This window comes from Xiphophorus couchianus, chromosome 5, assembly GCF_001444195.1.
Source record: "Xiphophorus couchianus chromosome 5, X_couchianus-1.0, whole genome shotgun sequence".
In the NCBI taxonomy this organism is placed as follows: Eukaryota; Metazoa; Chordata; class Actinopteri; order Cyprinodontiformes; family Poeciliidae; genus Xiphophorus; species Xiphophorus couchianus.
The window spans coordinates 38204156-38276244 of record NC_040232.1 but is presented as its reverse complement, the minus strand read 5'-3'; the positions used below and the strand labels follow the sequence as shown (position 1 = coordinate 38276244).

Here is a 72089-nt window from a genome sequence, read left to right as displayed (position 1 = left end):
CATCGCATTCTCTCATTTTTATTTAGTAAGGTCCTTAGATGCATAGTTATCCATGCATAATGTCTCTGTGCACACCTGTTTGTTGTAAAGTTTAGTAGCGGATGTTGGGTGAATGGGATGCTCGGCTGTTTTTCTCCTCATTTAAGCTCTTATGCTCTAATGATCTGTGCAGGTGCCATGAATTCAAATATGGGTCAACAGTTCTGACCACACAAACCGGTCACCATATGCCACAGTTTTATGCTCACAGATCTGACTGGAAATTATACATGGATTTCATGGAGAGCATCTATTGGTTCATTGTATTTCCGAGAAGGATTCTCCAGGAAAGGTCTTATCTGTAAAAAAAAAGTAAATAAATTTTTAAAAAAATAGTCCCAGCTGCCATTAGTCAGCTAAAACCTCTTTTTCTGAATTAGTTCCTGTGACATTATCTGTAATCTGAGGGGACAGGTGTTGCCATGACAACAGCTTGCCCTGAGCTGAGCTGGGGATGTTTCCAAACAAATAGCTACATGAGGAAAATACATGCAGTGCAAAACATTCACAGCACTTCCCTTTATCCACATCGGTTGTATTACAACTTTTTCTGAATTCTATTAAATGAATCTGTTTTCTCAGAGTTCCACACATAAATGCCCAATCATGATGAATTTTTGTGCGTTTTGCAATTTAAAAAAAAATAAAGGTCATCCTGGAATGCATTCTTGGACAGCTTAGGATTCATGTATGGGCTATACAAAACCTGTTCACCAGAATTATTCATCAAAATCATTTACAGATACTGATATTCTGCTGCCCGTTTTGAGCTCCTTTAACAATGAGCTGCTTCAGAGTCTCTTGTTACTTTAAATCCAACTAAGTTGTTGCTGGCCACGCCCACCAATTCAGGTGCATTTACACCTGCACTTCATACACCGAAAAATGACTGCAAACACGTGCAATTGTCCAGTGGATAATCTTTGTATGGAGGACTGAAAGTCACAGAATTAGACATAAAAGCAGAAATATGTAAATATATAAATTGCCAAAATAAATCAGTACAGTTAGAATGCACCAATTCATTTGAAAAGAATCTATTGAAAGAATAGATTAACTTTACCTTTACACTATTATAATTCATATAATATATTTTAATTATATGAATTATAATTAAAGTAACTCATATAATTACATTATATGAATATAATAGTGTAATTATCTTCATATGTATTTTTTTTTAGTTCAATTCCAACAAATGACACATGAATACTTTCATGCACTGCATATAAAGTGTATATGTATATATTTGGATTGCAAAAGGTTGAATATCAGAGTTAAAAATATGGAGCGCCCACAACTTCAGAAGTTGTTGGCATCTATTTCCCCACACAGTCAGAAACGTAAAAATATTTAAACAGGTGGACAAAGAGAATTTAAAGTTTTCACCATGTACTGTATAAGAGATTCAAAGAGCCCAGATACATCTCTGTGTGCCAAAGACTAGGCTGAAAAAACCCCCAACAGAACGGCCTTATCGAGCCCTCAGGCAGCACTGTGTTTAAAAGCAGATCTAATTATAAGGTAGAAATCCTTGCGTGGGTCCAGGAATGCTCTGAGAACCAATGTCGGTAAATACAGTTTGATACTGCATTCACAAATAGAGATTAAGACGGTACCGCGCAAAGAACAAACATGTCATTGCAATTTCCAGTTTCCATTTACTGTGCATGTGGTACAGAAGACGAAAGAAAAAAAGAACACCATCTCCTGCTGTATGCTGTTCTTCCAAAATCACTGTCTTTACAAAACATTTACACGTACAGCATTCTGGCTGCCCTAGATAAAATATTAAGCGTTTTCCAACAAAAGATGATAAAGAGAAACAAGACAACCAGTATGTCTGTTGGGTGTGCATCAAGGTATCTCAGAAATTACTCCCTATTCTAAACAAGTTCAAGAGCATCATGTAAACATTATGGAGTGGTGCTTTCAGTGACTCACAAAATCAGGACTTCAATTATATTTCTCTACAGCAACAGCAATTAAAAACAATAAAACACTGAGACAAAGAACTCAGTTTTTTTTTGCTTTTGGAACATTTTTGTGAGATGTCCTTGGAATAAGAGACCTGAATGCTGATTCAGTTTGGTCCATTGTTAAACAGACTGCTGCACATTTTACTCCAGAACGCTCCGGAGCTTAGAAAAAACAGAACGTGACACACAGCATGACAACTAACTGCTTTAGACTTTGGGCTGTAGATTTAAAAATGTAGGCTTCTCCTTTATGGTGTGACTTAAGATAGCTTGGTATGTCAATTTCTCATTTTTCTCTATCATAGAAGAAATCAACGGTGGCATGGTAAAACTATAATCATGCTTTGGATAGGACACTAAGGGTGTTTTAAAGATAATATCCTAAATGTTTCAGTACGATTTGGGCCCAAATTTGCAACATTTGTTACATTTTCAGCTGGTGCGGTTCGCTTTCACACTGCACGGTGTCAAATGATCCAAACTAATTGAAAGACCTGTTCGCCCTGTTGCCTGTGGTGGCGCTACACCAAGAACTTCCAAAGAAGACGCTGAGCGTAACTTTATTCTTCACAAAATGTAAACAAAAATGGAGTAGAATCAGATTACAGTGGCAGTAAGATTCCTCTTTTGTCTCTGAAAAAAGACCATGAGCCATTTATTCCCTCTGGTGCTAGACTCACACATTTGTTTCGGTTGTATTTACCCAGAATGCCCTGGACTGTAGTCCACTCACAGCTTGTGAAGTGGACTCCAGTTCACATATGCATTCAAACCACACCAGAGTTTACTTTAATCGAACTGAGACCGTGGTTTGCTTTTTTGGGTCTGCATTATAGTTTGACTGTGCATTCACACCTCCGCAAACAAACCAGACTTTCTAGACAAACAAACTAGAGTTTGAATAAAGCAGACTGGCTGGTGTGAATGCACCCTAAACATCTTGGTCCATACACATTTTTTAAAAACAGGCCTTAACCGGACTGCGACAGACTGACTTTGAAAGCAATGAAATAATCTGTGCTGAGTTTGAGTTGACTCAGCCTGATTAAGGCTCTGCTGGTGTCCTTAGAAGACTGCAGAGCTTAAACAGTAAGATATGTAAATACCACTTAGGCATCTTGGGGGGATTCTATGATTCTACATCAGACATCTATCCATCTTTTGTCTATAGTCACTTAAATCTACTCAGGATTGCAGGGTCAGAGGGGCTTAGTGCCGAACTCCATTCCTCAGCAAGGAGGAAGATTAGTAACCCAGCATATACAGACTGTTATAGTGCCACACAAGGCCAACTAACCATATATGTTCCCACAATAATCAATATCTTGATATAATCAACAGGCTACTAGAAAAAGAAATTAAAGATGATCAGATCATTGTTCACAGTGTAAAAATACACCATTTTGAAACACAAATTATTTTACGTTAGAGTAATCTTTTATTTTTTCCTCAGTGACAACACTGATTTGTGTCAACAGCAAATTGATAGGCAAGTGGAAGCACACACAGACACACTGAGATAAGCAATTTTAATACGATGAAATAATTGCAGCACTCAATCAAAGGCCCAGGCTCCCATAAAGGATGTTAACATTTATACCAAGTGTTGTCTTGTGACACTTTTAAATTGGAAATTTCACAAAAGGTGGGCTGAATCATATTTTTTATGAACTTGTAAGAAGCCAGTGCCTTCAAATAATCTTGTCACAATATTGGAAATTGTATCAAGAATGGAAAACAGAATTTGGAGTCTCCAGTTTATCTAACCAACATATTTTGGGTCATTGAAGGGAAAACAAACTGAATGGCTCCAAGGATCTTCCTGCCTTAGTGGAGACTCCAATATCCTTTAACTCAAAGCGATGACCTATTCTAGGCTCTTTACCTTCAGTTGATCAATGGGTTAAAAAAGTCCCTTTCAGTGAGACAGCTGTGTGAATCACAACCATTGCTTTTGCCAGATAGTCAAGTTTTTCTATTATAGATATTGTTTGTCTCACTTCCAGCTCCAGCCTGGATAGTCGTTAAAAATTTACATCGCCAAATCTGTTGTGAAGCTATTTTTGGGAGACCAAAGCCTATAAAAAGCTTCTGCTCCCCGGGTAACACAGGATGCCAAGCTAATTTAAGTGCCTAAAACAAGCTTTCACACGTGCTTACGGTGGAGGCACATTACAGCATAGAGGCAAGTCTTTTTCTGTGGATGGATAGTTTCAATTCTCGCAGCGCTGTCTCATCCAGAAACTGTTCAAATTAGCATCTCTGCCCACGGGGCTTTAGCAGGCGGAAAAACAGTCGACTGTGTGTAACGTGGGAGCCAGTAACTGGCTGACAAAGCCCAGAGGGCCTCAGCAGCCTTCGCTGCCTTTGGTGAGAGATTTTAGCAAACGAGTAAGAGACACAGAGCGGGGCTGCCAGTTCCATCACACCGAACAGAGGACTGGAGCAGGATAGTCTGCTAAACAGTTCTGCGGGGTTGCAGTGGTAATTAAAAGAACAGAGCCAGCTGAGTCAATCGCTTAATGTGAGGAAAAGCTCACCTAGAGCGTCCATCAGACATCCAGACCAGCACATTCACTCCCGGCCACTTGACAGACGGTTAATTCAGCAGAAAAACGAGTTCACTTTAGTCTATTTAGGTTCCTCATTTAGGTGCAGCAACACCACCGCTACTCTTATGGAGGGACTCACAGCACATAATTTAGATTAAATAAAACAAAAAAAACAGGTTTTAGAAATTAAATAAAAACAACAACAAAAAAAAGACATGGAAGAATGCATTTTTAACACTAAAGTATGATATATCCAGTGATGGCATAGTTATTTTGAAAAAGTAACTTTAATTGGATTACTGATTATTCTTTGAAAAAGTAACTTATTTAGTTACTTTCAGCAGCTGCTAACAGCTGTGAAAATTACATTGATCTTTACCAAAACTTAATTAATTGCAAGTTATTTTATTATGGTAACATCAACAATGTGTCTCCACTTATATTGTTGAACTGAAAGGGAGATTGTTTAATGGTTACAACAGTACAAAAAAACTTTAGTACTTTGTGCATGTTTTTCTGTGTTCCAGTATTGTCTGGAAAACTATAAATAGGATAAATAGGAAACGTAACTTCCTCTCCCTTGCAACACCGTAAGCTTTGTGAGGTAAGTTACATTCTACACAGTTGCTGATATTTTGTTACATTTCCTTTGTAACTTTTTCCTCTTTTGATATACACCGGATGGAAGCTTGTTTAGTATATTTTCTTAAATGTTACTATAAAACTTTATTATTTTAGTTGTTAATACAACTTTAATGCTGTTTCAAGCCCTCTTGAGGCAAGTTAGGTTTTTTTTACGCTCGTTTTCTTACAGCCGTAGAAGACAGAACTAGACAAAACCAGAAGACATCTGATTTGTGTTTTTCTTCATTATCGTCTACAAATTAAATAAATACGGAATAAACCATGACTTGTTGTCTGTCACTCCTCGAGTTTCTTGTGATCCTGTAACCAGGTCTGTTTCACTATCGTTAAATATTACATTAGTCAGCATTAAATTCCAGAGTTGCACACCAAGGAACAGAACAGTGTTTTTTTAGTTCCTCTGAAATATGTATATTTCCAGTATGTATAGAACAACATACTTTGGAATAAAATCAGTGCTCATGGTTTCCCCTAATGTACTACCAGCCTGACGGGCCGTCAGGCTTATAAACAAGACTTGGAAACACAGCAAATTCTAAAAACGATGTAGATGTAGACTCTGGGTGTGTTTTCTTTACCATTTGTTAAAAATGACATTTAGTATGCCAATTAGCAAATGGCCAAGCAGCATGGCGTTTGATCTTTATTCTGTGGGATTATGTTTACATTTTTAAACAGCAAAATGCAAATGGTATTGAAAGTGCAATAACATTTATTTTCATGTTTTTCTTTCAAACCCAGAGTGCCTGGACAACCCCACCCCGCTCTTTACTACCCATTTCTATTTTAGGATCCGTTCAGCCAGCCTTTCCATTCAGAAGCTTGTTACTTTGAGCTGGTGGGAACCGGGCACATGTGTCCCTGTTTGTTTCCCATGTATTTTCAGATGGGTTAATGTGTGCTGACATCACATAATCACATGTCCGCTCATCCAACTGAGAATATGCCAACCATGCAGGAACAAGCCAACTGAACACACACACACCTACACGCCCCTACACACATATACACACACACCCCTCTGTACTCACCTCCCATCTGTGTTGATTTTTTTTTTTTTTTACTACACTTTAATCGTGATTCAGACACAGCTAGGTCTACTTGGTTGCTTTAAGAGTGGCAGAGTTGTCAAATAACGAATGGATTAAAGCTGTCAACATAAAATAGCTCCAGAGAATATCTGTGTGAATTCTGATAAGATTAGTTGGCACATGATGTGTGGAAAAAAAGAAACAAAGAGAGGAAGAAAGATGCTGAGTTAGTATGAAGTGAGCTTATGAGGTTGCTAAAAGGTTATGCATGAGTCTAAAATGTACATTTTGCTCAGCACCTTCAGTTATTATGGCTTTTAGATGGAAGGGATATTGATAGTAGTTATTATTTGACTGTCAAACAGGATTGATAGAGTGACAAAAACAACTAAATCTAGTTCAGATTTTGAGGATCACAGCTCTCTCACTGACAGGAAAATAAAACTCAGAAAATAATGCAGAGAAGCCGTTGAGCAACAAATCCAAGCCACTTGTATTCAACGCCCAAAAAATATGCCAACATTTCCCCACAAAGAACAGAACATTCAGTAGAATCCAGTTTTATGTTTCCAGGTTTGATGTTTATTTTGCAATTATTAATAAGTGATCATATGAATGCAGTGCTGGTTGATTAGCTAAATTAAACACCTGCTCTACTGATCTGTCAGAGAGTGGTTGTGTGTTTTTTTAACTGAACCGAAACACACTCAGTTCTGCAGCACATCTAAATGTTAAGGTTATGAGAGTCAAGCTAGCATAACTGAGCTACTTTCCTCTCCTTCTCTGTTTTTGTTTTAATGAAAACCTTTTCCTGACCTTGGAATTGTGATATCCTTGGACCTTGTTATATAGTTGTTGTAGTTTTGACAATTAGTAGCAAAGCACTGCTGTCAGGAATCTGGGTTCTTTGGTTGAGTTTTGTTTATTTCTGTATTTCCTTGTTCTGTTTTGGTTAGATCAGCCTAGTTCCTGTTTTCCTTTAATTCAGCTCCTCATGGTGTTTTTAGTAATGTTTATTTCTTAGAGTTATTTTTTTGTTACTCTAGTTTCTTTAGGTTTAATTTCATTAGGTCTAGTTATTCCTTAGTGTTTGTATTTTTGTATCTCCCTCGCCCCCTGTGCCACCTTCTCTCTCCCCTCAGTCTGGCTCCTGCTTCCTCCACTCACACCTGCGATCACTTAACTCAGTGGTCCCCAAACTACGGCCCGCGGGCCAGATGCGGCCCGCCTCCACATTTGGTCCGGCCCCCTGAACAATACCAGAGTATTTTTATATATGTGCATTTTTATTTGATAAGTTGGACTTTTGCAATAAAATAAATGTTCCTGAGTAATGAACTTTATTTATTATTAACTATTAGTTAGTAACTATTTTATACATGCATATAATTGACCCTAACCCTTTTTTTAATGTGGAGAACCCAGTGTTATTTGGTTATTATTTATTTCATAAATAGTGTTATTTCCTGACTTTTGTTCTCTGAAGAATCCAGAAAAGGTTATTTGATTGTGCTTTCTGAAAAACAATACATTTTTATGTTTAGCACTCTTACAATCGTCACTCTTTTTCTGTTACAAACTGACCCCGGCCCCCCATCAGAAAAGGGACAAGTTATTTGGGGACCCCTGACTTAACTCATCAGCCCAGGTCTTTATTTCCAGCACTCAACCTCCCAGTACTTAAGCAGCTCATGGGGAGTTATTGCTCTACAGTCTGTCTTGTCAACTCCAGTCTCTTCCTTGTGACGTCCTCGTTTCTCCTGCTTAGCCTTTTTTGGATTACTTTGGAGTTTCTCTGGATTTTTGTATGTTTTGTAAGTTGGCTTCTGTTTTTTTCACAAAATTTCCACATCTTCACTACGTCTCTTGCCTGCTGCATTTGGGTCCAAACACGTCATGACAACCGCATCCCTTTTTCTTTTAGATTTCAGCCATACGTTTAAGATTTAGCTTGTTATGTTCACTACTAAACTAAAACTAATGGCAGTCATTGTCAGCGAGCAGCTTTTTGTCACCAGGGATTAATTAACCAACCGCAAGTGAACTTTTCAACAATGATTTGTGCAGAAAGTCCCCAGGCCGGGATTCGAACCCAGGATCTTCTTGCCGCAAGGCAACAGTGTCACTGTGCAGACATTTTTATCTTTACAAGTAATGGAAACATAAACTAATTTGGAATTAGATGTTATAATTAAGGTGAATGATTGTCTGAAGTCTGTGCTGAGTGTCCTTCATTTATCAGGCTGAAGGAGAACTTAGAAATTAAAATGTTAATATAGTGGAGATAAAAAAACTGATTATTGCTTTTTTTTGTTTCAAGTTCAGGTCTAATCAGAGAATTAAAAATACAATTCACTTGTCATATGATTATTAAATAAAGGCATTTGGCCTTTTCAGTTTCACATGCAGCCGCTGCACTTGTAGCCTTTATGTTTAGGGACTTTTCAGCTGCAGTTACAAATACACTGACCATTTCTAAGAAGACTAGTTTTATTTAAAGTCACACGGATTAGAGCACTAGATTAAAAATAGCCAGTAAACCTCATTTAAAATAACAACTGTGAGAATTAAAGAACACTTTAAGGGCAGGCTGGAGTTATTTGGTACAACAATGACTGCACTGATTTTTGCCATGTGACCGAGGGAAGTCCCCTCATGTCAACCAAGAGAGAAACGGCTCTTTGAACATGACCAACAATCTGATTACTGTTAGAGAAGTCACTGCTAATATTTGAAATAGTTCATCCAGAAAATATTGCATCGCTGCATTTTTGACAATGTTACTGCAGATTTAGCAGCTTTATCTGCCGAAAGAAGCACTGAGTGTGTCATGTGGACCTGAACTCTTAAACCATTGTTTCTTGGTGAAGTGTTACGTGATTTATTTCGGTCTACCTTGCCTGATGAGGTTTGCAAATTGCTTAACTTGTAGATCCAAATGTCATGTGCTCCTCTGGGAGATGGAATGGATACAGTACATACACAGGTACAGCTGCTCTAAATAGCCTACACACTCCTGTTACAATGCAGTGTTTTGTGAAAAGAAAAAAAAACAACCGACATCAATATAAATAATTTCAAAACCTTTTCCACATTTGTGAGATTTTCCTGCACTAAACCTAATAAATCTGTTCCAGCTGCATTGAAGCTCCATTTGATTCAATCACAGCACTGAGCTTCCTTTGGGATGAGTCTGTCAGCTTCCCACCCCAACAGTTGACAGAAATGGTTTATTCTACCTGCAAATTTTCTTTAAATCTATTCAGCTGTGAGGACAGCTCTTGTCCTCAGCTCTGCTGGTGACTCCTCAGATTTAGTTCAGGATTCTGACCAAACCTTTCCTAGAGAAATTACATCCATCCATCCATTTTCTGCACATCCTTGTTCCTAATGGGGTCAGGAGGGGAACTGGTGCCCATCTCCAGCGAACGTTTCGGGTGAGAGGCGGGGTCACGTGGACAGGTAGAGAAATTACAGATGGCTCTAATTCTTTCCAAGGTCATAAGTAAATAATTAGTGTTTAAGACAAAGGAGAAAATGCATAATTTGAGTGGAGAATCACAGTTTATAATATGTAAATTTGGAATTACTTAAAAAAAGAAAAGACTTTTGTGTCTCCATCCATTATCCAACACACTTATTCCCAGTGGGGTTATGAAGAATGCTGGTGCCTAACTCCACAGGTCAACTGGTGAGAGGTGGGACAGGTCACCAGTCCATCGCAGCTTTTCTGTATCAGTAAGTTGAGTCAAACAGAGGAATCATTTCAATATTGAACTTAAACAACATCCAAACATAAAACTCTCCAAATTACACAGAGGGGCGACTGTAGCTCTATGTGTACACTGCAAAAACAAACAAAAAAACAAAAAAAATGTCTCTAATTTACAGTAAAATAGAGACTTTAACAATGTTACAGAAGGTTTTTGTTTGTTTGTTTGTTTTACAGTGTTGAGTAGCCATCTTGTGATAGGAAAGGTTGTATGTTTGATTTCAGCTTCCTCACATTCCTTCACATGTTGATGTTCCCCTGGGCAAGGCACTTAACCCCAAAGTTGCCTACTGATCTGCTTATCAGTGTGTGTATTTGTGACTCTAGTGTAAATGGCTCTCAGTGGTCAAAATGATATGAAAAGCTCTATATAATTTCAGTGAAAATATAAAGCATGTAAGATTTTCTTTTTTTCCTGGAGAGCAGGCATTAGCAGACATAACTAAATGTGGCTCAAATATTTTCAGTGCTGTAACTGCAAATTAGTGCAATACATCACTACTTTCACTGTTAGGCTTTGTTCAATAAAACCATGAGTTAAAAATCAATATCCTAATGTATTTTGTCAAATACTGGTTGGTACAAGAGAGCATTTTTACATGCAAAACAACCTTACCTCAAACTGCTAAAGCTCTGATAGTCCCTGTTGCGAGGTTCAGATGCTACAGTTTTTTCACCAACCAGGTTCATCTTTTTTTCTTTTTTTTTGTCAACAAAAGGATGAAGTGCTCACTCAGATTTAAGTTGAACACTGATGGAAAAAGATGGCAAGTGTTGAGAACTAAAAGTCAAAATAAATTCAGGAAAAACTTTTAAAACCACCAGTGTTTGCAGTTTCTAATAATTACTGGTTTGCTGTCTCCATCAGATGTTTGGGATATAATTATGCTCTGGCAACGAGTCACACAGTCAACCATTTATTGTGTCATGAATAGTACAAAAGTGATGAGGCAAAGTACAGATTGTAAAATGCACCGTGTCAAATGGAAGACCGCAAAAATTCTGTCCTGTCATTTTGACATCAAGGCATCAGAGAGGAAAATAAGATTTCTAAGGTGCATTACATATTAACATGTGGACGTCTGGATATGTTTCAAGAAGAGACATGCTTAGTCATAGCGAATCCATTTTCCTCCAGCAAGCCAAGTAAGAACTAATAATAGCTTCTCAGCATGTCCAACAGCCGTCTTGCTCCCTCATTAGGAGGAAGTTTATCTGCCTGGACCTTTGCTGAAAGGCCCCCGACTGGAACGGAGAGCCGACCGCGTCCGTTAGCAGGGGCTTCCTGTGCGCGTGTCCGTCTTTCTGGATTCCCTCTCTTTGTCTCAAAGCCTATCCATCATCTCTTTCCCCATTTTATCCCAGAGCTGAGGAAGAGTTGTTAATTAGCACAGTCATTAAAAGTAAAAAAAAGGGAAAAAAAAGCCCAACAAGCCACAGTCGAGGCTCCGACTAATTTCACATTCAGACACCATCATCTGTCTGTCGAAAGGATGGATTGGATGGTCTGAATGTGTCACTAAAGGGCTAAAAATAACTATCCACTTATTTTCATTATATGGTCCTCCTTTTTAATTTTCTTGGATCTGTTAATACAGAAGCCAAGCATGTCTCTATTCACAAAGGTGAGAGCAGTTTGCTTATTACTATCTAATGTACACCGCCTTCATAGCCCCAGAACCTTTTGTTTTTTTTACATTTTATAAAGGTACAAACAAACTTTGCTATATCTTCTTGGTGTTTCTATGACACAGACCGGTGGTGTTCATCTCCAGGCCTCCAGGTTCGATGTCTTTCCAGTTCTAGATGTGTCTCTGCTTCAGCACATCTGAGTCAAATAAGAATTTAGCAGTCAAAATGACAACCAGTCAACCAGGCGTGTTGGACCAGGAACACATCTAGAAGCTACAAGGACAGCAGTCCTTTAGGCCTGGAAGACCTCTGTCTTAAACCAACACAAAGTGGTGCACAACAGTGAGAAGAAAAATAGAAAGTGATTGCAGTGGTTTTCAGTTGTCTATCATTTTGACACCACCAAATGAAATCTAGAGCAACTAATTATCAGAACTAGTCGGGTTACTTCCAGGATTTGTCTTAAAGGGGCGGTGTTACGTGAAATCGACTTTTCTGAGCTTTACATCATGTCATCATGTTTTTCCTCATCAAAACATATTTGTAGTGTTGCCTTGATTCTTTAATGCATGTTAGAGAAATCCTTTAATCGCCATGGAAACCATTCAGCTGTGCAAAACACCTGGTGGAACTTAGCGCTATCTTCAAGGACACAGCTCCTCCACTGAGCTGCAGCTTCCAAGTTTCTGAGCTTCCGCCTCAGCTCCCATAGACTAGTCAGTAGCAATTAGCAAACCCCTGGTGGGACTGTGCATCTGATGGGCTCAGTATATGAGTTTATCTCAGTGCATAAATGCTGTTAAAGGATTAGGAGGAGGGATGTTGTGATGACTTCCTGGGGGTGAAATGTTGGGAAGGATTTTTTTTAAAGCAACAGAAACCCTATTTTAAGGTGTATAATTTATTAAGTCAAATTTTTAATTTGTCAAGTCATATTTGATATACACATTTTTTTTAACAACTGGAGGTAAAATGGTTGCTTGATTGTGTTATAAATTGATTTTATGTGGCTGGAAAACCCACAATACTGCCCCTTTACAAAAATGTTATTGTTTTTCCCTATATTATTTTTAGCCAGTTCTAACTGGGTTTGCCTCCTACTTATCCAGCTCTGTTGTACTGTTGCATTTCTTGATTTGTGTTTTGGGGCACAGGTTTTGTAATGTCCTCCTGAGGACAATCGTTTTCTTTCTTTGGCTGGTAGGTCACCAGCGATGTGTTCTGGGTAAACAGAAATCTAAGAGTGAATGGTCCTGTTCTCTGTAGCCAACAGCTGAAGGGAAACTCAGATATTATACAAGTACAACAAATATAATAAAATGAAGTTGTGTTGTTCATGTCGGGATAACACAATTGAAATGGCTCATTTATTGACATGGAGATGTGACACCACATGCCCCACCCCTTAATACTCAGCAAGGTCCCTTATTCTAAGACATCAGAGTGAACTGTTGGGTCAGCAAAGTCAGTCTATCAGGTAACAGTATCCAGTGATTTCATTATGGCGTCAGCTTTTAACTGAGATATACCCCACAGCATCGGGACGTTGGCTAAATCCTGATGGATTTAGTGACATCGTTATGGAGGTAGTAAAAAAAGAACAAATTCTCAGGAAGCTCTTATATCATAACAATGTTACATCTGGTTGTTATAAAGACTGTCCATCCATCCATCCATCTTCTTCCGCTTATCCGAGGTCGGGTTGCGGGGGTAGCAGCTTCAGAAGGGAGGCCCAGACTTCCCTCTCCCCAGCCACTTCTTCTAGCTCCTCCGGGGGAATCCCAAGGCGTTCCCAGGCCAGCCGAGAGACATAGTCCCTCCAGCGTGTCCTGGGTCTTCCCCGGGGCCTCCTCCCGGTGGGACGTGCCCGGAACACCTCACCAGGGAGGCGTCCAGGAGGCATCCTGACCAGATGCCCAAGCCACCTCAACTGGCTCCTCTCGATGTGAAGGAGCAGCGGCTCTACTCTGAGTCCCTCCCGGATGACTGAGCTTCTCACCCTATCTCTAAGGGAGAGCCCAGCCACCCTACGGAGAAAACCCATTTCGGCCGCTTGTATCCGCGATCTCGTTCTTTCGGTCATGACCCAAAGCTCATGACCATAGATGAGGGTGGGAACGTAGATCGACCGGTAAATCGAGAGCTTCGCTTTTTGGCTCAGCTCTCTCTTCACCACGACGGACCGGTACAGCGCCCGCTTGACAGCAGACGCTGCGCCAATCCGCCTGTCGATCTCCCGCTCCCTTCTTCCCCCATTCGTGAACAAGATCCCGAGATACTTAAACTCCTCCACTTGGGGCAGGACACCCCCCCTGACCCGGAGAAGGCACTCTACCCTTTTCCGGCTCAAGACCATGGCCTCGGATTTGGAGGCACTGATCCCCATCCCGGACGCTTCACACTCGGCTGCGAACCGATCCAGCGAGAGCTGCAGATCACGATCTGATGAAGCCAAAAGGACCACATCGTCTGCGAAAAGCAGAGATGAGATCCCAAGGCCACCAAATCGGATCCCCTCAACACCTTGGCTGCGCCTAGAAATTCTGTCCATGAAAGTGATGAACAGAATCGGTGACAAAGGGCAGCCCTGGCGGAGTCCAACTCTCACCGGAAACGAGCCCGACTTACTGCCGGCAATGCGGACCAGACTCTGACACCGGTCATACAGGGACCTGACAGCCCGTATCAAAGGGCCCGGTACCCCATACTCCCGGAGAACAGGGCTCCCCGAGGGACACGGTCGAACGCCTTCTCCAAGTCCACAAAACACATGTAGACTGGTTGGGCGAACTCCCATGCACCCTCCAGGACCCTGCTGAGGGTGTAGAGCTGGTCCAGTGTTCCACGACCAGGACGAAAACCACACTGCTCTTCCTGAATCCGAGGTTCGACTATCCGACGGACCCTCCTCTCCAGGACCCCTGAATAGACCTTGCCAGGGAGGCTTAAGAGTGTGACCCCTCTATAATTGGAGCACACCCTCCGGTCCCCCTTTTTGAACAGGGGGACCACCACCCCAGTCTGCCAATCCAGGGGAACTGCCCCCGATGTCCATGCGATATTGCAGAGTCGCGTCAACCAACACAACCCTACAACATCCAGAGCCTTAAGGAACTCCGGGCGGATCTCATCCACCCCCGGGGCCTTGCCACCGAGGAGCTTTTTAACCACCTCGGCGACCTCGCCCCCAGAGATTGGAGAGCCCAACCCAGAGTCCCCAGGCTCCGCTTCCTCAGTGGAAGGCATGTTGGTGGGATTGAGGAGGTCTTCGAAGTACTCTGCCCACCGGCCCACAACGTCCCGAGTAGAGGTCAGCAGCACACCATCCCCACTATAAACAGTGTTGGTGCTGCACCGCTTCCCCCCCCTGAGACGCCGGATGGTGGACCAGAATCGCCTCGAAGCCGTGCGGAAGTCTTTCTCCATGGCCTCTCCAAACTCCTCCCACGCCCGAGTTTTTGCCTCAGCAACCGCCCGAGCCGCATGCCGCTTCGCCCGCCGGTACCCATCAGCTGCTTCCGGAGTCCCACAGGCCAAAAAGGCCCGATAGGACTCCTTCTTCAGCCTGACGGCATCCCTCACCGAAGGTGTCCACCAACGGGTTCGAGGGTTGCCGCCGCGACAGGCACCGACAACCTTGCAGCCACAGCTCCGATCGGCCGCCTCGACAATGGAGGCACGGAACACGGTCTACTCAGACTCCATGTCCCCCACCTCCCCCGGGACGTGTTCGAAGCTTTGCCGGAGATGGGAGTTAAAGCTCCGTCTCACAGGGGATTCCGCCAGACGTTCCCAGCAGACCCTCACAACACGTTTGGGCCTGCCAGGTCTGACCGGCTTTCGCCCCCGCCACCGGAGCCAACTCACCACCAGGTAGTGGTCAGTGGACAGCTCCGCACCTCTCTTCACCCGAGTGTCCAAGACATACGGCCGCAGATCCGATGAAACGATGACAAAGTCGATCATCGAACTGCGGCCTAGGGTGTCCTGGTGCCAAGTGCACATATGGACACCCTTATGCTTGAACATGGTGTTCGTTATGGACAATCCATGGCGAGCACAGAAGTCCAGCAACAGAACACCGCTCGAGTTCAGGTCGGGTGGGCCGTTCCTCCCAACCACGCCTCTCCAGGTCTCACTGTCGTTGCCCACGTGAGCGTTGAAGTCCCCCAGCAGAACAAGGGAGTCCCCAGGAGGAGCACTCTCCAGTACCCCCTCTAAGGACTCCAAAAAGGGTGGGTAATCTGAACTGTCGTTCGGCCCGTAAGCACAAACGACAGTCAGAACCCGTCCCCCCACCCGTAGGCGGAGGGATGCTACCCTCTCGTTCACCGGGGTAAACCCCAACGTACAGGCGCCGAGATGGGGAGCAACAAGTATGCCCACTCCTGCCCGACGTCTCTCTCCCTGGGCAACTCCAGAGTGGAAGTATGTCCAGCCCCTCTCAAGGAGACTGGTTCCAGAACCAGAGCCATGCGTCGAGGTGAGACCGACTATTTCTAGCCGGAACCTAAAAAGGAAACGTACTCCTGGATTCACCCGACCGTTAAAAACCCACCCAGGCAGCGAGGCCCGTTTCAAACCAGCTCAATCTAATCTCCTGCCACAAAAAAAGTGAAAAAGAGCAGAGCCCCCCTTCCCTTAAGCATAATGAAGAGGTGAATTCTGAATATCTCTAGTCTCCTGACATGTACGTTTTATGTTGAGTGATGACGACCTAGCGATGTTACAATGTAACACCCTGTATCTCCACAGTAGGAACATCTGTTATGTGGATTATGTAACACTGAGGTCTGCGTAAGATTCACTGCTACCGGCTCCGTTTGCTCCTGATGATATAATCGGACTTAAAACAGGCTTAAAAAACTGCAATGCAAAAAGAGCCGCGCTGCTTCTGACGTGATTCTAACACGACAAAAGAACTTTTTTATTTATTACAGCAGCAGGTGTCTGAACTGTCAGGCATCCACAGGTTTAAACTCATACATCAAAACTGTCCACAGCCTTAGCCTGCACACACACACACACACACAGAGACTTATGGGTGACCCAAATAACCCAAATGTACCTGGACTATGAGTGCACTTCAATGTAAACAATGCAGTGAGCAACTAAAGATTAAGTCACTTTTACACATAATATTCTTGTGGTAGGAGCAGAGCTGGCCCTGTAACACTTGTTTCCCTTGATTTTAATAACTACTTTAACCTGAAAGGAAAACAAAACAAAAAAATCTGTTCTCTCTCTTCTGTTCACTAAACATTGTTAATTTTTTTGAGAGGTAAACAGCTGGTAATTTTACAGCTGCTTGCCACTGAAGGCAGAGGGAAGGAAAGGTTAAAAATAAAAAAACCCTCATTTTGTCAAAGAAACGCAGCAGCAGTTGGTTTATCTTCTGTTCTTGTGCTCCAATCACAACCAGTTTTGAGGAGATGCTGAATACAGTTAATTGCACTAAGAGTTACAGCAGGGTTAATTATTGAAAAGTGAAAGCTTACCATTGTAATTATGGATTATTTGTAATAATCCATAATTATGGCGTGGTGAGGGGGTTCTCTAAATGTATGTATGAATCTTACTTACCCCACTGTGCTGGATTAGAGAGCTGCTGTTTAATTGGTGATGTCATTTCCAGATTGTCTGCACACCTTGTTCCTGTTTATGGACAAAAGTCACAGATAGACCAGACCGTCAAGTAAAAAAATATATATATATAAGTGAGCTAGAATGCTTCCAATAGAAATGCAACAAACTACAAAACATTTTTTGTCATCCATCAGCCCAGTGAGTTTGTCATTATTATTAGGTTGTTTCTCAGTTCTCTGTTTTTCTTCTCTTTCTGCAGGTGTGGACTTGTAGGATTATATCTTGTATTCTCTTTCTCCTTCTTTCTCACCTTTAAGCTCTCCTCCTGCTTTCCCTTTGAACTTTTTGCCCCACTCGTCTTGCTGTCTTTTCCTCCCGTCCCTTTCTGTTTCTGTGTTCTTTGCACTGAAAATAAACCCAAATCCAAATCTGCTCTGCACTATCACTATCATAAATGCATCTGTAATGTCTTAAATTTGCATGTGCTGAACTGATACCTTAATGTTAATGCAGAATGCAACCTGTTTTAACATGAAATGGTAAGTGGTGCCAGTTAATAAAGCTGTGTGTTGAGTAAAAAGCGTATGCTGTCCATTTGTTTGCTTAAAAAACTCATTAGTTTTTGCTGTTTTCTGCCGGCAAGGACAATTTTGTCAGCAGACATAATTATTTAGAATTCTGTTTGAGATGTTTCTGCAGACATATTTTTAAAGGGGCAGTGTTATGTAAAATGGACTTTTTGGAGCTTCACATCATGTTATAATGTTATTACCTCATTAAAAACACTTTTTAAATAATAAATATACTTATGGCTCAGCCCAGCTTCATTTTGATGAGTTTATTCATCTAAAATGCCAAGTTTGCATGGTTTGTTTTTTTTGTCTCCTTTTACCATTAAAAGACATTAAATTCAAAGTAAAAGCCTGGATGAAGACTTTGTGTGTCAACTGCATAGACTATTATCAAGGGCTGTTCAGAATTGTTCCGAGGGCCGGAAATGGCCCCCGGGCCGCAGTTTGGACACTACTGGATTAAACCATGTAGCTTCCTAGGGCAGAAAAACGGTCTGGCAAAACTGATTTTTGGATTAGTTTATTTGATATTAGTTTTAACCTTATTGCAAACATCTGGACTTTTAGCTTCTAAGTGCTCTTTCAGACTTCACTTTTTTATCTGCTTCTCAGCGCTCTGAAGAGCTTCCGTATCATTTTTTTTGTGTGGTCAGTCAGTAACCAGAGCTGACGTGTCCTTCTGGGAAATGTGTTAACGGGTATGTGTAAACTCAGAAAGAAAAAAAAAAAACAGAGTGACAGAAAACGAGTAAAAGAGGCAGGAAAAAAAGAGTGCAGGAATTTGTTCCTTCTACTAATCCAAGGTAAGAAACTCTTCTAATGTGGCTCATTGACACGCAGCTCAACATTTTTACAAGAAAATGCTGAAGTCGGAAAGCGCTTAGGAATTTGTCGAGTAAAGTGTAAAAGGACAGCTGCCATTTTTCACATGTGTCACGCTCGTCTGTTCTGTCGTTACAACAGGAGAACCCCAAGGCTGCTAATGGTCTCTCTCTCTTTCAGGACATACCGTTACCATGTCAGTTTATGTAACTCGACTGCTGGTGAGATCATTATAATCTCCTCTGTGCCATGCAGTTCCCAGACAGCCGAGTGCAGTGTTGTGCACCTCTAGGGAACATTCAAAGCCCGGGTGATTCACCTGCGGATTAATTCTCTGGGAGAGAAAAATGGGAACATAAAGCGACACTGTCCTCTATCTTTGTCAATCGCTGTCATTTCTTTCAGTGATACATAAAGCAAACTAGAACAGATAATGTGCATCAAGTAATAAATACTTAATTTAAAAAAAAAGAGAATAACTAGTATAAATTGAACAACATTCAGTTTGTACTTGAAATATTTTACATTCGTCAACATTTGATGTACAAATAAAACATTAAAAATGTTCCAAGGAGTAATAAGAAAACTGTCAGGCTACAAACACCAATTTCAATGTACAGTTGAATCCAGAGGCGGACGCAGGACCGTACCTTCGGCTGGGATTAGTTGCTGGATGTAACAGGAACCTGAAAGTTTGGACCCTGAGCTCCTGGTAAAAAGCTTTTATCCTCGATGTCGTCTTTCTGACTGATGGTGCAAGAGAGATTCCTCTCTCCTGCAGCATTGTTGCAAACAGGACAAGTTTTGTTCCGTTCTTTGTTACAATCCACCTATGACATCACAGAGTTTCCTTCCTGAAACTCCTCCTCTTCCTGCTGCTGGAACTAGAGTGGGTTAAGTTAGTGCATATTTTGATCATGTAGTTATGCCAGTTTCCTGCAGTTTCAGTCCCTAATGGCTGGAGGCAAAACATTGCAAACTTCTAGTTTGAGCTGTATGGATGCTCCACTGCTGACATCACAGCAGTGGAGAAAAAGGAACCTGATTCCCATCATTTACCTTTTTCTCTCAGGATAAATTATACTTGACGGCTCCTCTTGTCAAAAGGTTGGGGAAATGTTTCGCCTCTCTTCATGCACTTGCCCTCACTTCCAATGTTGATGAAGCTTTTTTTGCTGGTTGCCAATCAGTAGTGAATTCCTCAGGAGCAGAAACTCTTGGGTTTTTAGCAGTTATGAATGTGCTGCAGCCGTCTACAACGCAAATTAAGCTTCTCAGCTTCAAGTGTTTGATGATCTGGAAAACTGCTCCATGAGGTGCAAAATCGCATGTGAAGTCATTTTGATGCAAAGGAATAACTGTGTTTGTTTGGAGGAATGCTTTGCAAAGACAATGTGAGGAACATTTTCTCTTCTTTTGTGACAATCAGTCTGCTGATAAAAGCATTAACCCCGTCTTAAGTACGCTAAGACCATGTTAGCCCATGAACATGATAATTTTGATGATTTTGCACCAACGCAAAAATACAGATTTTTCTCTGATATGAAATACAAAAGAAAGCTTTTTACAATTATTGCAATAAAAAACTAAAAACATGCATCTGATCTCTCTGCACCATAGGCATCAACTCATCAGGAATTGTCACAGTAAACACTGATGAGGCAGAACTTTCAACGCACAACATTTGTACTTCAGAAAACTATTATTTTATTATGCCTAACATTCATTTTGGTCAGTTACTTTGCACTTCAGAACAGCCCTGCTGAAAGCTTCTAGCAGAATGTTGCCAAATTTAGAGGAAACACACAACCTCATGTTTACACTCTGCACTGAAATTATTATATAAACCACATCAAACTGTACCAATGTTAATTCTTCCAGGGAAAACTGAGAAGGCGTAAATAATTCAGGAATCACACCGGAAAAACAGTTGGACCTCTGGTTCCCACGGCGATAACCACCAGCTCTGAGGCCCCATTCATTAGCAAAGTTCCCTAAATAGTGGCATAATTCTAAAGGGCATGAACTGTAAAATACAACTGAGTTTAAATTCAATTTAGCTTATTTATTTCAATTAAATCCAAATCAGTTTAGAATTTAAAATAGTTAAAGAGTTTTACATGAAAGGACAACCCTGCAGGTTGTATTGAGTGAAAGATTTGCAGCATTCACTCCTCTTGGACAATCGCTTGCATTGTGTCGTCGCAGCAATCCCTCAAACTGAGCCTGCATGTGGCAACAGTGGAGGGGAAAACTCCCCTTTAACAGGAAGAAACCTGCAGCAGAACCAGAACGAGAATCAATCTGCCACAACCAGCTGGAGGTTTGAGAAGACAGAGCAGAGAAAGAGAACAAAAACACAAGGTTTCTATGTTAAGGAAAAATAAAAAAACGTTAATGGCAGTAGTAGCTCCTTTAGTGGCTTCATCAATGAGAGAAACAGATCATCAGGTGAGGCTCTAGAACCGGTCTTCAAGTCTACAGAGTGAAAGAGCACATTCAGTTAGTAGCAGCAAAGGCTCGGCCAAGAGCTTTGACTAGGACAGAGATGAGATTAAACACTGAGACGGTGTGTGATCCCCAACAGGAAGATATCAGAGCTAAACAGAACATCAAACCACATCTAGCCTCGACAGAGAGTAAAAGAGAAAGTAAAACATAAAGTTAAAACCAAATATGATATTATATAATGTGATGTAACCAATAAGAGAATGTAGAAAAGTGGAGAAAATAATTCTTAAGTCCTCCAGCAGCTTTAAATGTGCTTTACAAACATATTTGAATTTAACAATGGCTAGTTTTTCAGTATCACTCCTGGACAGGACCTTTCAAATTTTGGTAATATTCCAGAGGTAAAAGAAGGAAATCACAGATGGTATTTAAATGGTGTGTTCTGCTCAAATACTGACACTAAACATAATTTGTAAGAGGCTTCAAAGCTACTGCTTATGAATATTTTGCTATTAAGAGTAAGGAATGTCTATCACTTCTCCCATAGACCATACATTCCAAAAGTTCAAACTAACCAAGTCTTTTTATTTGCACTCACTCCTGATCAGTGTACTCTTGATTCTTCTGAAAACAATTGCACACTTTTATATTTTGAAAAATTGCTTTCATAGACACTTTATTTTTGATCAGTTTTGATCACAAACAAACCAGCCAGCCAGCGATCTTGTCGAAATACTGTGGTTCCAAAAGGACATGCTGATGGACGAAACCCAAACCTGTAGGCCTGACCCAAAGGTTTAGAAACAGCGCCTGGTACTACAGGATTTTGAAGCAGCAACATTGTTTTTTTTTCATTTGGTCGAGATAAATTCTGTAAAATAAGGGACACATTGATGCATATTTTCAGAGAATGTTTTGCAATTAGACTCTATTTGAAGAAGGGATTATTCTATGAGCTGCAGAATTGCATGTTTTGTGAATCATATTTGACCACAGATTCATTAATTTTTTTTTCTTTAATCTTTTTCTTAAAAGTATTAAATGAATCATGAATGAACTCTAAATCAGTGGATATAAAACATCTGCCTTTTCTCTTTCATTTGTTGTACTCCCTGGGCTATAAAAACTCTTTGGCCCCAGATTACAGTATGACAACGTTTGGGGGCAGATTAAATCCCTGGGATTTTTACATTTGCTCATCACCAACCTCCTCTGTTTCCCTATCAAGCACAGCTCTTGGGATTAAATGGTTGGGGGTGGGGGGAGGGGGAGTCCACAGGGAGCTCTTTCAGCTCCTGCTTAGAGGATGATGGTCAGAGGCGTTACGTAAACCGAGTGGATTTCCAATGCATTGTTGAGCTGTTCTCTCCGCTGTGTTGCCTGGCGCCTTTCTGTGTGTTACAACAAGCAGTGTTGCCTACGCAAAAAAAAAAGAAAAGAAATTTTTCACACACATCACAGACCTAATGTACAGTAATCCTATAGAGCTGGTGCCTCCTGTGCACTGGAGAGTCCTTCACTATCTGAAGGATACTAGTGCCCACCAACACTTTACATAAACTGACCCTGAACGGGTGTGTGTTTCTACTGAGAGAACTGCATGGCACATAAAATAACAGCCAGTGAAGAGGTTCATAACATCAAATCATTTACTTTAATGGATCATTTGACCATTTTAGATGAAATCGCCTTGCCTGGAAAGGTTGTTCAAATGTAAAATAAGTTTAAGTCAAGCATTCTGGTGTTGATTGTTTATAGAAAAAGCAAAACTGATTAGGAACTTTGTAATTTGACAAGAGGTACATGTGGCAAAAGGCTGAAGCGATTGATCGGATTAAGTGCGGTGAATAAATAATTGAAGTAAATAACAAATTTAGAAACTGATTAGTCACTAACTGGAGTATACACACTCAAATAATTAAGCCAAAACTGTACAAATAAATAAATACACATTTCAATTCAAGATAAGAAAACCTTTGTATGTAATGTTTTACGCAGAATTCCTCAAGCGGCGTAGTGATAGCTTCACCTGGTTCAAAACGTACGAAATTGTATAAAGCACCTTTTACTATCCAGTTATCAATCTGCTAATTCCTGCACTGTATTTGTATTGATGTTAGTTAAGCAGAAAAAGTTCAACTTTTCACATATTGACATTAAAAGTGTTAAAAGCAACGATGCATCTTTTGCTACAAATGATCAAGAGTACAAAGGAACGCTGTTATTGCTTTTAGTACGTTAAAAATGTTTGCTTAATACAGGGTCAAGAGATTGAATGAAAAATCTGATGAATGTGCAATTTCTTTTATCCAATTAATGGTCAGAAGAATTGCTAGAATAATTGATTACTAAAATAATCATTAATTGCAGCCCTACAAGATAAAAGTCACATGATAACCTGTGTAAAAGGTCATTCTGGCACAAAGGTCACCGAGTCCTCTGCAGCCAGATGACCGTACTCTGGACGGCAGCATAAACCAGTTCACTGATTAATTGATAATAAACACAAGTGTTCATCAGCAAATATAACGTTACTTTGTTAGGTTGTAAAACTGCCAATGGGAATGGAAAGTGCTACTGGAACGGATGTGTCCACTTATTGCTACTGCAACTTTATCAGACAAATGGCCAGGACAGAAAATCTGCAGAAGCAAACATGTCAGGTCATCAGTAGACGGTGGCAAAATTACAAGAAATGTTTTTAGTGAACAACTCTGTCCTGTTATGGTAAAACTCTTCTTGTCAGATGTTTCCTGAAACATTTTGGCAGTTAAAGTTGATCATAAAAAAACCCAAAATAGCAAAACAGAATGCCTTCTTGGAAGAGTAAAGCGAGCACAGAGTACAGCAAATCCATCAATCAAAGATCAATATTTGATTTTATTTTGCATATGAACACGTTTTTATATCCATGCATACAGTATAATGACTTCACAGGATGGAGAGAAAGTTCCCTCTTACTAATTGTAATATTCCACCTAAAGAATAAGGACAATATTGTACGGCATAATAAGATAGCAGCAACTCATATAGCCGGTACTCAAGTAGTGTTACAGTGTCACAAATATTGTTGTTAAACTCGCTAACTCCATTATTATATGTTCAACAAAAAGTAAAAAGTTGTTGGCCTTAATTATTACTTTTTGATGACCCCTTGTTTTTTACATATATATATAGTTTATTTATGAGACAAATCCTTTATACCACTGGCAGAGACTTACGTATTTTCACACTAAAATTTGCTTCTGATGGACAATGGGGCAAAAATTTCTCAATTCTCAGTTTGAAAAATAGAATTTTCTATCTCTGTTCATATTTTATTGGGATATTTGCTGTAATCAGAACAGTCAGAGTCATGTTTCCACTGCTATTTTGACTAACGTTAATGATTAGTTCCGAGTCGCTGAAGACTCCCTGGACTTTAGCTCCCTCCACCGAGTCTCAGTCCAGATCAAGTTGGGACTCTGACTGGGTCACTTCAACAAATCAGTGATTCCAGAGGAAACATGGTAGTAAAATAAAAGGGTCACCTTACACCTAAATTAGATATGAATCTTTTGGGATTTTATCCTCATTTGTCGGCACCCAAGTTAACATGTATATCATCTTGGTATTTCAGTTCCATAATCTCAGACTTGAAAGATTAGAAATCCCCAAGCTTTGAATGTGATTCAGTGTGGAAAAAAGAAAAAAAAAACTTTGAGGAGGGGTTGATTCCTGTTATGCCAATAAAGCATTTTTTCTATCCACTATTAAGAATGTTTTGTAAAAAAAAAAAAAAAAAATTACATATGTATACTCATTCTAAGGTTGTATCATTTTTTTAAATATGCCTATTCTTGCTGGTTAAATGAAAATGACTTCCGTTATCTAAATCTGCCAGTGGTATGTATAATTTGAGATTCACAAAAATAATTGAAGTCTACATTAATATCATCAATGCAAATATGAAAACAAAGCAGACATTACTCATTTAATTTACTACGTGTACTGTAGAGTCAAACAAAGTGCTTGTTACAAAGAGAAAGAATATAGAAACATCTGTTTTTACTGTGATTGTTCCGAGGTCAGATAGCACCGTACAGTGTGAACGTCTTAAGAGCCCAGAGGACAGAAGCTGTTTAATGTTTATATTTGGGTTTTTTTTTTGTCAGTCAGCCTTAAAAAATAGAGAAACTCTCAATTCCAGCATAAAAAAATCTAGTCTGTGAGTTCTGGTTCAGACAGAGTCCACCTTGACCTGGTTATTGTTGGTCATGAGCGGCGACGGTTTACTTTTGAGTCTCTCCGCTGCGTCGTTGGAGCTGTCCTGGAAGAAGATGCGAGCTGTACACACCGACACCACAATGCGCTTGTACTCCCGCCGGAAGTTCTGGTTCAGCACGCCGTATACGATGGCGTTAAGGCAGCTGTTGAAGTAAGCCATGAAGTAGCTGGCCACAAATAACCACTCGGGGATGAGGGGAACGACGACCTCCGGTTTGATTGCTACAGCTAGGCCGATGAAGTTGAGCGGCGCCCAGCAAACGGCAAAGAGCACAAACACCACAAACATTGTGACGAAGTTCCGGACATCGTTCGGCGTCAGTTTGGGCCGATTGTCTGGCTTGACCCGTCGCCGTACCTGTATAACCAATATCCAAATGCGCAAGTAGCAGTAGGTGACAATCATGATGGGTAGAATGAAGTGGAAAAACACCACTGCGATCGTGTACGCCGAGCTGGCTGACTGCTTGAAGGTGCAGGAGTAAACCCGCCGATCGTAGTGGAGCGAACCCACAAACAGGTTGGGCACAATAGCCACCACAGTCAGTGCCCATATTAGAATCACATAGCACACGGAGTTCTTGTCACTGTAAAGTTTGTCGTATTTGAGGCTGTGACAGATGTAGCAGTATCTGTTGATGGCGATGCCGGTGATGTTGAAGATGGAGCCAATGACGCTGACACCCATGAGGAAGCCGCTGATCTGGCAGTGGACGTTACCCAGGTTCCAGCCATTGTGGAAAATGGAGGTGAGGACCAGAGGGTATGGGTAGATGGCCACCACGAGGTCCGCCACCGCCAGGCTAACCACAAAGATGTTTCCTATAAGTGAAACAAAAGGTGATAAGTCACACACACACACACTTAAAAAAGCTTTAAATTCTACAAAATGGTTGCCTTTCTGCCTTCTTCTTAAACTGTCTGAACAAGGTAGATATTATAAGGTAGATATTTCAATCTTGTTTAACTTTTTGAATTTCCTTTCTACTTCTGCCAAAGTATGAACTTGTTGAGGGACACAAAGAAATAACAGCTTATTTTCTAAAGATGAACTGATAAATCAGTCAGACAATAAATTGGCCATAATTTCCTTAACTCTGTGTCATCGGCCCATGCTTAAATGTGAAGCTGATCTTCACATTTAAGACATTATATACTTAATGTCTGCTTAAATAAATAATGTCTGCTTTATTTATTTATTTAATTGGAGTTGGTTATTTATAAATAAATAACCAACTCACACGTTTAGTTTCAAATCAATCAAATATTTTAAAACCAATTAAGAGACATTACCATTCAGTAGAAATCTTCTTAGCATTTTCTGAAAATGTCTGCATTAGCAACACAGTGAGCTAATAGGAAAACATCAGATTCACTTTGAGTTTGATATTTCAAAACTGCTTTGCAATAGGCTATTTGGTTCACTCAGCACTTTTTAAGTTTTTATTTCAATAAAAAAAAAATTCAAACAAAATAGCACAAAAGTAAATATGGATCCTGTATTAAATGAAGCTTATTCTAAACTGGGTCAATGAAGTTCAAGCATGGCAATCAGTTCATTCCCTCAGGAGACATTCATCTGGGCTTGTTTCTAAAAAGCTGCATGAGTCAGAAGGAGCAGACTTGATGTAGCTGATTTCTGAGCACAAAAAGGAAGAACATTGTAAAAGAATTACGAATGAAAGCATGCCCATCGTTATTTGCAGAGTTAACATCGGCTATCACCTTTTGATGTTGGTCAAAACCAAAAAAGGAGTGTTGCCTGTTGCTAAATAATGCACACCCATACTTGTCAGTAAAAGCTGCACTGTGTGCATGAGAGGCCGGGACGATCCACAGATGTTCCTTTTGTTCTCTGTTGTTTTTCCTGAAAGGAGGAAACGACTGCATTTGCTTTTTGGCAGAGGACACTTTATTACAAAGATGACAGCGAGCACACACCTCTTCTAAAAACAAACAATAATTAAAAGTTAATATTTGGTCATGGAGAGGCATGTCATGACATGCTGACAGTATCTCTCCATCAAACTAAACAGCATTTTCACGTCTTTTTCCTGTCTGTCAGTGGAAGATGTTTAGCATATCATCACGGGGTGTAATGCCGGTCCTGGATTCAATGATTCAAATGTGAAAAACCCCACAGCCATAGACATTAAGATGCATTAATGCACGTCAGATGGAAATCATTTTTACTGCAATTGAACTGCTGCATGAGAAGATGTTTCATTTTTGGGCTGATTTATGTATCAGAAGCACGGTCCGTCTCGCAGGCTGCATGTGCCACTATCACCTGAGCTTAAATATCAAACCACAGATCAGCTGCATAGTCTGTCATTTCCAAAAATACATAACATTAATTGCGTTTAGTTTTTTTATAGGTGTCATTCAGTTGACCTCTACTGAGAGTTTGGAGCAGCTGCTGTTGTAACAAGCAGCTGCTGTTGCAGCTCAACAGAATATATTTATGTTTGTATATATAGTCTACACGTGTTTATATGCTGTCATGCATCTATTTTAGTGAAGTAAAAGTTGGTGAATAGTTTACCAAAGATACCTGCAGAGTCCTGTTTAGCATATTTTCTTTTTCCTGCACAATATGGTGAATAATTGTAGTTTTTTTTTTTTTTAAGTTTATCAGTTTTTCTAAACTTTAGAGGGTCTTTGAAAATCCCAGGAAATACAATTTAAATGTCTGATTTTTCAAAAACTTGCATAAGGTGGAATGTTTTGTTTTTATTTAAGTTACAGGTGATGTCAGTTAAGTGAACCTACGGCTACAGGTGCAGGGAATAACTCAAAACAATCCTTTGCAAGTGAAGCCTTAACGTTACTCATCAGCTCACAAGTAGAGAAAGACATAAAATGTGGTAACTGGAAAAACCAACTGTTTGACCAAATACCTGGGAAATAGATTAGAGATCCACCATGCTGATATTAATATCTAGATCAGTCCCAATATTGAACAAAAAAATTCTAGATTGGTGACAATGTGCCCTATCCATAAGGGCAGATCTATTCAATTTAATTCTATGCTTTGTGTTCTGAGTGATGTCATGCTTTCTTATTTATTTTACATTATATTTAGAATCCTAATTGCACTTTCCGAACCATTTGAAAGAAGATTTGTTGAAGTTTATTTTTACAGGTTTTATCAACCTGTTGTAAATAACTTATTATTTATTTTTCATTGGCTGTTCTACTCCTAATTGCACTGACTGAACAAATTGAAGTTGTTTTGTTTTTATTTGTTGGATCTAGCTTGTGATGCTATTGCTGTATTTAAATGTGTGTTTAAAAAAGAAACAAATGCTTTAGGACAATTCAGTTCTGTTCGGTATCGGACAATACTAAACCTCAGATACTGATACCGATATGAATATCGGTATCAGTATCGGAATTGAAAAAAGTGGATCGGTGCATCTGTAGATTAGACATGACTTTGCAGATGGTTAAAGGATTTGAAGTTTTACAATCACTGTCTGAATAAAAACGAATTTCTCCATTCAGTGAAAACTGAAGCGACACACAAAAGGTCATGATTAAGGTGCACCCCGCCCCTCCCGTGTCTGTTTGTCTCTGTGGAAGCGCTGATACAGAAGGTTTTACACTGTGTTGACCTTGTCAAGGTGAAACGCCTTTGGGACTGCTGGACTCTCTCACTCTCAGACTCTCTCTGTCACTGTGGTCAGTTCTGTGATTGACGCATCATTCTGAGTTTTCATATGGCTTGAGGATAGATATGGCCCAGCGCTGTGTCCCTTTTCCATTTCTGCAATCCTGCACTTTTATCCAATTCCAGTCAGGATTTAGGTACAAGTGAAGCTCATCTGAGCCTTTTTGCCACTGTGGCTCGCAATGAATTTTGACACGGACCGGTAAGCCAAAAAGATATACAGTCCATTTAGGTCAGCTAGATTCTTCCCCCCACCCCATTTTATATCATTAAATCTACAATAATAACATTGTGAGCCTTGATTTCCTCATGGCATATGTACACAGTTCAGAATCATCTTATAAATAGAAAAATAATACAATATTAGCAAGTTAATTTACAACCTTTTCAGCAAATTTTGGCAAACTTTTTTGACAGATTTTTGAAGAAAAATAAATAAAAGGACCTGGACCTTAAGGTCACAAAAGGTCAGTCATCTAGCTCTTCTCATAGCTGCTACAGTAAAGTGAACAGGCTGCAATCAGATACAGAATTCAGCTAGTGTTAGGTTAGGTTATCATTCAGAAAGATTGTTATCTTCTCACTTTTTATTTGTTCCTTTGTTCATTTCTGACCTCGGTTAAAGGTCTGACTCTTTATCTCAGGTTTTCTCCTTCCACAAGCCTTTTTATTTGAAAACAAATCCTCTATCTTTGTTCTGATTATCCAATTAATTATTTCCAGATGTTTTTAGCTCATTTTCTACATCATCACATTATTGCTCATAGTGTCCCAGTCATGCAGGTCATCTTTTTTATTGTGATGTCATCAAAATCACAGAGACAAGAAAAAACAATGGCTATAATCGGTCACTGCTCCTAAAACATAAAGATCCATATTTAATGAAAATTATAATGAATACCTATTTGTGGTTAATAAAATGATCTAATCAGCCATCAGTTAAAAAACGTCACAACGCCTTTGAACCTCGACAGTAATAAAGACGAAAAACAAACAAGCACAGGTGAGACCTTCGTCCTCTTGTTTCTTTTAAAGCGCTTTCCTCTGCAGGAAAGTCGGAATCAGTATCGGACTCTTGTTTCACTTTGAGAGCCGTCCAGATTTTTCTCCCCAAGCAGTGGAAATTTTCAAACCTCTGACAAGTTTTGGAGGTTTCAGCCACACTCTGACTACTGTCCTTCAAAATGCGCTGCCTCGGTTTCCTCAGATGACTGACTGAGTTGTTACCCACATGTTCAGCTCGCTGTCAAAGCTGCAGGATTAATCCTAATTTTGATCAAATCCTGACTTCCACGAAAATGGAAATAGTCACAAATAATAATAATAAATAATTTTCATTTAGATTATTGTTATGCCTCCAACTTAAAAACAATACAATTCCCATTTTTAAGCAGACCTAATTACTTAAAGCCAGATACAAGAAATAATAGGGGAAAAAACCCAAAAACACAGTCATAAGCTGCATTTGCCTAATCTTAAAAATTATGAAGAATGTTTTGCACCAAAAGATTTCTCCCATTTTTGGTCACCAAAGGAGCTCAGCAGATGTGCAGTTCCACCAAGTGTTTAGTGGATGGTTTCATAAAGCATATCTAAAATATAAGAATGAAAATGCAGCTAGGCAAGCTGAAATACCGCAATGCTACTTGGCATACTGTCATTTGAAAAGCAACCAATAGTCTGGCACATGTTGTGTAGCTTAATCTCATATTCAGTTGTTTAAATTCAACAAAGGGTGTGCCGACTGTCTTCAACACGTCACCCGGGATTCTGACATCTCTACAAGTGCTGCAGGTCGTCACCAGGTGGCGCTGGTTTGAATAAGTTTGCCTTGAATCACTGTGACATTCAACCAAATAATAATGATAACTACTGTACTTGTAAAGCGCTTTCAAACAAAGCCCTAAACACTTACAAGGAAATAAAAGGCAAAACACAACAGTGCAAATTAAAAACAGATAAAACACCAAGAAGGCAATGAAACAAGGAAGTAGAGCTTCAAACGTATATGACTGAAATGCCTCCTGTCATGAACAAAAAACCAGAACCGTCCTTTTAATGTGTAAAAAAAAAAGGCATCTGAGAGCATGCCTGGACCTCATTATCTGATATCACATTACAATGGCGCCATGTTTAGTGAGAAAATGTGTGTTATTCTTGGGATTTCTAAAATAAATGTCTATGTTTTTATGTCAAGGTGAAATCTGTTAATATCTATATTACAAAGAGTGGTGACCAATGCACAGCACTACAGTATTAGTACACTACACTGTGGGTTATAATATACTTTTATGTTCTACATGACTATAAAGATCTGTTGTTGTTGTTGTTTACATCCCCAGAACCAGATCCAGACATGGAGAAGCAACATTCTCTAATCTGGAAAACTGGAAAAGTTCTGAAACACTGAGTTCCTGCTAAAAACACATTTGTTCGGAGTTGCCCTTTATTATTTTCCACTTGATGCAGTCTGCTGTGTTTCCTTAGAAATACAAGGTTTTACTAATTTGAATTATAAACTGAACTTGATGCATTGTTTGATAAATAGGATCAGCTGAATGGATGTACTTGTCTGTAAGATTGGATTGAATTTACTTTTTTAAGTGTCTTGACAAGACGCATTGTGAAATGCTGCTACATAAATAAAACTGAAGTGAATGAAACTCAAAAAACGGCCAAAGAGCTGGTACAACTTGAGAGCGAAGCTTTAAAAACAAAGAATGAAAACAAATGAATCTCTAACTATGTTTCTTCAGAAAGCCAGAGGAGATTAACTGGCATGGGAGAACCTTGCTTCTGTGTCTTCTTCTGATATTAGTTAAGAGGCTGACTGCAGAATTTTGTATCAGCTGTAGATTATACAGCAGAAACTGGCCGACAGAGAAGCAATAATCCATCCCTGAGGTGATTAAGGCAGAGATACTTATCAGTACTTTAAGGGGTTTCTTATCGGTGTTTCATGAAGCCAAGCAGGTGGGATGCCAAGCTCCAGATGGGCTTTCTCTTTCAGTAAAAAGTGTCTGGCTGGGGCCTGATGTGACCCCCTCAGGGGACGGGAGAAGGTTGCGAGTTTGACTGAGATGGTAGACCTGTCAAAAGGTAACACAGCCGTCCTAAGGCAAGTTAAAACCTCATTTGTAGCAGAAGAATGAAAGCTTGCTCAGCCGCATATTGTCTCTGATTTCTGTGCTTTAAGCAGATCGTTAGGGAGAAAAGTTAGGACAGGGTAGGCTGGGATGGAGCGGCCCATCGTTCACAGCAAGTCTGTTTTTTGATCTTCTGATGTCAGTTCTATGGAGAAGAGTTCACCAAGTGTTACATCATTAAACCACTACTGGAGAACAACTGGGTTTAGACAACCACAACACTGGCGGAATGATCCCAGTGACAACGTATTGTTACAACATTAGATGTGCTTATAAAAAATATCAGCAGGTTAAGACGTATGATGTAAGTCAATAAGGCACAGCTGCAGTTAGTGAGTTACACCTTTCTGCTACAGTATTTACCAACCAAGTGTTAAAAAATGCATTTCCATCTTCTAACAGGAATATAAAGAACACTAGAAATGAGAAGTAATACAGTGCAAAATTTTTGCTTGGAACGTCTGAGTAGTTCATAGAATAAAAGAACAACTTTCATTTTACTCAAACATTTACCTATAAAGAGTAAAATCAGAAAAATTGATCATCTTAAGTGGTCTCTTAATTTCTGTAGGAAAAAAAAATCATTTTTTTAATGAAATAAAAGAAACATCCACACCCTGTTTTGTCTCAGAGGGTTTGTGTTGGTCGGGGGCGTTCTTGTAAATTTATAAGTTTCTGAAACAGAGAAAATGATCCCAGGAATCAGAACTCTTAGATCCCCAGACTGATGGAAGTAATGAGTTGAGCAGCGGGAGCCATGCTAGCTAACAGGAAAGTATTAAATAAAGATGAGTCCCCTAGGAATGGGAGGAAATACAGTTTGTAATTATTTGCCTGTGTGTGTGTGTGTTCGTGTGTAGGGGTGTGATATGAAAGTTTATGAGCTCTGAACATCTACCATGTCACGGGTTAGAGGAGGTTTGTGATGGCTCCTGGTTGTCTTCCAGAGAAACACACAACATGAAAACAGCTTCACAACTACATCGCTAAAACTTAAAAATAAAATGCAAATATAACCACTGAGAGAGGAAACCAATAAAAAAGCCTGAACAGATGAAGCCTTAATGAAGAGGCAGTGATTACATTCCCAAATCACTACTGGGTTTGCTGGTGTTGTGTTTATGAATACAGACTGTGACAGCAGTGAATGGTCAGCACAACTAATCCCCTCGCATGTCGCACTGAAGCTATTTCAAGAGAGTGGAATGAACGCAAAGCTCACAGAGTACAATCCATTAATATAGACATAAGACATAATCTGTCAATATCCATCTTCTTTACGAGATAAAACATTTTTTTAGCCCTTCCTGGTAGAGAAAAATAGGAGATCCTCCCTTCATTTGGAAACAGGAAGAAAAGGTTTTATAAACTGGCCCTTGGTGCCTTCTGTCCTCTAGAGCTAACTGCCGCTAGCTATTTTACCTTTGCAAACATATCCGTACTTCTTGAACGTTTTTACATTTAATCATTTTACAACCATAAGCTCAATATTTTATTACAATATTATCAAGGTGACTCAAAGCAGCACATAGCAGTCAAAGTGAAAAAAAAAATGATAGGTCAATTTCAAAACTTTAACAAAAGATATTTTGAATATAGATCTGAAAAGTGTGGCCAGGATTGGCATCCAACCTCCCTGACTCAATACTTTGTAGAATGACTTTTCACTGTCGTTGCACCTGCAGGTCTATTTCTGGGTAGGTCTATACATGATTGAATTTATTTTCCTCGTTCTTTTCTTGACTGGGCCATTCTAACACCTCAATATGCTGTAATCTAAATCTGCTTTTAACTAAAACTTTAGTGTTATGGTTCTGTTGGAAGATGAACCTCAATTTCAATCTTAAGTCTTCAGCCTCTGTGTTTTGCTCAACCCAACTTCTAATTAACCACAAGAAGTCGAAGTCTAAATAAATAACAATTATACAACAAACAGTCATTAACAAATGGCCATGGCAGTGTAATTTTCCTTTTTGTTTCCATGTTTCAATTCAAGGTTTTTCCCCACCTTCCTCTGGTCCTGTGTAATTATCTTATCAGGCTGAGAATGTTTCCCCATTGGTAGGAGATTCCTATAGGTGGGACGGCTGTGAAGTAATCCTTCCAATATATTCAATCAACTAATTTTTTTTAATTGTTTTGCAACTTTTCCTCAAAAAGCAGAACCTCTACTTGGAAAAGGAATAAAACTAAAAATTTAAAACAATTTAGTTGTATGAACTATTCAAACAGCCGCTCTTTTACTATGTAAAACATGCCTAAATTATTTCACATCCTTATAATCCGATAAGAAAGGGAATGGCGTTTAATCTTGGAGATCCCTTGTATGCTTTTGATTATTTTGACATTTTCCACAAAGGTTTTACAGAGTAAATTCTTGTGACTAAAACAGCCTCCACAAGACTCAGCTTAGACACTCAGCATTGTTATTGCCAGAAACTTCTCAATCCTGGTCAAAAGTCCCAGGTTGCTTATTTTGTAAGCACACACATATATGCACGAGGCCGCAGGTTAATTCATTAGTCATTAATCCTTCCCTTGACCCTTCACTGCACAGGAGGGAATAGCTGGTGAACTGGCCCACTTTGCAAATATGTTCTTAGCTTTACACTCAAATTGATTTAGACAGTGGCCGTTGCACACTTAGTAAAGCACACACAAGCCATAACAAAACCCACCTGAGTGGAGACATCAGTAACTTAGCACCTTCACATCAGTAACTTAGCACCTTCACATGATGATTCAGGTAAAATTGTCGAGTTTGACTGACAGGTATGAATGACATATTGTCTGACCAAGTTGCACCTTATTTCTTTCCAAGTACAGCGTTAAATGACACCATCTGCTGCTGCCGCGTTGGAGATCTACTTTACAAAGGAGGAGCAGAGCAGGTTCTGAGATACACAGCAATGCCAAGTATTTTCAGAGCAAAGTCACAAACTCAACTTTTACATTCCAAAAATTATATCCATCTAATCAAGGGCTCAGGGGAGTTGATTATAAGCATTTGTACTTTCTCACTATTCTCTGAATATAAGTGTAAGTAATTTTCTAAAACATAGAAATGTTCCTCACTCACTGTGACTGAGGAGATATTTGATCTATTATTTTCAAAATAATAGCAACCAGCTAGGGAGTCCAGAGCATGGCCAAAGCTAATGGGTCATCCAGCAGACAAAAGACAGAGCAGGATGATGGTGTAAGCTATGGCTCTGGAACTGTGCAGGTCTGATTTGGTGATAGTGATAGTACCTGTGAGAGCAACATTTGACCCTAATGACAACAGTCAAGTGTCACTGCCAAGCAGTGACATGCAGTCAGGGGAGGCAAGTCAAGCAGTGCCTCACTCATCATCTTGTCAACTGAAATAGGTACTAACAAGGAGAAAATTGAGTTTTTCAATTGACTGCTCTATAACTGTGTTTTCTGTATGATTTAAAGATTTTCATGGTCAAAATAGCAAATGTACGCATTGTCTGTTCAAGTACATGGAAGAAAGGCGAAATGCAAGACTGATGAGCTGAATCTCATTCATTTTGTTCATGTTCAAGATGAGATTGTTCCCACAGCATGCCACACAGTGGTCCACCAACTCTCAGTATGCAGCTTCTTGATCACCTCTGCAGAGTAATCTGAGTATTTCTGTAGAGGACAGAAGTTGAACTTGTGCTGGAAGTCTAAAGTGTACACAGTGATAAGGAATGGTGAGAGTAGAGTAGCCTGTGTTGCTCCTGTGTTGCTGACCACCAGGTTAGACATAAACCATGGTCTGTTTGTGACCATCATCATCTCCAGAGACTTCTTCCTCCCATGATTGTTGAGGCCTCCACCTGTGTCTTCTGGAGTTTCCCACAGAAGGTGAGTTTCTTTGGTACCAGAACCAGACTAGATGTCTTCCACATCAACAGAACCTTCTCGTGGGTCAGGCTAAGGTTGAAGAGATGTTGCCGACTCTTTGGTTGACACTATCTGGACCTGCAGCCTTGTTCCGGTTCAGTCTGTCCAGCTGCCTCTTCACCTGACTACTAAAGATAGACATGGGGGGGAGGCAAAGGAAGCAGCAGCATCTCCTGATTTGGTTGAAGACCACCTTGTAGATGGAGAAGAGACTGAGGTGGAAGATGGTCTAACAAAATAGAAGCCACTATGTAGATTATTTCTATCATATAGAAATAATCTACATAGTGGCTAACATGGTTTTATTGCATTAAAATAAAGAAATACTTTGCTTTAACCTGCAAGGTTTTCATTGAAATTCTTTTTCAATGACACACCTGGTGTACTAAGGAATGGCAGCATAGCCAAAGTCCCACTGCACCAGTGCTCCAGTCAGGATGTAGAGTGCTTATTTGGAACATGGAACCACCAACTACCTTAGTAGTGTGAGATATTTTACAGGCACAACTTGAACATCAGGTGTGCCTGATGCAGATGTTTAATAATGTTCAACACTCTGGGGTGAGCTTCTTTAAGAATCAAATTGGCAAATAAGTTACACCCTTAATGACGTTAGGATTATAAAACACTACTATTAGCTTCAGTAGTGCTACAACCAGAGGTACGGGCTAATGATTGTGTCTACAAGGTCATATTGGAGAGCAACAGGTTACTCTCCACAAGTGGTCAAATGTCATCTTTTTAGGAGCCACATAGAACCAAAGAGCTACAACAATCACCGCGATCTTATGTACCGCATTAGAATAATTCAGTGAGATTACTGAACCTGACTGTCTTTATCTGCAACAATCTGAAAAAAACCCACAGAAAAGAAAAAATCTAATCTCATCTAGTGTTTCAAATGATAAATTTTTGACTTATTGCAAAGTAAAGCTGTCAAAACAGCAGCTCTTTTATTCATACACAGATCTGAAAATGAGTTGTTACAGTGTAATATTTCTCACAAAATGGTGCATTACTTCTCCATCATGCTGCATGCCATGTGGATGTGTCCTGCAAATATTAGAGAAAATGAGGCTCTCGCTGCTCAGAACAGCATGGACAGGAACATGAACCGCCTAATTCTCTATTGCTTTTGGACAACTCCCAAAGAACGCTGGAGCAAACCCAAATGCTGAGTGGTTATGTCTGAGAGTGTGACAAAACACACTCATTCAGATAATAATCACAGGGAGCATGTTAATGGGTTATTAAAAAAAATGCATACTGTGCTGAGGAAGCCGAGCTCTTGCTCATTAGAGAGAAGCAGTGGATTCTGCTAATTACTTCACAAACTTGACAGACACACAAAAACAGAAAAAAAAGAGGAAAATAATCCGCCTCTTTGGGATTATCCTACACCTTCAACACGGCAACTGCACTGTCAAAACACGACTGTTCCCAAACTGTTGCTCTCCTAAAGCCCTCCAGAAAAACAAACCTTAGTGTTGTGTCCAATCTGTAGCCGTACACAACCTTCAGAATAAGAAATAATCTGCATAGTGGACAACATGGTTTTAATGCATTCAAATAAAGAAATACTTTGCTTTAATCTTAATATATAAATTGAAGGATATTTACCACTTTAAAACCAATGGTTTAAGATTTTTATCAGTCAGAAAATTTTGTACATTTTTACATAGCTAAATTTATTTTGACATTTAAAAAAAAAGACAGAGATGGGAATTTTACATATTTTGTTTCTTCCAGTATATTCAAGTCTAAGTAAAGTTTTAAATTTGGCATTTAAAGTTAACATATACTTGAAAATGATCCACTAAAACAATAATTATTATTATTTTAGATGTTTCAAGACTACAACAAATAGACTGAGAAACAGTTTCTTCCCCACAGCCGTCAGAGCCATTACTCCCTGCCGCCCCCCCCTCCCACACATATCATAACCTCACAGTCACACATACATATCCCCCAACCCCACACAGCCATATTGTTCTGCACTTTGCACTGTCACATTATCTGTACTTTGCCATAATTGGACCTGCTGCTACTTCTTTGGTGTGGTTGAGTGCCTTTAGTTAATTTAGTTGTATATATTGTTATTATTATTATTGTGTGTTTGCTTATTTATACTGTATATATTTGACCTTTTGCACGGGAGCTGCAATGGAAATTTCGTTGAATTCTGTTCAATGACAATAAATGCTATCTATTCTATTCTCTATTCCTCTATTCATAAATGTATTTATAATTTGTTATTTTTCAGCTAATTTCAGTTGTCAGGGACAGGTAACTTTTCTGTAGACCAAAGTATTCACCACCTTCAGTTCTATGTCAAATCTGTCATGCACTGTCAACTCCATCAGATGGACTTTATGTGGTTTTTGTTTTAAATAATATTTCTTTTGTTTCTTGTAAATGCATTTGTCTGAAAAACTGAATAAGAATATCGCTAATAGGGTCATTAAAAATAATTTTATATTTATTTTTGTCAGATGGTGATGACAAAGTTCTGGGTCAGGTCCATTAAAAATGTAATTTTCAAATAAAAAATGTTGCAACTGGGAGCCTGCACCATGGTATCTTTACATTTCCAAAACATTATTTGTCATATTTGTATATATAAACTTGAGGAATAATAAAAAATAAAAAAAATCACTACACGTAAAGGAGATCTGTCCAGAAACAAATGGAGTTAATGTGTTAACTCTGCTCACCCACTCATCTTAGTCTGTTACATTTCATCAACCCCATCCTCCCTTAACCTTTAATCCTTTCATTTCATCCATCTTCATTCATAACAATGTTTTGCTTCTTTGTAGTGCATGTTTCGTCTGGAGGGTTCATCCCTCATCCCTTCATCCCTTCATCCTCACCCCTTCATCTTTACCCCTTCATCCCTCCAACAATAAATCTTTAAAGCTATATCTTTGTGGCGTGGTCCTTGCTAGTGAAATGGCTGCAGTTCTGAATCCAGCCAAAGTGGAGTAAACAAATGAAGTTATATAGAAACTACGTCAAGTTATTACTACTAAAAGGAAATCAAAAGCATTTGAATCATGAGGTGTATTTAGTTTTATTGTTGTGCTTTGGTTTCATCTTTATTAAATAGTAGATGGTGGAATTAGCTTCATATTTTGTAAATTAGAGTTAAAACATAAAATGATTTGACCACATGGTAAAGACCAGGCAATTTCTTCACCAAACATAAAACAATAGAGCATGTTCTTTCATATTTTTACTTCATGCAGCTAAATAAAGCCTTTAATACTTCAACAGGTTTAAATTTCCAACGAGTCTTGACAGAGCTCACCCTTTCCATAAATAGTACCACTTCCGATCCAAATTTAGTCAACAATACCAACCTAAGAACTGCTTTCCAATTTTAGAAGCGCCTTAGTATGAACTTCATCCATAATTTGTACGGACAGCGTGGCCCCGTCTAACCCCTGGAACGTAACGCTCCCCCTGCCCCCATGTCTTTACTGTGCACTTTGTGAAATAGTTAATTTTTAATGGTGCACTCATCTGGAGTGCGTGTATATGAGAGTTAGTGTAGTATGATAAACTGCAGCGCTGAACCGAGAGAGTGGCCTGATAAGGCTGTGTGAGGCCGTGTTCACAAGGCTGCATCAAATGGCATTCATGTGTCTGCCATAATAATCATCATTACATCCTGTTACAGTGAATCACTGCGCTGCCTCATGCAGACTGCTGAGGCTTCCTGATTGAGCTGTTTGCCTTTCAGTCCAATGACTCAACTCTGGACATTTTTTTAAAACCCTATTAATGACAACAACAAAAAAAAACTTAAGTAGTGATTCCCTTTTGTGGCTTTTTTGGTTTATTTTTGCGAGATTAAGCAAAGTATTTGATTCTATTTTTTGAACTGTACCTCCTCTTCTTTTTTGCTTTTTTACACTTCGTCATTACTGTTGCATTTTAACAGTCATGAGGTCTGACACATTCACAGCTAGAAGCTGCAGAGTCCAACCTTCGTCTCTACTGTAGTCCAGCAGTGGTGGACCAAAGAGCTTCCTCCAAGGTCACCTTGGAAGCAGAAGGATGCATTTCTTTTTGTATGTTTTCTTTCTCCAAAAAATTGGGTTCCTCCCTTTTCACTTGCCATCATCTCTGTCCTCCAAATCCCTGCATGTGTGTAACAATCAAATAGTTAAAACTGCGCTGCAGGCACTTTACAGTATGTATGTGTTATGCACAGTTCCCCTTGAATAAGCAAAAGGCTTTACTTGATCTCACTGCCCTAATGGTCCACAAGGACGTCATCTCAAGCTAACTCCAAGCACAAAGAAGTTTTCACTTAATAATATAATGAATGATTAAAAATAGCACAGGGAAACATGAGGGGGCGGGCAACAAATGGAGTTTGTTTGAGACGGGACTTGAATTGCGAATGGAAGCAACGTGATCTCATGTACGGAGCATCTCAAGAAATATTATTAAAATTGAGTGTCAGGTCAGTTCAGTTTAATTGTACACTGTATAATTACTGTACTTGTATAACAGATGTCATCTGAAGGCCCTTCACAAAATGCTCACCTGTTTTACACAAACATCAATTTAATCTGAACAGATAGATTGAGTCGATTACATATGTTCCAATGTACTCCAGTTATTAAACATGGCAGTCAAGTTCTGTTTATTCTTTTGATTTCCAATTCAAGACTACAAAAATTGAAATTACATGTTGCTGTTAGGCCTGCCACAGTAAGCAATAAATCAATTAATTATGTGATAAATGAAAAGAAGCTCAATAACTTCCTCAATCATTTGCATAATTTAGAGTTTTTCTCTTTTCTCTCTTTCTACCAAAAACTGGATGATAAAAGTCTTCAGTCTGGTGCTTTGGTCTCTAGCTCTTTTCTTGAAGGACAATTTTGTTTACAGAGATTTCATAATTCCGTTTATTTGCTATTCCTGTTGCTTTGCTTTTTTATTTTGAATATTTAAAATGTCTCCCACTTCCGATTAAATGCTTGTTAGAAATGAACGTTTATTGATCTTTGGTGAGAGCGAAGTGGCTTTATTACACCATTACTATTATGTAACCTGAAAAATGGTTTCCAAGCCACAATGTTATTGTGAAGAGCAATAACTTCTATCACAATGTATCATCCAGCAACATTTGTTATTGTATCAGCCCTAATATTAATTAAGAGCAAAACAATATACATGAATACAAATATACAGTAGCTCATATTTTAATTATAGGAATATCAACCTAGACTGTACATTTCAGCCTATGCTCTCAGTAAATTACTGGAGTTTCTTTCTCAGGTTTAGGTCAGTCACCTACATGTGTCTATCCAATGCCTTTTAAATTTAATCCGTTTGTTGCTGTTATTCCCTCTTTTACCACATTTCTTCCTTCCACCGGACATTAAAATTAAAATGTTCAATACAGAACTCTAACCATCCAGCTTCTTTAGCAGTAACCTTTCTCACCCACTCTCCTTATCAGTGTCAGTGATTACTTGTTGATCAACTGGCAAGTTAGCAGACTTCTCCATGATTATGGTTTCTACATGAATATTGTAGAAGCACAACATTCATGTGATTTTGTTTTTTGTTTTGAGAAACTGAACTTTGGGGTTTCATTAACTGTAGGCCATAATTCAGTTCAATTCAATTCAGTTTATTTCTTTGGGCCAACACACTGCAACTGTCGTCTCCAGGCACTTTACAATAAAATAATTTTAATTCAATCCCATACATTCCAATGGATTCTAGTTATCAAAGTGTACAGTACGGACAATCAATTATTCAAAGTAGCGTAAAGAGTGTCTGTATGAGGAAACCTAGCAGATTGTAATAAACATTGACATTAACAATTTGAAATGAAGCCCTGTAAGATGAGTTTCATTATTTTAAATGACTTTCAGAAATACATTGACAAAAATTTATAAAAATAACACATTTACTGAAATGCACTTGTAGCACTAACACTAATTTTTTTATTCTGGCCTCAAGACAAAGCACTCTTTGATCAGTGAGCATGCGAAACGAGAAACAGGGGGTCTCCGCAATGTTAAACACCTGCTCTTGTTAGATTTGACCACATCAAGCGGGGGTCACTGTTTCACACTAATAAAGAACCTTGATTCTCTCTGCCCACCAGGCCATTCTTTAATCTGGAATCCACAGGGTTTGTTACAAAAAAATGTCTTCTTGCCTGACTTGCTTGATGCAAAACGCTATTGGCAGAATTCCTCCACAGGTATGTAGCCTGACAACCTAAAATCCTCAGAGAACAGTGGGGGTGTTGAATCAAAGTGATACAAACAGACAGGGTGTCGTGGAATATGAAGCCTGGAAGGTCAGATTTAAGTGAGAAGAGAGAGAAAAAAAAAACAACATCAGGCATCGATTGTACCAGGATGGGTAAAGCTTGGGAAGAAGTGGAATTAAAAAGGTGGGGAACTAACAAGTAAGGCTTGGTTTATACTGTATTAATAAATAATATAAAAAATATAATGTTAGACACTGTGTTTTTTATTTAACAAAATTTTTAAAAATAGCCAATGACAATGATAGGCAACAATGACATAATCCAGGAAATGACAAGCTGAAAGTCTAAGACTTCTCTGGGGAAGTAGGGAGAAATGTTGATCTTTTGAAATCAACATTTAAAGGTCTAATCAGGCACTAACATCTTTTGGACTTGTGAGACTTTGCTTCTATAAAATGTATTTTTAATTACAACTCTTCTTTAACTTTAACAGATTCTGCTGCATTGTTACTGTAATAGTGCAGTTGTTGAACGGAAAATATACATCTGTTTGTACAGTTTGCCTTAAAATAAATGGTTGCTATGGAGACTTGGTGACCCAGACTCAGTGGGGACGCTGGAGGATTTATTTTACCTCAGAATTTTATCGGAATAGTAATTAAAAATAATAAAATGATATTGTGCAGCCAGGCGCATTATCAACCCCTGATGATTTAAGCACTTTAAATATTGCTCTGACTGTAAATATCAGCAATTTAAGTTAAGCAACTATTTCTCTGAATCCATTCCCAGGCTTAGGGAGGTCAACACGCATGAAAGCCATGTTCTTTTGTCATTCCTACTTGAATGATAGTCATCTTACAAATTTTGAATTTGGAATGGACTTTCAGTGCCCTAAGTGACCACCCCTGATGGGAAGACCAAAACAATAAATTCACTAATATTCTAATAAACTATAATATTAATGAAAAGTCCATTTATTTCAGGAACTTTATCACTAATGAATTAATTACACAGAAGTTTGAAAGCCTTGATTTCTGTTTATTATGATAATTTTACATTTACAGTTAATGAAAACATGACCTTTAAACTTACAATACTGCGTCAGACCAATAAAAAATATCAGAAATGTGGGCTTACTGAAAAATATGCTTCATACTTGCTCAAAGGTTCTGAACTTTCCAAAACGAGACTATTCATGTTCAATAAACAATCTTTTGAAAATGAAAATGCAAAAAACACAGATAAGGTCACCGCATTGAGGAAAAAAATCAGAAAACTAGAGTAATCATAACTGACATCAAACAACATCCATCAATTTTTTAAATAACTTCTTCTACAAGCAAATGACATGGTTAGACCCTTTGGTTAGAGGAGCAATTTTTCCAAAAACGTTCAGGCATGGCAACCGGAAAAACTACAGAAACTGGCTGACTTCGACACCACCCTGACCCGATACAAGCGTTGGTTATAGCTGTTGTTTGTAATAATCACGGAACCTACCATCATGTGCAAAGAAGACCAGCGATGAAAAGGATGAGACAACAGAGATTAGGAGCTGTAAAACATGTGAAGGGCTTATGGGGCCATTCTTTATTGTTTTATAAGAGTCTTAAAACAATCTGAGCAAACACATTCACAATTACTTTACTCTGCATAATTCCTAGGAATATTACGTGTAGCTGTCACAGTCGCTCAGTATTGGCCAGAGGGAGTATTATTGTGCCCCTACATTTTCTACTAATAGCCAATATGTTTCATATTGATGCACCACTAACAATCCAGAAAATAAGAGGCAAGGATTGGTTTCATTTGTTTTAATTTATCAAAATAAAAAGATAAATATTAATGCTTTGATTCAATCCCAACTCTGTGATGTAATACAACACATTATATTATTATAAAGAAAGGCAATGATACTTTCTTGAGTGAATGACAAAGGCATATAATGAAAAAGAAAAAAAAATTCAGAAGGACATCTGTCAAACTTCCAGTACAGTGTGTGAAAAATCTGCCAGTAATCGATGTGCCTATCAGCTTTTCTGTAACTCAAGGGTAAATTGGAAAAACAGATTTTCTAGATTATGTGTGATGACAAATAATAACTTTTCGGAAAGGGGTCCACATAGCTGCTCATTAGTGGAAAATTGTGAACCCGCTTACACACAGATGGCACAAATACTGGTGTTCTAAAATAGTGAATGAGTAAATCTTATACTTTAAATAACAAAATAAAAAATGGATAACAATTCATAACACCATTAAAAAAAATTCAATTAGAAGGCATGCACATTTACAAATATATTTATATTTTATACTTATATATTTCTATTTATGCAACGTACAGCGGTTGAAAGTGCTGTGTGGCTCAAGCCATGAAGAACTGACTAGCTGGTATCAATCTGTTATAACTATGTGATTCAACAATGCAGTTTCTTAACCCACTCTGGGTCCAGAGGACAAGTTTCACGAAAGAAACTCAGGACCCCTGAGTTTAATCCTGGACTAAACTTCCTTAGTGGGAAATGACGCTACAATTTCCAGTCAGGAGGTTTCAACCATTTTACAGTCTTATTATTATTGTAGCTATTTAGTGAAGAACTGTACAAATTGACATAATTCCTCACTGTGTTAGCTAAAGATTCCGCAAAAGTGTCCATGTCTCCTGCAAAGACAAAAACCAAATAGAGGAAGCGGGCTAGCTGAAGAGAAATATTGACATTGCTGTCCAAGCGCATTTCTGCATAAAACATGGCAATAAACTTCTTTTCTTGCAAGGACAAAACGCACAACCTTCCACTTTCTCCTACTGGCAGAGAGAAGACATTTGTTGCCATGTCCAGGAGTTTGAATCCAAAGGATATATTAGTTGCTGTTTTGTGCATCCAGTAGCTATCTATACTTCACAGCTGAAGAAATAAACCTTTCTTCATCCTGGATCCTGGTTTTATTCAGAATCCTGCAGAAGGAACCTTGAAATTACAGGTTTCCCAAGATTGCTGTCCACAACATGACACTGGCTGTTGATTCCTTAAAATCAAGGCTCAAAACACACCGATATAAAGTTGTATTTGATTACTAGCAAAGGGCAACATTGATCAACACTTTTTATGTGTATTTTCTTGATGATTTTGATGATGGAATATGACTAAATTTTAAATTTGCTTGTTTCGTAATGGGTGTCTGTGTGATAATTTTATGCTATAAAGCACTTTCAACTGTTTTGTTGCTGCAATGCGCTATACAGAAAAACTTGACTTGACCAAGCTCTGATGGCATGCTGACCAGAGCTGACACAACCATGTTTTAAGCTAATGTGTGCTAACTGACAATACTGCAAGTCATTGGCTGGACAGCTAATTGTCTCCTGGTTCCAGAGTCACACAGAGCCAGCTGAATGCCTAAACTCAGCTCATCCTTTGGAACTTTGTTCACAATAGGTTGTGTTCTGGACAGAAATAACAGCTGAGGATTATAAATTTGGATTTTTATTGCATTACTTGATACTTAGAGCCCGTTCCAAATAGAAGAGTGATGCTGCTAAAGGCACCAAATATTCAGACTGTTCAAACTGTATCCCAATGAGTGTTTTAATCGCTGACAGAACGGTAAGTTGAGCTTGTCTCTTTTATGGGTAATTTCCTTCCCATTTTTGGCCACAAAGTAGAGAAACAGAGTCCTGAAATCATTCTAAAATATCCTTTTTTCTTAAAGATAATAGTAGCTAAAACATACAGTAGTTTCTTCATGTTTGTGCCATCAACTGTAGGTGAACCGCTGATGCTCGTAAACAATTTATCTTGTCATTTATCGTGCTTTGAACTGAAAAAAAGATTGTTTAGACAGCAAAACATTATATTCTTTATAAATAGTTGTAGAAATTAACTCTTGATAAGGCTATTGATTTGTAATTCACTCAAAAATTTATAATACATAAATTTCTCAAAATAAAGTTTTGTCTTTTGCATTGTGAAATGGTATTTGGAATACATACCAAGTATGACAATTACTCCAACTGATCTTATTTAGCTTAAAAGCTAATTTGCTCATCAGTGAAACTCTTCAATACAGTCACTGGACTTTAAATAAATCTGGCTTCTCAATATTCATAATCCATGCTGGACTGATTTCATTACATAATTTTATTGACTCTATTTCTACACTTTTAAGTCTAGCCGTTAGTTGTCTTAGTTCATCAAACGTTTATCTTTTTCTTACCAGCATAACGAGTTTGATGATTAGAGTGTTTAACTATAAGGTTGAATTACTTTGTTAATAAAATCACATCTGAGTGAGAGTACTTCTTTGTATTTATTTTAGATATAATATTTGCTGTTCAAAGAGTGTGTGGTGTGGGGCTTATGCCTTTATCTCTTCTTCTAAAACCTACGCCTTATAAGGCAAATATTTAGACAATAACGGAGACAAATCTATTTGGCTATTATTTTCCTGATAATCAGGCAGTGCCCCGGCTTGGTAATGTTGATCTAAATTACTAGTTTCATCAGTAATTGCCCAAAGCAATTATTACAGTTACTGTATTCATAGCCAAGTCTGGACTCCTACTGGTTCCAACAAAAAGGAACATCTGCATATAATTAGTGATTGTTGGTTAGATTTTTGTTTTAAAAATTATCCTAGAATATTGCTTGTCCTGACATCAAGAATCCTAAAACATGAACCATGGTATCCCACGATATTTGCTTCCAGAGTACTAGACTTATCACACACACGCACGCACGCCCACACGTCAGTTACTTCTCCTGTATGTTTATCTTTTAGATTAGAAACACAACCACCTGCCTTCACCTCATACATTGTGTCTGAGAACACCAACAACAAGCAGAGTAGGCCTGTCGCCATGAACAATAAATCAATTAATCGCACGATAAATTAAAACTATCGACGTCATTTTAATTATCGGCTTTATCGTTTCTTCCGGCCTTTTTCGCTTTCTGTTGATGACACTGAATGAAAAAAGGCTAATCTCCAGTGTTCTCCACTGACCCCCCCTTCCTCATTTCCTTAATGTAATGCCCAGTTCACACTACATGATCTTAGCGTTGTCGGCCCATTTTCAAACCCTGACAGACCACACATTAGCCGACAGAAATCCTAGATATAACGGTTCGATCGGGTTCATTCCTGCCGTGTGGTGTCCAACAATGGACACAAAATAATCACTACAAGTTCAGTTAATTAATTTTAAAACCAGACATTAATCAATGCTTTACTACAATCTACCTGCAATGCATGTGGCTAGTGTCAGTCCTGACTGAATGAAAATCATTATAACCTATTTATGTCACGTTAATGAAGAGCAACTGAAAAGTTACCGGGTTTATCAACTGCGGTAGCAATTTTGGCTACCTGTCACATTCAACAGGTGGCGTCAACCTCCCAGTCGGGGAAAACCCCTGATTTAGATTGGAGCGACAACGACGATCTACTGTAACACACCACACACTACAGGATAATCGGTTACAAAAGCGACAATCTTAGAACTAGAATTGTCGTAAGGGGAAAATCGAGGCAAAAAATTGTGTAGTGTGAACTATTGCATCAGGTAGTTGATGTGCCCATTTTCTCTATTTAAATCTAATTATTACTGAAGGGTAATATAATATACAGACTTCATAATCTGCACTCTTTTGGTTGAATGCAGTATTTATTTCCACTTTGGCTTCATGTTGTTTGGTTTTTATTCAAGTACATTTTTGTTAATGCAGACTGAGAATCCATTTTATTTTTGTTTTTGGTTGTTTTACTTTGTTTATCAGTTCCAGTGTTAAGTGTTCTTTTGAAAATAAGGTCTTCAAACAATATTATTTGTTTGTATAATTTTTGAGACAATTAATCACTCAGCAAAATTTGTTTTCGTGACAGGCCTAAAGCAGAGCAATATAAATCTGATCCCAGCGCCAAATAAAATATGTGCAAGGTAATCATATTTTAAGTTGATGTGATCAGATATTTAAGAGTTAATCCTTTGTAAGAGCGAGAAAGGCTCCTGACAGCAAATCAAGAAGATCTACAAGATGTGATTATCGAAACAGTATGAAGGCTAAGACATGTTTTAGGGCACAGTGAGAAAGCGCTTATGCTGTCCATAAATTACCAGCTGAGGAGGAGCCTTTGGGTAGGCCGCTAGCGCTCTGTTTTACCATGTCCAGGCTGCAGCTCAGACGTTAGCTGAGGAGTTAAGTGCCCTGAGAAAAGAAAAGAGATCCTTATCGTGTTACACTCATTGTCCTGTTATTCAGCTCGGACAAGCTATTAATTAAATCCAAAGTCATGACCCCCAGCCACTATGGTTCCCTAATTACTGACTGTTTTTCTCCAAATGAATCTTTTCATTGCTTTTCACGTAACGTTAAGCTGCTCGTCCACACTGTGCCAGTCTGATGTTTATCATGGTCGTCACGGCTGTGACCTGCTGAGCAGCTATGGCTCCTGCACCTTCACATATCTCTCATACAGAACTGTAAACATGAGACACTGAGACAAATATGAACCAAGAATAAGGTTTGCATAACCTTTACACAGGTTTCCTGAGTTATCAGAATTAAAATTTCCCCATCAGCTGCATGAAATATGAGACTGCCCCAGCAAAATAGTTCATATATAATCATAACATATTGGAAAAGAGAAAACACCTACGTTTGTTTAGCTATATGCTTCCAATATTAATTATTCCTCTTTTTTTTCAACTTCAAAACTAGAAATTTCAATGTTTTTTATTGTGATTTTATCTGAAAGGCCGACACAACGGGGTGTAATAGAGAAGAAGAAAATTGATGCTCTTAGTAAAATTTTATGCAAGCAATTGCCTTCAAGTGTTGCCTTGTTAAAAATATGGGCCATTTAATTTAATGATAGTATATGTCCACCTTTAGAGGCCTCAGAGGGTTGGGGGTGACATCAGTGAACAAACAGCATCAGCTTTAACCCTTCCACATACAAACATAGTGTCGATGACACAGCCAAATTTGCAGTACTGTAATTCCGCCACACTTGGCGCTATCTGAAAAATTCAAAAGGTTTCTGAAAGGGAAGACGTTGTACTTTCCAGCCAATATCAGGTTATTAAGATAATTTCACATCTGCCGTAGCAGGGAGTGAAATTAATCTGAGGGGCACTCTGGACATTGAAAGTTCCAGTTGTTATGGATAAATGGTAAAATACATTAACTCAAAGGACGTTTAAAGAACTGCGTACAATGAAAATAAGCAAAAATATCCAATCGGACATTTTAAACTGAGGTGAGAAAGAGTTAAGGAACATGGAAGCACCTAAATCCAAGGCAATCATGGAAAAATAAATAGGGATGGAGTCGAGACCGACTCTGCCGAGACCGAGACCAAGACCAAGACCGAGGTCAAGGATAAAACTGAATATTTAGAAATTCCACAAATATTGTAGGACATTACATTTGTACACCACAAAATGCAAAAATTACTGGAAGAACAGTTTTTACTGAATGAAGACAGCAAACAATCACTTGAATTGAGTCCTTGACTTTATAGCAATCTCTCATCCTGACCATGTAAAGAAGAATAACACTCTTTACAGATACAATGCTTAAAGTCAGGAAGCATAAATACAAATACGTGGCATGCTTTCCACATTTTTATTTGTAAAATAACATGAAAAACAAGCATCATGTTTCTTTTACTGCACAATGTACTACATAGGGTTTCTCCGTCATAAAAAATGTCAAGGAAATACATTAGAGTTTGTAGGGTGGAAATACTTTGCAAGGTACTGTACATACAGTACATACTCTGTTTCACTCTCCCAGGTCCACTTGAACTCTGCCTATGCTGAAAGTGCTTCATTCATAATGCAGAAACTTTGCAGATCTCCTCCATGCATATATATTTAACCTGGAAGCTGTACGATTTTCAACACATATTCACGTTTCAAAATAAAATAACATTTATATGCTGCACATGCTCTATGCATAACCACCAAAATAGTCACGATTGTCTAGTTATCGACATCAAGACAAAGAACTCACAGAAGATGACTAGTGCACACATCGTGGGCATTGCTTAACCAACATCTTAAAAGTCACTGATAAGAATCGATGTTGACTCTAATGGTACTTTTATTATACTAATATTGTTAATCTTGCTATCATACAGCCAATGCAAACATCACATCAACTGTCAAGCACAAGGCAGGCACAAAATCAATATTTGAAATCTTTCACAACTGAACTCCTGCACATCTGACGTCCATGAAAATGCTAATAATCACAGACGTTCTATGGAAGCAAAGGTGGGGAAATGGGTTCAAACATATGTTGACCATCTTTTGTTTTCCCTTCTTGAAGTTTCAGTTTGCGAAAAACAATGTACTAAGTAGGTAATCTGGTCGATGAACTGGTAAGGGGGAAAAATATGTTTTTTTATTCGTTACATCATATAAAGGTCTCTGGTTCTAGGCCAGCATTGGGCACTCATAGGAACTGTCCCTCAGTTTTAGTGAAACTGAAGCTTTGGGCTGTTCTGCAGGGCTTGCAAAGAGCCGTCGCTGTCATCAAAAGCAGCAGCACATTATCCAGCCAACTGACAACCGATACGGCTAGCAGAGAACACCTCATGCAGTGCAGCTTTCCCAAGCTGTCACCTTTTTAGAACTTTAAAATAGCACTTTGACCTTCTGGGTTTTGTACTTTTTGTTTATGTGAGGTGTGGGGGAGGAAAGAATGTTATGGTTTACAATGAACAACAGATTGCCATTCAAACAGGAAGTGCTGAAGCTATAGCCTCAGTAACAATATGATGATGGAAAATGAAAGAGGATGGTTCAAGTTGACAAATGCTTAAAAACAGTAGAGGTACAGTTACAGTAGAGGTAAAGTTATTGAAGCTTAAGGTGTTTGCCATGAAGCAAAATTGAAAGCAACAATTAGCAAACACCGGATGAAACTGTGCATTTATACGAGCTACTTCTCAGTGCAACGCTGGTAAAATTGTTGAAAAAGGGCTAACAGAGGACCCATGTTATGATGACTTCCTGAAGACGGAGTTTCAGAAAGAGCACAAGCTTTTAAAGAGACAGAAGCCCAATTTCAAAGTTAGGTAAGCCATTTTGCATTTTTGTCACATTTTGTGATGTGAGCAGTGGATCAAATCACAGGCAGAAGTATGGAAGTCACATAATGATTTAATGTAAGTCCAAACAGGGGTCTAGAAACAGGACAGGACAGGAAATGGCACAGTAGACGACATAAGGATCCAGCAGGGAAACAGTAACAACAGGTAGGAGTATATACACACAGTGGCAAACAAGGAATTTACAAACAGCTGGAACCAATAACAGGGAAAGGATGACACAAGATGGTTAAGTAATCAAATTACAAAAAAGAAAACTCAAAACAGCCCAGGATCATGACATTTTTATAATAACTGAAGGTAACATAGATACTTGATTGTGCTATAAAATGTCAGCACATGCCTGGAAAACACATAATGCTGCCCCTTTAAATGAAATAATATCAAAGAATTATTCAAAATAGCAAGTGGGATGACTTTCTATGGTGGCCGAGTGTATACGTAATGTGATGTACAGTATACTTGCAGAGAGGAGCAGGAAAGATGTACTTGAACATTTTTTATAATCAATTTTTGAGCATTTTGGATCAATTCAGAATTCCCAGGACTAGGAACTGGAATTCTCTACAGTATAATTTTTTTTTTTCTGCACATTTAAGCACATGGTTGTTCTACAATGTATTTAATTCCCTAACTAGGTGGCAACTGAAGAAAATTTGGTGTCCTGGATTTTATTTAGGGGTGTCAGAGTACAGATGACTGATAACAAATCCTCACTTCACTTCGTAGATCTGTCTTTGTAATGCCCTGTCTAAAAATCATGTATCATTTTCCTTCCAAGTCACAATTGTGCACTTCTCTGATCTCTCACATAAAATCCCAATTAAATGTACAAACATTTGTGGTTATAATGGGGCCAAATATGAAAAAGTATACGTAAACAAGTTTGAAAGGACGAATAAAATCCAAGACCCACTTCATGTCTTACAGTGAGAGACGATTCCAACCCTGGCGAGGCTCAGACCAAAGGCTCACACTTTCTCACAGCATAAGGATCCTAAATTAAACAGGAAGCTGTGAAATCAACATCTGCTCTATAACATACGTGGATTTGTTTTCTTTTCTCTTTATTAAGCTCCATGAGGCTGAGCCGATTTCTGCTCACAACACAGCTGAAGCGCATTCACAAAGCTAAAACATTCCTTTTAATTAGTGACATACGCAGATACGTCCTAATGCTACAGTAACGCCGCGAAATATTAATTGCCAATAATTACAAAACCGAGACTAAAAGGTGAAGTATTATTGTAGTGGCGCATAGCCAAATCACGCAGCACCAAAGCAAAATGAACACAGACTCTTATTTCAAAACAGACAGTGCAGTATGGAACTTCTGGTTTAGTTTTTGCGGAGGCAGAGCTTTGGGCACAGAGGTATCAGGTCTGTGAGGCTTTTATCCACCTGTCACTACAGATTGTAGATGATTAGATGAGTCACTGTTTGAACTGTCCCGTACTGCTCCATTTGAGTAACAGCGCCACGATCAAGAAACATTTTTTATGAACCACAGCAGTTTTATGAAGCACATATCCAGGCATAGAGAGCAGGTGAAGTTGATCCAATCAAATCTGAGCCAAACATCAGGAGGGAGAATAAAAGAGAAGAACGTGACTGCTCAGTTTGGCTACCTCAAAAACATTTGAACCACTGGAATATTCAAAACATGCCCATAAACAATAAAGAAAAAGGCATCTAGAGAATGGTGAATGATGTCCAGGTGAAACAGCTTCTGTGTTGGCGCTGAAGACTGGCTAGACTGGTTTAAAGTGTTGGAGAGAACACTGATAAGAGAGAATACGTAGAATACTTGGTAAGCTGATTGCTGGAGGTGATTACTTAGCATTTTTAGAAAAATGTAAAAAAAAAACTTCATTGTTCTCTATCATTTCAGAGGTTAAGAAACCAAACAGACAGAGAGACGCATTCACAGAGCTGGCAGCCTTCTCAAGAAGACTGATGGATAATCATGCTTCTGAAAGCAAAACCAAACTATTTAATGAAGTACAAAAGTTAAAGCTGTAATATGTAACTTTCATTTTAAAAAAAGTTTTTTGTTGTTGTTTACATATTTGCTAAAACTGTCCCCATGTTGTGACTTGATAATATGACACAGATCATCTGTGAAAAAATCTAAGTCCTCTACTTTCTCCCAGTTATTACAGCACTAAGTCAGAAACAATCATATCCAGACGAAGGATCTTACTGCTGTCGATCATTCTTGTGTATGCACCAGTCATGCCCTTCCCTTTTCTCTGCCACACTACTACACTCTACCATTAGCAAATGGCAGAGATGCCCATATCTGAGGATGATTGACAGCATTAAGACTCTCCTCCTGGCTCTGATTGGATTTTGCTGACTGGGAGCGTTGCATTTCTTCAGACAGCTATCGTAGCACTCAAAGGAGGTGGAGGAGCTCTATTTTTTATTTGTCACATAACATACTGTTACTAATGGTGGCTATTTTAATAAACATGTAAAACAACATTTTTTTAAATAAAAGTTACATGCAACAGTTTTAAGAGTGGAGATATAAATTAACCACTGGTGTCTCTTATGGTCCTCCATTGTGTATTTTTCTACTGAGGAGTAAACAGCCACACACACTAAGGACAATCTAGACAGACCTGTTAACTTAAAGGTCATGTTTTTGAACTGTGGGAGGAAGCTGGAGAACCCGGGAAGAACCCATGCAGTCACAAGAAGAACATCCAAACTCCAGACTGGAACTTTAACCCAAGACTTTCTAGTTGCAAGGCGACAATGCTACCAACTGCTCCATGCAGTAATGTTTACTTTTTGTCCCATGTGAATTCTGAACAGGTAGCCACCATCGCTTCTGATGTTCTGAATCTCTTGGTTCCTTGGCTAGACACTTGACATCACAGCTGTCACTAACTCCTGTTTCATTCCTTTACTCCAGCGGAGGACAAGCAAGCAAATGTGTTTTAAAAATATATGATTCCATTATAAAGAAACAACTGACAACCACGCTCAGTGAGGCAGCTTGTACTATGCTAAAAAAAAAAAAAAAGTCTGCTCTGTTTCACTGTCCACTGAAATACCAGATGATGACACCTATCATTCAAAAAGCGTTGAGTCTTGTGGGATGGAAGGAAAAAGCCCAGCAAGGTGGCATGTCAGCACTCACACCCGGCTGTCAGATTTGGTTTTCTCAGATCATCCAAACTCTGCTGCTCCGATATCAGCAAAGACGAGGCTGTGTTGGCCTGATTCACGTCAGCTCCAGCACAAAAGCAAAACCTCCCACGTCACAAGCAGAGACGGTACATTTAAGATTATTTATTGGCAGTGAGTTGAGGCCACAATGATGATCGTGCTCACTCGTGTAGCTGAGAGTAATCGCCATGTGTTGTTGGCTCCCTGCTCACTCTATCATGGGCCGTTTCATGCGCCAACAGAGGATTTGGTCATGCATAGACGGCAGCGCTGCTGCTGCTGCTGCTGCTGCTGCTGCTGCTGCATGCGTCTTATGATGCCTGCCAGGTTTTTCTACCGTGTACGTTTCATTACTTGCTGTTTAATTTATCCCCTTCTACTCAGACTGCCCCGCAGTTTCTAAAAACATTTAGCACATGCCAAGAAAATGTATGCCTACTTGTTTAGCCATAACAGAGACTCGCCAAAGGGAAATTAAATTTCTCTTGGCTGTAAAATGAAACGGCTAAAATACAGTCCAGAGATTTTTTTTTTCTTTTCTGCAGAGTCAAACATTTGGTCAAACAAGCATCAGATTCCTGCGAGCGGCGATGAGTTTATGTCAGTCAATACTTCTGCCAATCCACATACAATTTGCCAGCAGCTGTTTGAGTTCAAAATCAGAACAGATTCAAGTTAGGCATGCACATCTTTAGAGCTCTGAAGGGAGAGGAGCGACAGTGAACCAAAAGCATGATCTTGAGCAACTGTCTGGACTTTACCCAACCCTTGTCAATATTCATGGATGCTATTTGAAGAATGCTACAAAGCGTCATTTCTTTTTTAATATCCTTAAATATTGGACCCACACTCAGGATAACAAGTGAAAATAGTTTGTTTAATGAACTGGAAAGTTTACTCAAAGTAGACACTGAAGTCTTGGAATAACTCAGGCTAACGTACATGCTTGATTAAATTCCTGGTGCTGGATTATGACCTCCTTACATGTAATTAACCATAATGAAGGGAACATTTTTTTAAGATGCAGTTTCTTAAAGTTGCCCCATCTCTTGTGTTACGCCTTTGTTCCAAAAATTACCATGCATTACACGGACATGTTTTTCACTCACTTTCCATAACACAACTACTAGATGCAAGCAAAAGAAACAGAGAACAACCAGCATCTCTTTTAGGACTTCACTAGTGGCTAATCATCACAAAGTAAAGCAACAGTGCATATCAATGTTCAAATTATAACACTCAGTATTCAGATATTGCCAGGTTCTGTTCATTTTTCTATTGTCAATACTATGAACAACCACCTTTTGCTAATGGACTTGAAGAGAAATGGGCCCAGAGTATCACTGATGCTCTACCGCACTTAGCAACGGAATTAATTTATCCAGAGACGTTCTTCTCCATTTCCACATCTAGTCCATACAACTGCATGTGAGATCATTCCTAACCAATTAATTTAGGTAGAAATTGACAACTGGACAATAAATCATTAGCAGTGCATATCGCAATAGACATGGGATCAGCATCGATAGGTAATACATCTGATGGAATATTCAATATCGTCACCTTCCTAAAATAATGGCCCAAGTCATTTTTTGTCAAAAGCAAAAAAAAATCACCACCTCTTTCTTTCATCCATCTTCTTTACACCCTTATCCCATTGGGGCCGGGCGGGGTGCCTATCTCCAGCGAGACTTTACACATTACACCCTGGACAGGTCGCCAGTCCATTGCAGGGCAACACAGAGACAGACAGGACAAACAACCAGGCACACACACACACACACCTCAGGAGAATTTAGACAGGCCAATTAACCTAACAGTCATGTTTTTGAACTGTGGGAGGAAGCCGGAGTACCCAGAGAAAACCCAACATGCACAGGGAAAACATGCAGAAAGACCCCAGGCCGGGAATCAAACCCAGGACCTTCTTGCTGCAAGGCCACAGTGCTACCAACCATTAAACCGCCGCTATTTCAGGAAGGTGGTGATATTCAATATATAGAATATTCTCTGATCCAGAATCGCACAGCATTCTGGGAGATGTAAGCAGAGGAAAGGCTTTAGCCCCTCAACCTGATGCCAACCAAGGTGGGTGGCATCAGCTAACTAACTAACTCATTCATTGGTTACCTAGCAACAACTTGCTGAGTAATGTAGTGTTTAGGGTTGCCACTGTGCCTCATAACTTCTTAAGAAAAACAGTTTGGAGTGAAAACTGTAGATTAAACAGGAAACATCATGTCACCAGTTTGGCAGTATTTCAAATATTTAAAATAAAACAATAATCAATAATTATCGATATAGACAGATATGAAACACTTATATCGTTTTAAGTTTTTCAGCCATATCATCCAGCCCTACCAGCAAGTGTTCTCCGTCTCTCTTACATAAATCAGCAAACATATACCTTATGTGTTTCTTCAGCCTTAGTCATTTTGAATACAGAAAAAAGGAAATGAGTCTGTAAGTTACAGCATGTTAAAGTCTTGAATTACCGATAAGAACTTATTAAAAATTTGATCACCTATAAATACATTTTTTAAAAATCTGCAGGTTCATTTCTTTAACAAAGATATTTATTTCTTAACACGGAGCTTTTAAGAACGAATAAATGTACTCAAATTACAGGTTGCATGTTTCTCATTGCCAGCGGTGATGAGCGCGGCTGCTGGTCAGAGTGAGCAGCAGACCTGAGTACGACAGGAGCCTCTTGGGTTTTCTCAACAGCGCTCTGTCTTCTGACTGTTAAATGCCTCCCCGCCTCCACTGCCCCAGTCCAGCCAGGATGGCTCACAAAGCGCGCACAATCTAGTTCACATCACCATGATCCTCACAGTGAGATGGAGGATTTAAATTCACAATAAACAGGAAGCCTGGGGGCGTTTGGTGCAGCGCGAGGCATTCCCTGCGGTTTCAGACTGTCAAGAATCGTAAAAAAAACCATTTCAAAATACGTCCTTTCGGCTGCTACCTGTCTGGAACTTTGTGGAGGTCGCTGAAATGTTACCAGCCTCAAAAGGACTTCGAAGCGAGCTGATGAGAATTTCATTTCTACTAGCTGTAAACTGTGGAGTAAAATGTGGATTAAACAGGACAGGTCTTTAGTCCACAGTTTAAACAGAACGCTGAGCGATTCTGGATTGGTATTCATTGTTTGTTTGTTTTTTGTTTGTTTGTTTGTTGTTGTTTTTTAAAGATATGAAAATAAATGGAAAACATAACAAGCTGCTAAATAAATATAACGTAAAATTAAATTAAATAAATACGTGGAGGTTACGAAGTAAACAATGTCGGCTGCATGTCACGAGCTGAAGTTTGTGTTCACCAAACTGACTCTTAACATTTCTATCACCTCCAGCGCCTGCGTAATAAACTTGGGTTCTAATTAATGAACGTGGTCTGGTGGAGTGGGCTCGCGCCACGACCATCGCTTTGAAATGCTGACGCTTGTTTTGTTTGTGTAGCAGCTGAGTAATCACGCGCGAGCCGCTCATGGGCGCCACGCGCGCTCAACATACCGTCACTTTTTTTCCCTCCTCTCCACTTATTGATTCCCACACTTGCTGAAGCTCACCTGCGTTCCTGAGCTTCTTGTTTCGAAACACGGAGAAGATGACCAGCAGGTTCCCCAGGATGTCGACCACGATGGTGAAGATGAGAAAGCAGCCCAAAGTTGTGGTGACCCACGGCGGGCGGCTCAACGCGGCGTCACTGGGGTCCTGAGCGGAGCTGTTCAGGTGAGACCCATTTATGACCATTGTAATAAACAGCTGCAAAACTTTTTTCCCCCAGCTGAACCGATTTCACATCTCCCGTGACTCCTCCGCGAGTCCTACACAGTGGACACCGGTGGTTTTAATACAATAACCTCCCACGGGTGTCATGTTCATCTTCTCCACGAGCGCCTCTTTTTCCGCTCTCTCTCCTCCTCCAACCCCCTGTGAAGGTTTTACCCAGCTGCCGAGGATCAGCTCTGGTATGGCTCTCCGTTCTCTCTGCTCCCTCGGAGTCACTCCTGCGCCCGCGCGCCATTCACTCTGTCCGTACGCATGTGTGACATGGAGCCGCCACTTCAAACCTTCCCAGCGTGAGATCAAACAATCCAAAGTGGAGCGATTCCACACGGAGAGGGAAGAAACACCGCCGCCTGGTGGCTGCGATGTGGAAAAGCAGCCCGTGTCCTACTTCCTGCCATTTCTCCGCGTGCGGGTTCATTCATGGCTCTGTGGTTTCACGCTCGCATCTCTCTCTCTCTCGCCACAATCCCATTCATTATTACTTTTAAAGAATCATTCATGTCCGATCTCTTCCTGCAAAATAAAATGATAAAAAAGTAAAATAAAGTAAATAATTTAAAAAAAAAATGCCTTTCGATTTTTATTTTGCTTGTTATTCTTACGCTTCGTCTTTTAAATGTATCTCCGAAAATAATCAGATTTTTTGCTTCACCAACGTAAAATTATGAGATGCACGCAAGTTCACAGTGACGTGTTCTGCCACTTGGGAATCTCGGACATTAGATAGACGGTTTATTTCTGTGAATTTTGATTGTGGCGTACAGCTAATTAAACCTGTTAAATAAACAGGAATGTTTAACAAAGAACACTGGATTGTGGCCCACAATCATGTTCAAGACTGCTGTCTGCACAATCATCCAGAGTACAGTCAATGATGTCCTCCACAGGTCTGTCAAAGCTGGCTTTTTATTGGCTGTTGGAAAATTAAATAAAAAGGGAAAAAGACAGACAACTAAGTAGAAAAACATTTTAAGAGATGTTTCTCAGACATTTGCTCCAACTGTTGCATTCCTTCTGTTAATCAACGCCTGAATCAGTCAACATCAGAAGCAACTTGAAGCAAAGAGACAAAGTACTGGGATGTTGTTCAACCTTCCCCTTTCAAATGAAAACGCTCTTTGCATTTCATTCATAAACCCAAGTTCCCAGAGTGTAGATGTTGAGTGGAGAGGCACAGACGTCCAGTGTGACTGAGAGGATTTAGGGAGTCGTGTTGTCTGCTGCTGTCGGTCCGGTTCTCCTTTATCAAGATCACTTCCTGCTTCCTGCTGCTGATGGGCTTTATGGAGAAGCCAGTTTCATTTTCCAAGCAGGCCATGTCACTTGCTCAAAAGTTCCACCAGCTGCTTTAGTGACCGGAGCAACACTCTGCTTGACTAAGCCAGCAAATTGGCCTGACCTGAACCCCAGCATGGAGGAGACACCAGGACTGCAACCTGGCAACACCTCAGCCACGTCACATTGTTCTGTAAGACCTTTTTTTTTTTTTTTTTGCTTTAAAATAAGTTTTTGTCTTATTTAATATTTAAATAAAAGAAAAATAGTTGTAAGCCATTCACATCACAAATAGCAGAAATACTTCAGATTTATCGCTTTGAGCGCCGTGAATGTATATGATGTGAATTTTATTTTCGATTGAAGTGAAATAATGTGATGATATTCCAGTCTAACATGCAACTTCTACACCATTTTTAAATCTCTTAATCTGAGCAAATCCTAATCCAGTGCTTCATTGATTTTTGCAGAGGAAAGGCCAAGACAAAAAATAGCATGTTTGTAAAAACTACAAACTGTTATTATTCCTCCTTACAGGATAATAACACAACTGAACATGTTTAAAAGCAAAACTCCATCCATTAATGTTTATTTTATTTCAATTCATGCAGGTACATCTCTAATGGACATGAGTCTCACTCTTCAAGAGGGAAATGCTTAAAGCACGCTAATAATATCTGCTTTATTAATCAAATAAACAATATAAAAAAATTTTTTTTCATTATTTGAAGACTTCCAGACCGTCCTATTATATACCTGTCTAAATGGAAACATTCATACATAGTTATTGTTTCAGTGATGATTTAGCTGCCAAAACGAAAATAAAGTCAAATAAAAATCTGGGCAGTGTTACTGTCAACCAGTCGTCCATATTAACAAGTGGCACAAATTTTCATTCACTGGCAAATTTTTATTAACAGAGTTTATTATACCTTTATTTTTAAACCTCATCCCAAGCTGTGGGTCATGTTTCAACCGTTAATGGTCTGGAAGCAGATCTGGCTTTCCAGCGTTATTCAGCAGTTATCCTCCCCTCATTAGCCGTCTTGTTTTAAAATTGGAAAAAAAAAGCTATTTGCTTTTTGTTTCATATTCCATGTTATGATGTGTTGCAAATGCACATACTGCATGCCACCCATCAACCAGAACAGCACTACGTCAATAAAGGGACTGAATGGAGTCTTTGTGGATCTCCTCACCAATCAATGTTCTTCTTTCAGACATCTTCATAAAAAAAATAATAAAAAATAAATTAAGATTTGTATTTTTGGGAACAGCCCAATAATGGGGACCAAATCCCAGGAACATCCCAGAACTGTAAGGCAGAAAAAATCATTTCTTCTGCTTCCTGAACTCTTCCACTTCATTTTGTTAATTATTCAGAAACAGGTTATTATTCTAACATATATGTAAATTGGAAAATTAACCATTTTGTTGCCAAGTCATATTGCAGTGTAACATTTTTAAATGAACATCAATCTTCAGGTTTCCTTGCAGCCTAATGAAAATCCCTGCTTTGTCTGAAAATAAGCAGAAAGCGACAGAGGCACAGCTTTGAATAATTACGCTGCTGGAATTATTTTCAGTTACGCAACATAATGATTACATTGCGCCTGAGATAGGATATGGTGAAAATCTAATATTTGTATGTCAGTTTGCTGATTTTACAAAATAAAAAAAAAGTCAAAGTATCAGCAGGAAAAGTGGGACGCTCTGAGCTTCTTTATTGGAGCAACGCAGTTCAGAGAAACAGTTTATTAATTTAATACTCCATTTTGTTGGAAGGTAATAATGTACTAGCATTTAAATGAACAATGAAAAGTTACTAGATGGAATTAGATTTCTAGTTTTTTCTCTGTGCGATTCTTTGGTTGCTAAATATAGATGTAAATATTCTGTAGGTCTTTTCATGGTTTTCTTCAACTATTTCTCCAGATTGCATTGATCATACAACAAAAATTATATTTAAAGAAAAATATTTTTGGTGCACAAGTTTCAATGAATTGCTGGTTTTCACTACTCCTTTGAGTTGTGAAACTGGCTTCACGTTGAACATGTATATGTGCTCCAGCAGTTTCCAGCTGATTCTGAACACCATCACCAGTTTTCTTCTTCTTTTGTTCGTTTAGCTGAACCCTTTGATCCTTCACTGTAAAATCACTAAATATTTGGTCTAATATTAGGTCTAGTTTCTAATAAAAAAATATCTTACTACATTTGAATTAAGACAAAACTAACTTAAAAGTAACTTTTCAGCAAGATGTAGGGAGATTGTTTTAAGCAAATAATTCCCTAATATTGATGAGAAACCACTACTTCCATTGGCAAATTATTTTACTTATAATATGTTGTGTCACAGTGGCGCAGTTGGTTGCACTGTTGCCTTGCAACAGTGCAACCAGGACCTTCTTGTAGCAAGAAGGTCCTGGGTTCGATTCCCGGCCAGGGTCTTTCTGCATGGAGTTTGCATGTTCTCCCTGTGCATGCGTGGGTTCTCTCCGGGTACTCCGGCTTCCTCCCACAGTCCAAAAACATGACTGTCAGGTCAATTGGTTTCTCTAAATTCTCCCTAGGTGTGAGTGTGTGTGTGCATGGTTGTTTGTCCTGTATGTCTCTGTGTTACCCTGCGACAGACTGGCGACCTGTCCAGGGTGAACCCCGCCTCTCGCCTGGAACGTAGCTGGAGATGGGCACCAGCAACCCTCCCAACCCCATTAGGGACAAGGGTGAACAGAAAATGGATGGATGGATGGATGTTGTGTTTGTTGTAAGTAAAATAATCTGAACTAGAACTTTGTCATCAATATTAATGAATTATTACTTACTTATAACTTACTTTCAGGTGTACAAAGATATATGCATTAGAAACTAGACCAAAAATACTTGGTAAGATTTTGTGTTTTTGCAGTGTTCCAGAAGGATAATGATCTCTAACACAAATTGAAAAAGATTTTGACATAAAACGTGTAAAGGAATTTGAAGCTTCTAGAATAGAAGCCCCAGCACAATACTATTTAACATTTGTTGACTATGATTAAAAGTTTTCTCTCTTCCATAAATGAGTAAATTATAATAAAACTATTTAAATTACTTCTACTAGTTCTGCCAAGAATTTTGGAATTTTATAGCAACAAAAGATGTGTTCGATGAGTCATCAATAAAGTGCTGCAAAAAAAAACTAAACGAAAGTGCTGTGCAAAACTGAAACTAAAAGGAAAGAAAATAAAAATAATAAAACAAAACAATAAGAAAAGTACAATGTTGATGTAATTAGCAATGAAGTCATAAACAAATACCTTGAGTGTCTTGCTAAGGACATTTAGTCTAAATCTGTATATATAATCTTTACTCTGTTTGAATTAAAGATTAATCAACACAATGTGACAATCTAGTCAAAGCTCTAGCATGTTATGTTTCAGTGGTTGTCATACTAAGAACAATAAAATAAAAAATAAAGGCTTACTACAGGAATAATGTTGTACAATAATAAAGTGAAAATAATGTGAGAATAAAGTCATAATATTGTGACTTCATTTTCATAAAAGCACTTTATTCTTGTGTCAGTTCAACTTCATTCTGGTATGAATTTATTCTCAAAATATGACTTTTCTTGTAATATTTTGACTATTTTTGTGATTTTATGACTATATTCCCATAAAATATTGTCAAGTAAAAAAAATATATCTCTATTTTCTTAGCATGGCCGTGGTGTGCACATCGGTGTATGAATGTGTTTGTAAATGCGACTGTGTGTTCATGTGGCTGTGAGTGTTCAGCGTGACTAGAACAGAAATTTTGCCCGTTTAAAACTCGACATTTGTTTTGCCTGCTCCACTGTGGCCATTTCCTACCAGAGGCAGCGCCGCAGTTAAGGATAGAAATGTGCTAAAAGTCAGTCTTCTACAAAATGAGAAATAATATCTTATGCAAGTTTTCTCAAACTGTTTTGTTTTTGCAAGATGACTCATCAAATTCAGTTCTCTATCCATATCTACCAGCGGTTTTCTTCCTCGCCGTTTTTCCATCTGGAAGCCCGTATGGCTCCAATCAGATAAACCAGGGATGACTTTTTATTTAAAAAAGAAAAAAAAAGTTACTTTATTTCACAATAATCTGACAGGAAGGTGGCAGAGAGAAGGGAGGAAAGGACTGCAGCAGAGGTGCATGTTACTTATCTATAACATATAGGTACGTCTTTGAAGAATTCTGAATTAATATGAGTTACAGCAACATTTTAATTTGCCTTTGGGATCAATAAATTATTTGAAATCAATTGAATTAAGTTGAATCTTCTGTGGCCTCTGAGCGCTGCCGTTTCCTCCAAGACCCAGCGGTCTTTACGTTTATGGAAAACCTGCAGCTTCATGATGCAGCAACATCAATATGAGCATCAATAGGATGAGCTGCACATATCTATGCACCCAGCACCATAACCTCAGTAATCAATCATATTGATCTTTCTATTGGATTTGCCTCACAGGTGAGGCTGAACATAATGGCACCTCATAGGCTGAGCTCCAGGCTCTTAACTCACCCCCCCCCCCCCCCCCCCCCCACACACACACACACACACACACCCACTCCCCCCCTGCCTGTGACAAAATCCAGTGACTTTTGACCTTATTCATACTTCTAATGTCAAAACTAATTGAGCCTTTCCCAGGAGAAGGAGAGCTTAGAGGAAAAAGAGGACAGAGAGGAGGACATACTTTTACTCTTCCAACCCCGAGGATGGAATATTTTTAGATTAAAGATCAGCAGAGGAGCAGGAAGGCGTCTGTCTGATCTGCTTTAGTAGCTCTGGGGGAAAAAAACTATTGGACAGAAGAAGAATAGCTGTCAACAAATGTCTTCAGAAAAACTCAAAGTTGACTGTGACTTTTGAAACCAAGACAGAAATGGAACTATGAAGTCAATTCACATGAAATAATTTGTTTCTAAAACTCGAGTTGTGAACAGAAAGTTTGACTTTTTCCCCTTTGGACCATAAAGGCTGTTTCTGTTTCAAAGAGTAGGAGCTTCTTAAAGAGACAGATCCGGCTATAATGCAAATCAAATGTCCTTTAAGCTACATACATAGCGTTGTCATAACAACTGAAAGTATCATAGTTAGTGAAGTTTTGAGCTCAGGGTGCTGGAGTGCGTCGGATTGTGTTTTGTTTTGTCTCCCTCAGTCTTCAGAGACTCGCTGTTGGTCCAGTCGGGCTTACGTTTGCTAAAAAGGGCGGAGATGAGAACGCTGCGGCACAGAACGCTGCAGCACAGGACGCTGCAGCACAGGACGCTGTGGCACAGAACGCTGCAGCACAGAACGCTGCAGCACAGAACGCTGCAGCACAGAACGCTGCGGCACAGAACGCTGCAGCACAGGACGCTGTGGCACAGAACGCTGCAGCACAGAACGCTGTGGCACAGAACGCTGCAGCACAGAACGCTGCGGCACAGAACGCTGCAGCACAGGACGCTGTGGCACAGAACGCTGCAGCACAGGACGCTGTGGCACAGAACGCTGCAGCACAGAACGCTGCGGCACAGAACGCTGCAGCACAGAACGCTGCGGCACAGAACGCTGCAGCACAGGACGCTGTGGCACAGAACGCTGCAGCACAGAACGCTGCGGCACAGAACGCTGCAGCACAGGACGCTGTGGCACAGAACGCTGCAGCACAGAACGCTGTGGCACAGAACGCTGTGGCACAGAACGCTGTGGCACAGGCTGAGCCCTTCATCTGTCTTCAGAGGAGCATCACAAGTAGGAAGATGAAAACTGTTAAATTTCTGGATTTGGTGCTGCAGATTTCTTCTGAAATTTTAAGGGACTCTGTTGAGAAAAGTGGGGGGATTGATTTCAATCTTCATAAAAGTTAAGCCTTCTTTTCATTCCCTCGGCCAAATTAAGGAAATAAAGTGAAATGTCAGAGGAAGGTGGGCTGACGGTGCGGCGCACCGCGCTTTTATCATCTAAAACCAATAAAGAGACGACTTTAACAGCTGCTGTGAGTTTTGTTTGTGAATGATGGGAAGGGGAGGGAGGTTAGCTGAGAAGTGGAGGGTGCACACACACACTCACACACTCACACACACACACCCCAATCCTCATTTGAGTGAGCTGTCAGCAAAATGAAGGAGAGGAGACAGAAGTAATGTAATGAGTGCGGTCTCAACACGGGCTCAGCATGTCGCTGCCGCTCCACTGGTCATCGCTGCGTCCCACAGAGAAACAAGAGTGTTTGCTTTTATCTACCACCCCACCCACTTCATCCTCCCCCTCAGCCGGTCGCCATGACAACAGCAGAGCTCCACCCAGGAAAAAAAAAAGATGTGTACGCTGGGAGAAAGAGGATTATTGGGGTCAGTGGTCTCTGCATGTGCCTCTGTCCTTCTCACGCACATTCACACACCGAGCTTTCCCACAGCGTCAGGCGCGCATACCGACGGATGCTGGACCTGAATGGACACGGTCATCTGTGGATCCTGGAACTGATCCAGTTCACTTTCACTCTGCAGAAACTATTTTTCTACACCAGTGGATTCCATGTCTGGCATTGTTTTGGTTGTGATAAACTTCAACATTCCTAGATAGTAAAAAAAAAAAAAAAAAACTTCTCAGAGCACAATTCTTCCTGATGAAATTGTTCCTCCAGTTTCTATCAGAAACTACTTCAAGTGAAAATTGTCGCTGCACAGCACCGTGAGGTCCCTGCTGGTGGTGGCAGCATCATGCAATGGATGCAGTTCTTCAACTGAGACGGGGAACGGGATTCAGCTTATTATAGGTTATTGATTAATTGCCATTATGAATTAATTACAGCTGATATTCGTGTCCTTCACTGACCTGGCCTTCATGGGAAAGTGGAAAGAATAAAGTTGTTCAACCCAAACCAGGTGGACAATTTTGCTCTGGTGAGGAACGTTTTGCCCAACATCCCAAAGATGTGGCAAAATACAAAGTAGTGGCAGCATTATGCTATGGGGATGTTTTTATTCTTCTTTTTTTTCAGTAGAGCTGGATGTAGTTAAATAAAGGGAAGTAAATGTATCAGAGACACCCAGAGACTAAAAGCTGAGAGAGACATTTTCTTTTCGGCGGATCAACTCTACGGTGTTTACTTCAACATGTACAGATTAGGGAAGTGCATCCTCCTAAAACAATATTTCATCACTTAAAAGCTCAGAATAAAATCATAAAAATCATAATTCTCCAAGTATTTGGTCATTAGTGTGGAAGCTGCAGTCGAACACTGACTATAAATCAGTTGTTCGTCTGTTACAATGAAAAAGGAGTCGGGTTCTTTCAGCGGAGCAGACTTCCCAGGCAGGCAGCAGGGATTAGCTGGCGGCTGGTTCACCTTCCCTCTGCCGGCTGTAGAGTTCCAAAGCTTTGAGGGGTCAGCATCAGGAACAGCGTCTGGACACATCACATACATCTGACGGGGTTTTCCACAGAATTTCTCATGAATGACTGGGTAGATTTTTCAAGAGTTGGATTGAGGAGTTATTTTACCCCCTGATCCGACTGACTGCACATTCTCAGTAATGTGTAAAATCTAAATAACTGAACAGCCTCTAGTTAGTCACTGTTTTTGTAAGGGCCAACAGAGAGCAAAGTACGGCCAATATGGAAAGTTGAACATTTTCATCTGATTATTTATAATGAATTTCCTCTGACAACTATTTTGCAGGAAATTCAAAACTTGCTCATTTCAACCTGTAGAGACTCGCACAGAGAAAAAGCAGCAGTTGGAAAGTTTTATTGGTTCTTTGGCGCTCGGACAGCGGCAGAAGACGTGGATGCTGAGAATCGCAGTGAGCTTGGATTGATCGGCTCGGGGCGAAGCTCAGGGTAATCTTCCCCCGGGGCCCGGACACTGGTGGTGGAGTGGAGCCTGGAGAGGAAGGAGCCTGGAGGGAGGCTGGAAGATGCCCGGGAGGATTAGGGTGGAGATGGGGAGGAGGTGGTTGAAGCGCGGCTGTAGCAGGTGGATCAGTGGTTGTTTGGCCTTTTGAAGGAGCTCTTGCGTGATTGCCTGGAGCAGAGCGACAATCTGGTGCTGGTTGGCTGAGGCGGAGGCAGTGATATTTGATGATGCCGTTAGGCTGAAGAGAGTCTCACAGCTTGAATTTATGCCTATAGGCTACATTTCAGGACGTATCAGACACATTGATGCTAGATGTGCTGCTGTAACTTTTAGCGACAGCTTTATGTAAAACCCTGGCCTATAGTGATTGGACACATTAGGAGGTTCAATTGCTTATCAAAAACAGCAAATCAGCCAATCACATGTCAGCAACTCAACTTATCTGGTGGTAAAGACAACCTTCTGGGACTCAAACTGAGCATTGGTGATTTTAGAGTAGGATACTTGCAACTGATTTTAGTATTTCAGAAACTGCTCTCCTACTCAGAATTTCACACAGAACCAGTTTACAGAGAATAATCAAAATAGAGAAAATATCAGCTTTGTGGGGGGGAAAAATCATGTTGGAGATCAAAGAAGATATTGAGAAATGTCATATTGGCTCCAATAACCACTTGTTACAACTAACGTAGTTAACCATCTCTGTACACAGCATGTCAAGCTTCAAAGCTTGATGGGCTGATAGTCAGAAGAAATCACTGGCTGCCACTCCAGTCAGCTATCAGGAAACTGAGTTATACAATTCTCACTAAACTTCAGCAAAAAAACCCAAAAAAAAAAAAACATTGCCTGGTACAATGAGTTTATTATCTGCAACATTCAGATGGTTCAGTGAATATTTGGTGCATTTAGCATGAAAGTATTGATCCATCCTGTCTTATCTTATCAGTCCAGGTTGGTATTTTGGTTTATTGAATATTTTCTCACCACTGTAATCTCCTTGGTCCCAAACAAGCATTGGGTAAAAAGGTCGGTCTATCTGAGTGTTGTTGCTGACCGTGTCCATCCTTCACGACTGGCTCCTTCCAATAGGAACATGCACTACATCACTGAGCTTGGATCATCTCAAACTGCTTATGTTTATGTTTACTTGAACATAAACAGTTTGATGATTACTGTGACTCTGCAGTCAACAGATTGTCATCCTATAGATGAACGTTCTAGAATGGGACGTTTTGCATCATGGATGTGTGGCTGAATAATCAGCAGACTTTGTATGATTCTGTCATGTTAATATAGAGAAATATCTCTGAAAAATATGAATAAATCCTTGTTGAGCCTCAACCTCACAAAGAGTTGAGGGAGTTCTGAAGGCAAAATGAGATCCAGCCCAGGACCAGGACAGGTGTAGCTAACAGGCTAATAGGGTAGCCAGTGAGTGTATTTACCTTGATTTGAGCCTTCAGTGGTGTCCTCTTCCTTTCTGCAGTGAGTTGTGAATTCTGATGTTGATTAAAAGGCCAAAGTTCAAGCCACAGCACAGGAAAGCTGGCTTAACCTCATCTGCTCAATGGACGCTGCTCCACTGCTGACCCACGGCTGACCCACGGCTGACCCACGGCTGACCCACGGCTCCAGGCGCAGCTTCTTTAAAATCCGCATGATCAGAAAGTGCACATATGACAAAAAGTCATTTCATCTATTATTAATGTCTAGTTTTGCTTGAACATGTGGAAGAGGAAGCTCAGAGTCTCTTCCTCAGAAAGTTGAGGAGAAAACTAATTGCTATACAAAGTTTCAACATAACTGATAAAACGGTTTTGTTTCTAATTTATCGTGATTAACCCAAATACTTTTATGAACCTCATCTGGGACGCGTCACTCTCCTGCTCCATTCCTAGAGCATCAACAAACCGGCCATATACTGCCATCTTGTGGTTGGTAGAGAGCACTACACAGTCCCATGTTTTTGAGTGAACATTACAGCTGAAGCTGAAGGCCTCCTGCTTCCCTCAGAGCCGCTTTCATGGTTTCACGTTGCGAATAATGCATTAATATGCTCGATTATTTCAGTGACAGGAAAACACCTGCTGCTGTTTGCAGAGTTAATTGAATCAATCACGCATGAGATTAAAGCTGCTCAGTGAGCAGCTAGCCGGCACGGGCCGACGTTTGGGATGGATCCCTCACCTCAGTGTGTCTCCCAAACTGAGGAAGAGTTTCACTTGAGGAAGAAAAAAGTTGAGCATCTTGAGATGCTTGATCCTGAGGGAAAGCTTTCTGCCACACAACTCGAGCTTTATGAAGCTGGGATGTGGTTTTTGAAATGTTCACCGTGTGTTTTAAGAGTTGTGCCTACAACAGGGGCCCACCTTGTGGCCTGCGGGCCATTTGTGGCCCTCTGAATGATTTTGTGCCACACTGGAATTTGGTTGGCCAGTTCAAACTGTTGATGCAGACACACACAGAAAGACGTTAAGGTGCAGTTTTCACCGATGTGAGTTCTTTCAGAAACAGTGTGGACAAATTAAAATCTTAAATTTTTATTCCGTGAAAGAGGTGATCGGAGCCTTGTGTCAGAAGCCCATTAAAATGCTGTTTACATGGTTTTAAACTGTGTGATTGTGAGTGGGAATAAAAATAGCAACAGGTATTTTGTTCCATATAACACAGTAGGAGTGTAACTGGTAAACCTTCTAAACTCCACTAAAAACCCACCTGTTTAGGATTGTATTTGAAACGTAATCAATTACAAATTTATTGATGGAACTTGACTTAATGTCCTATTTTGATTGTTGATTCTATATTGCATTGTGTTTCTGTGTTTGATATGATGTAAAGCACTTTGAAATGCCTTGCTGCTGAAATGTGCTATACAAATAAAAATTTGATTGATTGATTAAAAAATCTTTTTTGGTTTCTTATTTCTTAATTTTGCCACTTTAACGTCACCTCCCAGCTCTCAGGTCTTCGTCTCACTCCTTACTGTGGAAATGTCTGATGAAGCAGAAAGATGAAACATTTCCCCATGAATGGAACGGAAAGATCACAGAAACTGGTTCTGATTTGTTGAAAACTGACAAACATGACACTTTTAATTGAAACGAGAAATAAATAGAATACCATAAATGTTATTATGCTCTAAAATAGTTGCACGAGGAAATGTACATCATCACTAGCCTACAAGGAATTTGCTTGGAAGACTGCTACACGCTTCTTCAAAACACCAGCTCAGAGGGGCAGAAATGCAGACAGAACATGCTGGAGGTTATGTGGGTCGAATCAAGCCAGCCACTTTCATATTTTTTGGACCTGTCCTAAACTATTTTCCTACTGGGTGACAATTAAGCAAAGTGTAGAGTTTGTTATTGGGGTCAATCTTGTTCTGAGCTTTGAGACGATGTTCTTGGGCAGACGACCAAACTGTGTAAAGGGATTCTATAAAACATACATGTTCAATATAATGCTTACTGCCAGCAAGAAAGCAATCACTCGAAATTGGATGACTGATAAAACACCCACACTACAAGACTGGATAAACATCATCCAAGACATTCGCAAGATGGAGGAACTGACATTTGCACTGAAACTGGAGCAAGACAGATTTGAAAGATCCTGGACCCCATGGCAAACTTTCATGGACTCCAGATCTGAAAACGATGACAATGAGGTGACACCTACTGTTCTTTAGCTAATCTGTTCGATGTATACTGTTTTACAGTTCAGGAAAGTTTTTATGACGTGGTACCAGTTTGTTAATTCTTTTTTCTCCCCGTTCCTCTGAGAGGGTCTGGGACGGATGAAGGAAAAAAAAAAAAAAAAAAATGGAACACTAAATACCGGTGGTAGGATAACCACAGGAAAGGGTATGTTGTACAGACCAATATGTTAAACTGAATGGATGCTAGTATATGTCTGTACCACCTTTTGTAAATGGAGGAGATACACGTCCTCCGTGTTGTTCCATAATAAAAATTTGAATAAAAAAAAATAAATAAATAAAATAAAATAGTTGCACGAATCAAAGTTAAACATGTATTACTTTATCATAACAGAAGCTGATATTTTGGTTTTTATTCTAATTTTATTTAATTGGGTGCACATTTTTAAATCAATGATTTATTTAGATTTTATTCTGTAAAAGCAACCGATGGGCTGTAAATAAAGACTTGGTGATATTTTCCAATCCAAAGCAGAAGTTCTTCATGACAGGCTGTCAGCTCTCTGGTAGAAATAGTTTCTGTCCCAGCAGAGAGTCGCTGTGGAGAAGCTGCTGTCCTGTCATGCAGAGAATTCCTGTGAGGAATCTGTACTCTTTGTTTGACTTCAGTAACAACAGAAGAGCGTTGTGCTCGAGTCGTCCTCGTCTCACACTGCGACTCATTAAAGGGAGTCAGCTTCTTACCTCTGGAGGCTCTTCAGAGGGGGAAACACAGCTCTGTCGATCAGGACTCCACGGTGCAACAGAGCCAACGGAAAACACACAGCGAAGTGTCGGCTGTAACTCTGGACCGAGCCTGGAGGTATCAAGGTCCTGTCATTTTA

General features: G+C 39.5%; 2 protein-coding genes and 1 long non-coding RNA gene across 3 annotated transcripts; all 3 read right to left on the bottom strand.

The window, feature by feature from the left end:
- Positions 1-10953: 10953 nt before the first annotated feature.
- On the bottom strand, positions 10954-19385 carry LOC114145212 (uncharacterized). The gene is made up of 3 exons (XR_003595633.1): positions 19281-19385; positions 17234-17305; positions 10954-11385 (listed from the first exon to the last, which is right to left on the bottom strand). It is a non-coding gene; the product is annotated as an uncharacterized LOC114145212 (long non-coding RNA).
- A 4556-nt stretch (positions 19386-23941) lies between these two features.
- On the bottom strand, positions 23942-58940 carry mtnr1aa (melatonin receptor 1A a). The gene is made up of 2 exons (XM_028016264.1): positions 58188-58940; positions 23942-26169 (listed from the first exon to the last, which is right to left on the bottom strand). The coding sequence occupies exons 1-2, from the start codon at positions 58369-58371 to the stop codon at positions 25301-25303; spliced, it is 1053 nt and encodes a 350-aa protein (XP_027872065.1). The 5' UTR covers positions 58372-58940; the 3' UTR covers positions 23942-25300.
- A 5854-nt stretch (positions 58941-64794) lies between these two features.
- Positions 64795-66150, bottom strand: LOC114145351 (keratin-associated protein 4-2-like). Its single transcript, XM_028018874.1, has 2 exons — positions 66118-66150; positions 64795-65418 (listed from the first exon to the last, which is right to left on the bottom strand). The coding sequence occupies exons 1-2, from the start codon at positions 66148-66150 to the stop codon at positions 64795-64797; spliced, it is 657 nt and encodes a 218-aa protein (XP_027874675.1).
- Positions 66151-72089: the final 5939 nt, after the last annotated feature.

Bases quoted from the DNA above. Each gene is read 5' to 3' on its own strand.
- mtnr1aa (XM_028016264.1), bottom strand. From the start codon at position 58,371: ATGGTCATAAATGGGTCTCACCTGAACAGCTCCGCTCAGGACCCCAGT. The intron at 26,170-58,187 runs GTGAGCTTCAGC...TTTCACTTATAG, and splicing joins CAAGAAGCTCAGGAACGCAG to GAAACATCTTTGTGGTTAGC.
- LOC114145351 (XM_028018874.1), bottom strand. From the start codon at position 66,150: ATGACCGTGTCCATTCAGGTCCAGCATCCGTCG. The intron at 65,419-66,117 runs GTATGCGCGCCT...GCTCCTCTGAAG, and splicing joins TTCAGGTCCAGCATCCGTCG to ACAGATGAAGGGCTCAGCCT.